At 39.0% G+C, this 72,089-nt stretch overlaps 3 protein-coding genes across 5 annotated transcripts; all 3 read right to left on the bottom strand.

Annotated features, from left to right (window-relative positions):
* Positions 1 to 28,169: 28,169 nt before the first annotated feature.
* On the bottom strand, positions 28,170 to 29,189 carry LOC128740493 (uncharacterized). The gene has a single exon (XM_053836036.1). It carries the CDS (start codon positions 29,187 to 29,189, stop codon positions 28,170 to 28,172), a length of 1,020 nt encoding a protein of 339 aa, XP_053692011.1.
* A 2,478-nt stretch (positions 29,190 to 31,667) lies between these two features.
* LOC128741269 (ubiquitin-conjugating enzyme E2 R2) lies at positions 31,668 to 50,914 on the bottom strand. Of its 3 annotated transcripts, none has more exons than XM_053836953.1 (6): positions 50,532 to 50,914; positions 49,503 to 49,775; positions 44,402 to 44,488; positions 44,103 to 44,335; positions 43,926 to 44,040; positions 31,668 to 32,920 (listed from the first exon to the last, which is right to left on the bottom strand). In XM_053836953.1, exons 2-6 carry the CDS (start codon positions 49,677 to 49,679, stop codon positions 32,807 to 32,809), a joined length of 726 nt encoding a protein of 241 aa, XP_053692928.1. In that variant the 5' UTR covers positions 49,680 to 49,775; positions 50,532 to 50,914; the 3' UTR covers positions 31,668 to 32,806. The 3 variants fall into 3 exon arrangements, with proteins under 3 accessions (XP_053692928.1, XP_053692930.1, XP_053692929.1); XM_053836955.1 differs by lacking the exon at positions 50,532 to 50,914 and adding an exon at positions 49,870 to 49,973; XM_053836954.1 differs by lacking the exon at positions 50,532 to 50,914 and adding an exon at positions 49,842 to 49,955.
* A 6,524-nt stretch (positions 50,915 to 57,438) lies between these two features.
* Positions 57,439 to 71,624, bottom strand: LOC128744068 (titin). Its single transcript, XM_053840833.1, has 5 exons — positions 69,202 to 71,624; positions 68,983 to 69,135; positions 68,806 to 68,921; positions 66,703 to 66,797; positions 57,439 to 66,637 (listed from the first exon to the last, which is right to left on the bottom strand). Exons 1-5 carry the CDS (start codon positions 71,083 to 71,085, stop codon positions 57,612 to 57,614), a joined length of 11,274 nt encoding a protein of 3,757 aa, XP_053696808.1. The 5' UTR covers positions 71,086 to 71,624; the 3' UTR covers positions 57,439 to 57,611.
* Between the last annotated feature and the right edge of the window lie 465 nt (positions 71,625 to 72,089).

Raw genomic sequence — 72,089 nt, 5'->3', positions numbered from 1 at the left:
CCTACAATTATATAAAATTATCATGTTCATTATTGATGTTTAAAAATGCTCCGTGCTCCGATTTCGTTCAAATCTTGTGTACTCGTTTATTTTCGACAGTTGCAGACCCGTATTTGCCCATTGGGATGCCTTATTCGGAGGAATTTCCTAATCTATTTTGCTGTCAGACTTTGTTTTAATTCATTACAGTGAACTCTCGGAAAATTGAATCAACATGGAATTGGGTCGATTGACTTTTCCGAAATATTTACTGAGTACTCCTAAAAGTCATTAAAAAGTGATAAGTACAAGGCATGGCTAAAAATAGAATGGCGCTTATAGGATACACATTTTATGTAGAAGTTGCAATGGCAGGAAATATGTAGCAAGATTTTTATAAAATAATATAAGTTCCTATTAGTAAATAAGTAAAGTAAAATTAGTAAATTAGTAAATAGTATGTTATACTAGTTTACTTTTCAACGTTTAGATAATATTCGCGCGCGTTTACTGTCCGATGCTGATCCTTCTTTTGTATTTAAATTCACGCTTTTTCAGCATGTCATCAAAAATCCTGGAGTAGCTATTAAACTATTAAAACTCTTTTCCGGATTAAATTCCACTGTTAATCGATTCCACCGTTAATCGTTCGGTTATTTTCATTGATTTAAAATTTTAAAACAAGAAATGATAGATTTCTGAATTTTTGTCTAAATTTTGAATGTAAAAAAAAATTCTGCTTTTCAAACAATGTATAAAAAGTAGGTCTCTAAGTTTCTAAAATTATAAAAACATGCGAAATCAGTTGTTAAAAATTTAAAAAAAATTAAGTCCACATTTCTCCTGAAAAGCTTATTAAAAAACCTTTAAATTAATGCCATTATTATTATTATTATTATCGGTCTTGTAGTTAAAACCCCGATTTAATCCATTTAGTGGTGAAAGGAACCTTTGCTATACGATCTTATTTGTCATTTGATATGGGCATTACCAGCTCAAGAATTCATTTTTCATAAAACGTAATCTTTCTCGCTAAGAGTAACTTTTCAAAAGGACGTATTTAGAAATGCGATTATTTTTTTCAATTGTGTTTCAAAACTACTTATTTGATCAAAATGGCGTCATAGGAAAAGTTGTGGGAAGTTAGGTGTATTTTCAGGAAAAAATTACACTGAAAGAAAAACCTTCGCAAAAACATGCTAAAATTCATGCATCCTGCAAACTTCAAGCCGCTAAGGGTTATCCGCAGGCAGTAGCGCTTGAAGCTGTATGGATGCGTTTTACCCGGTTTAGCACGCTCTACACATTGCAGTGTGACACGGGGCTGTTGCGCAACTTGGCTAATGCTTGTCTTAGGGATCATTTCCCACCATCCGTAAAATATCATGGTCAATCGCTGACGCCACCTGCTGATGCTGCTCTCCTCAAAGCCTCGTTGCTTTACGTTGTCGTAAAAGTTTCTGAATTAAAATCATTGTGTAACAAAACGAACACAAGTTTACACACTTGCAATAGATGGATAGTTTTCAGAAACGCCCTAAAGAGATCCCAGAAATCGTTGTTGTGTTCCATATGCGTCAGACCGTGTCCCTCGCACGCACGCACTGATCTAGTGTGCTATGCTTACTTACTTACTTATTCAGCCGAGAGCCGGGTATCAAGAATTCCTCTCCATTGCACTCGGTCCTGAGCTACTCGTCGCCAATTCGTTGCGCGTCTCGACACACGCAAGTCGGCTTCAACCTGGTCGAGCCATCTAGCACGTTGAGCCCGTCTATTCCTGGTGCCGGTGGGGTTCTTGAAGAGAACGGATTTCACTACACAGTCGTCCGGCATCCTTGCGACGTGGCCGGCCCACCGTAGTCTCCCAACTTTCGCCAGGTGTACGATGGGAATCTCTCCGAGCAGTGCCTGTAGCTCGTGATTCATACGCCTCCGCCACTCTCCGCTATCCGTCTATACTCCGCAAAAATAGTCCGCAACACTTTTCGTTCAAAAACGGCAAGTGCACGTATGTCTTCCGTAAGTAAAGTTACTGTCTCAAGTCCGTAGAGGACTACCGGTCTGATTAGCGTTTTGTACATCGTCAGCTTTGTACGGCGGCGTATGCTCCTTGATCGAAACGTCTTTTTGCCTTTAGATATTTTAAAAAATATAACTCTTAAACCATTGAACCGATTTTAGTAATTTTGGCAGCAAAATACTTTCGATTTTAATAAACTTTTTAGAAAAAACATTGAAATATCAGAGATTTTCATAATCACAAGAATATCGAAAGTATTTTTTTGTGTTTTCATGGCGTTAAAAAGAGAGCTCCCAGAATCCCAGAAAGTTGCACGAGCGAAACCAGAACACCGCCAGGTGGATTAATTTATGGTATCTTGTTCAAATTTTCAATTTCATATCTATTTATAATTTTCATTACTCGGTTCCCTTTTTCTCACTTTAGATTGCCCTTTCTTATGTTTTTACTTATTCTATATTTTTCTTTTCTAATCTTTTATTTCTGTTTCTCACTTCTTTTATTTTAGATTTTCGGTGTTATGATTCCAACGTGCTTTTAACTATTTTGCTTTCATTTTCCCTTTTTGTTTCTCTTTTCGCATATGATTTATCTTTCCTGCTTATTTCACGTTCGCATTCTCAATTTATTCTTCCTATTTCTTTAAATGGCACCCCAGTCTTCATTTTCCGCATTTTCCTTTCCCATTCCACATTCACGGCAGGTACAGTAATAATGAAACTAACATAACACATAGAAACAATCCCACGGAAACACACTTAAGCTAGTCATCCAGTAAATTGTCTACCGACCGTGTAATTTTCAAACAATCCATGTTTCAAAACCGCACATCTTTCTTGTGAATGAAAGGCGACACTATACTGCGTTTCGCGAATTTGTTATTGAAGACATTGTTGGATTTTTCCACGCACAAACATTCGCATTTTGAGTTCAAGGGTTTCCGTCCGTTCGCCGGAGCAGCGGCAAAGCATCGCGAGCATGGCAAGGTACAGCGTATTACTCATTATGGTGATTTGCAGGAGCAACTGATGAATGATTGACTAACGAGAGACGAGAACATGATATAAATGTTTCCCGCTTGAATGAAGGGTTTACGTTTCGCTTTGGAGAATGCGGGGAATTTCTTTATTGCATAAACAATACGGCCCAAGTTTGCCGGGGAAGAGTTCGCAAATATGCTGTTGTTAGCGGAGAAGAGGAAAAAAAGCGGATTCGCAATTCGCCTTCACTGTGCGGGCATTTTATTTTTCCCGCATGGTAAGTTCTTTGGCGTCATTCAAATAAAACGTTCGTTGTCGGGCGAAGAATGTGATGTGCAGTATTTTGAGACAATTATGAACATGAGGTTTTGGTTAATGGTAGACGATATGGAGGGAAGTCTGGAAATACTTGGGAAAAACGGACGTCCGTTTTGAACGACGCCTAATTGCCATTCGTCGGTTTCGGGTGTTACCATTTGTGCTCGGCTCCGCCCGGATACATTGTGGTTACAATTTGAGCTGAAGTTAGACCAGCAGGAGATTTTTTTACTTGTCGAAGGTAATCAAATTTTATGAGTCTGGAGATACGAGAATGTGGTATGGCGAGAGAAATCGGACACCTGCATTAGCCAGCAATTAAAAGTAAGAGCTCATCAACCGTGGTAACTATACACAATCTTTCTTTAAACCTAAGGCGAGCAGCAGACTCGGAAGAAAGCTTTCACTCTTTCACTCACTGCTTTCGGAGCAAGATACGATCCTATAACTGGGTTTATATTGATTGATTGTTATTAATCTAGTTTTATGGTTCGAATTTATGTTGTAGCCAGGATCAAAACGCAAGAATATTCCATAACATTATTCGAGCTAACTATAAAGCTGCTATAGTCCAAACGAAACGCATATTTTGAGCTGTGGAACAAAAACGTATCAAATGGAGCACCAAAACGCATTCTCACCCTCTTTGTTTGTCCTTCTTCTGCAACAGAAGTAGCCTAAATGGACACATAAAACTTTCATATATTTTATCCCGGATTAAACAAGGATTATTTAGCTTCATTCGTCTACCTTCAAGCCTGCATAGTTGAAATGGCTGTCTAGTAAAAGGGTGCATTTCTGATGCGTAAACTTTAAACTCACCGTAACAATGCTATTATGGGTGTTATTATCACCACAATCGAGTGTCACTAGCAATATTACTTTGCGTAATGTGTTGTTCGTTTTCCCGTACAGCGTTGATTTGACTGCTCACCTGGAGCTCAACCCGATTGTAAAGGTACGGTAAAGTTTTCCAGTGTTTATTTTAATGCCAATAAATCGACTAATTTAAGAAACTTTTTCCTAATGGGGGCGTAAAAGATGTGGTAGAGGCCACCATAATATGACATCATCCGTTTGTGCTGGAAAATTTTCTGGTTGCAATTGCAAAGGTTATCTTTTGTTTGGTCATACCAGGGCTATGGTGTGCTTGTCAAACTCCATATATTCGATGCGTTACTGATATGCACCAAAAATTTGGCTCTTAGGATTACCATTTTTTTCCAAATTAGAGTGACCAAGAAATTTTTGCAATATTTTTTACTTTCAATCAGGCATTTTTTTAATTGCTTAGAAATTGAAATAACAGCGAAGAAAAAATTTAACTTACATATAAAACTAAATGGATTGTGATACTTTAAGCTCGTTTTAATTAATTGTAACAAAACTCATTACGCCCATTATCAATGACCTTCAAACAAAACAAGTTTGGTTAGCTTATTACGAATAGACTGAATGCTTTTTACTATTGAGTATTTGTGTTTTTATGAAGAACGAACATTGGAAGAACTGGGATTGTTGTTTTTGAAATACTACTGCAAATACTAAATAGGAGGAATTTTTTATGGGGATGATGATTTCGATGCTAGGTACGAAATTTTCGCTTGACACCACCCCCCTGGGTCATACAAATAACGGGTTCCGAACGTGAACAAAATGCTTGTTCTTTGGTATGTGAACCAGAAAGTGTACTAAAATCAAACGAGGAGCATTTCCAATAGTTTTTTCGATTTGAAGAGATTTAAAGGCCAATAGCGCCAGAAGGAGGACAGAGAACGTGAAGAGCTAGAACCACTATTCCAAGCTAATGACACACGCAGGTTCTATGCGAAGGTGAATCATTCTCGGTAAGGATACACAACAAAAAGCAAAGCCATGGGTTTATACCGTCTTTAGACATTACCCTTCTTTATCGACAGACTTCGCAGCCGGCTGTTAGAGTACAGGAAAATTACGGGGCCAGTGCAACAATCCTACTGACTCTAACTAGCAAGCACCGCCTAGCCGAGATTCGAACATACGACGACTGGCTTGTTAAACCAGCATCGTACCTCGAAGCTAGGCTGGGCGGTATATTAACGAACGTTAAGGATACACACCGAACCCTGATACGTGAAGGAAAATATTACTACAAACGAGCGCGAGGTGGTCGACAGATAGAAGCAGTTCTTCGATGGGTTTCTCAATGGCGGAATAACAGAAAGAGCTGCAACGGAAGTTTACCTAAGGAAGCCTACCAACGATGACGACGTCTCGGCTCCCGACCTCAAAGAGATCCGACTAATAGAGCCGCCGGAAAGGGCCGAGTCCCGGCAAAACTCTATAAAAATGGTAAAGAACCATAAGTGGCGGTACTTCACAGTATAATTTCAGAGATTTAGGAGAAACAGAAACAACCGAAGCAGTGGATGGAAGGTTGGGTTGTCGCATCGGCTCGTTTGCCATAATTACCGCGGCATTACGTTGATCAACGCAACCTACCAAATGCACTACTAGATCATGTTACTGTGATATATCCCCAATAGCAAGAGATTTCCTAGGGTAGTATTCAGGCCTGTACTACTACGTATCAAATTTTCGCACTTCAACAAATGCTTCAGAAATGTCACGAGTCAACGTTCTCACGCATTATATTTTCGGGGGTTTCGAGGCAGCATACGATACAGTCGATGGCGAACAGCTATGGCAGATAACGCACGAAAACGGTTTTCCGGGTGTACTACGTGTTACTAAATGTTATTGAATGTCGCTATTGAAGGTCCAGTAAGCGGGAACAAGAGGAACGACGGGCATTTGACATTACTAGAATCCTTGGGAGGGCGGCAACGAACTGGATTTCGTGCTCTCCAATCATGTATAGACTATAGCACAACGCTTCGTAACGAATTTCAGGACTCTCTTCTGCTGGTGTTTGATCAACTCAAGCACGAAAACATCTGGGGCGCATTTAAGCGTAGAGGAGTTCCAGATAAGGTAGTCCATCTCATCGAAGCGCAGTACGAGGCGTTCTCGTGCAAGGTTTTGCACGACGGCGTCTTGTCCGACCCCATAAGGGTTATTGCGTGAAACAGGGGTGCATTTAATCACCGCTTATGTTTCTCATCGTTATGGATGAGATATTAGTTGGAGCAATTGACAGTAGACCAAATCGAGGATTGCCTTAGAATCCTCTAAGGATGGAGCAGCTAAATGACCTCGATCTAGCCGATGACATTGTCTTGCTCGCACAACGCCGAAACGATATGCAGAGCAAGTTAGATGACCTGTCCGAGAGCTCCCAGGCAGCAGGTCTCACAGTCGATGTAACGAAAATTAAGTCTATGGTAGTGACCACTGACAATTCCACCAACTTCACAGTAGCGGGACAACAAGTTGAGCAGGTAGACGCCTTTCAATATCTTGGTAGCCAGCCAACGCCCGATGGTGGTACCAAAGCCACACGGATCAGGAAGGCCAGGGGTGCCTTTGCAGGTCTGCGAAACATTTGGCGCTCAAACCAGATCACTCTATGTACGAAATCCCGAATCCTTAATTCAAACGTTAAATCCGTAGTGCTGTATGCCTGTGAAAAGTGGTGCGTCTCACCGGAGACAACGCAAAAACTGCAGGTATTCATTAACCGGTGCCTGCGATACATCATTCGTGCCCGGTGGCATGATAACTGGATATCCAATGAGGAACTCCATCGTCGGTATCATCAACGGCCGATAGCCACAGAAATTCGTGAACGTAGGTGGAAGTGGATCGGACACACCTTGAGGAAAGGAGCGAACGAGGTTTGCAGAGAAGCACTCGACTGGAATCCACAAGGACAGCGTAGAAGAGGCAGACCCAGCGGCTCATGGCGACGGAGCTTAGCCAACGACATCCTGGCTGTAAGTAAGTAAGAGTTCGAAAGGGACGCTTACGCGTGTATGAAAAAATTAGACCACACGAGTTTGGGTTTCGCAACACTGCTTAAAATTGTATCTTTGCTTATTGAAGATATACGTGCGCTTGCCGTATTTGAACGAAAGGTAGTGCAGACTTATTCCGATGGAGTGCAAACAGAATGCGCAGAGTGGTGCAACCCTATCACGAGCTACAGGTACTACTTGGTGCGATTCTCATCATGCACCAGTCGAAGGGTCGAACGAACGCAATTCACCCATTTGACATCCACTCGTGGTTTGTTTACTGTTTGTTAGGCGAACGCGATATGCATAAATTGGAGTTAAACGTTTTAAAAGCGTATTATTCAGCAGTGTCACCCTCCAAACTACTCGGAATGGCAGTTTTTGTGCTTTTCTGACTTGCCGTTAAGGCCTTAAGCAATATTCAGTTTCAACTTGTTAACCCATGCTCCAAGTCCATGTAAACAAACCACTGATAGACGTCAAAGAAGTGAGGTTATGCAAGCCCGTGCAAAACCTTATTCTCTTCTAGACGGCGAACAACGGACCAGTTAGTAAGTTGCGTGACTGTAGGAATCAGATTCCCTCATCGCTGGATGATTACTTGGTAAGATCCCGGGTATTCACATTGGCGACCGTAACAGGTTTGTTGCTAAATAAGCAACGTAAAAGGAAAGAGCCTGCTGACAAAATTTGCATCACGGAAAATACAGGGAATCATATAGCAAGGTCTGCTAGTAATTGTGTGAAACAAAATGGCGTCCAGTGTAGTGAAATAGTTTTATTAACGTGACAAAGCATTAAAAACGGAGTGATGGCGTATTGAGTTATTTTTCGAAACGGCTCGTTGAGACGAGCACTGCTTTTTAAAGATATTTGTATATTTTGCAAGCGTGTTAGGACGACCGTGTGTAATGCACGCAAAACAAGTGTTGATATTTTACCGTGTTGGGACGACCGCTCATAGTTACAGACAAGTGAAAATTAATTGGCGTGTTGGGATGACCGCTAAGAGTTACTAAGATGTGATAGTTAACTAGCGTGCTGGGACGACCACTAAGAGTAACAAAGATGTAATAGTTAGCTAGCGTGTTGGGACAACCGCTACTAGCAACAAAAATGAGACTTTTGCTACTGTGTTACCTGACTCACTGCGAATATGCGTTGTATTCGCGGGATCGTGTTGATTCGAAAGGTTTCGAAAAATATATCCCTTGTATCGAAAATATCGTTAATTTTGATCACTAAAATAACGTACTTAAACGTTATATTTAATGTGCCAGTAGTACGCAATAATTGTATTGTGAAACTGAATTGTTATTTAGGCAACTTTTTACAAATTAAATGCAATAACAAAAGCACAACTTATAAAAAATCGTTTGTTATCGATATTAACTGCATATGCGTTATAAACGAATGAAACGCATGGTTACGTTTTATTTCAATAATATGCATATTCGCAGTGAGTCAGGTAAAACAGTGGCGTGTCGGGACAACCGCTATGAGCATAAGGCCCCGTACAGAGTAAACGCGACAGCGACGCGACACGACCTTGCTCTCATGTTGCTAAATGCACAGTCCTGCTTCGGGCGAAAAAGGGCTGCGCGTATAACTACAGCAAGAAATGTCGCGTCGCGTCGCATGTCGCTTGCACTCTGGCGGTACCCTAAGAATGAGTACTTAAGGGTACCGTCAGAGTGCAAGCGACGCGACGCGACATTTCTTGCTGTAGTTATACGCGCAGCCCTGTTTTGCTGGAAGCAGGACTGTGCATTTAGCAACATGAGAGCGATGTCGTGTCGCGTCGCTGTCGTGTTTACTCTGTACGGGGCCTAAGATTGCGTGTTGCGACAAAAGGGATATCGGCGAATAAAATGTGGGAAGCTTGGAGAAAATACCTCGAAAATTTTGAGATAGCCGCTTCTATATCGAGTGTCCATGATCTCGTTCGGCGGGTACAATTGTTGTTCTTATCAGTCAGTGAAGAGTTCCAAGGCATTGGACATGCAGCAAAATTGCGACCGAGTATGAATGATCCGAATTGTTATTCCACTGAACACAATGCCGAACGACTGTACAGCGAAATCTGTTCTCTTCAAGAACCCAATCGGCATCGGGACTAGAGGGACAAACCGTCCTAGATGATTCAACCAGGTTAAACCCGACTTGCGGATCTCGTGACGATCAACGAATTGACAACGAGTAGGATCGAGTAAAATGGAGATAAGTTCTTGATACAGCACGAGTCACCCCTAGAGGAGAAGAGGAAAAGGTGAATATCTCTGGAATCTGTAGGGATAAAAGTAATAACACATTATTTTACATAACCAATATACCTCTGCTATGTAGTATTAGCGCAATGTACTTTTCCCATGTGTTACTGTGATCTTTGCATCTGTCAAAACAATCAGGTGTCCATTTGCTGTTGTCGCGCATGGAGTGCTTTGCCACGTCGCCCTTCGGTTCAAAAATTTACTTATTTAGACAGTTAAAAAACACCGAAAGAGAGCATTTCGAGTGATAAAAAAATGAGAACAGCTGAAGCGTATAAGTGGTGAGAGATTATTTGAAGGGCCCAGAAAACTATTAAAAGTTACAGACAGTATTTTTACAGCTTTTAAGTATTTTTATGTTTGTTTCTCCGCTGATGACTATATTTTCTGATAAATGAGTTCAAATTGTTATTTTGTGAATTATTTTATTTTCTAATACAACTAAAACAAACTCAAACGACTTTACGACTCTACTCAAACATTAAAATGTGTGTGCGGCTGTTGAAAATAGTCACAATATAACTACCCATTTAGGGCGTGTTGTAAATCAATTATATTTTTTCAGGTTCTCAGGTTTCTGAATTTATTCCTCATTTAAGTGAAAGGTCAGCTATTTATACAACGAATTTTACTCCGTTCACGTATTTTCAACCGCATTTTGTGATATTTTGCGACTGAGCTGCAAACCAGCGTAATGCCGGCAGCAGGCGTGAATAAACTCATTTGAACAAGACGCACCGTCGGTGGCACACTGACTGTAAACAGTGGCTAATCCCCAAAGCTTATAAACAAACAAATTTACCATATACGAGCGCAACTTCTTTTCCGGCGTGGGTCCGACCGGCTCTTTATGAATAATTTAGCTTCTGGACATATGCATAAACGGCGAAAAAGGGTGATGGATTCGGAGGCAAGTGATTTGTGAGACGCGGGTCGCGAGACCAAACTGAATGTAGTCGGCAGCATGTTGCAGAAGCCACGATAATATTGTAAATAAAGGCAATTTTCCTTCCCTTTCGAGAACAAGGCTTTAACCGACGACTAAATGCACACGAAGAGGGACGCAGGTTTAGTCTGGGACAACCATTTGGGTTGGCATTTAGCTTAATAGAATAGGAACGAGGAAACCTATAAAGCTAATATCTCGTAAAAACAAATGCAGATTACATCCATCCTATACGACGAGAAGGAAATCATTTCCATCGGGTTGTCGATTTCTCCTAGTATCGTATATATCGTCGTTAGTGTACCATGTTGTTCCATTTTCAATGCGATAGATGGATTCTTACGAAGGAAAAATAGGATTGATGGTGCAATGCAGTACTTCGGGGACAACTTGCCGGCATTTATGGTGCTTTTCCGCTTTGGCCTATGCGTTTTCTGTGGTTTGATATAAATCAGGCAGGATGCGTGTGCAGTTTGTGGCTTTTGGGGTGATGTTTGCTAAACGGCTGGTTTGTGCAAACATAATAAAATATGTAAGTAGGATTTGTGACATCTCGAATTGAGAGTTTACGCTTCAACTTTCAAGTTGCGAACCTCGCACAGTGGAACGAATCCTCTTCAAGTTTCGAATTTCGAAACCACGCAACGACGCATTATAGAGTAATTGGCAAAGGTTGGAATTTTCACTTGCAGAACCTTACGTTCGGAATGCCCAGTGGCCCTTTGTGAATTAGGAGATTTAAATTATTGATATTTTTGAATAGTAAGACAAACTAAAATTCGTATTGCTAGTGAGAAGAGAATAGAATCAGAAAACAGTGCTTTGTATTCTGTGATTTACGTGAATGTGGCAATTATTAGATATAAAAAAACTGACAGAAATATCAGTTGAATATTTTGATAAAACTTTCTGATCAGATAATCAGACAATCAGATTTTTGTCAAAATAGGCATCTTCGAAACCAATAAACCACGTCGATCAGATTGGATAACTTTTTGCTTTCTCAATCTAAAAACATAATTATTCCCACGCTGTGCAATAATTCAACATTAAATAGTTTTTCACCATATTTCCAAAGCCCTTATCTCCATACCCATAGATGAGCTGCATAGTCTTTGCTTGTCGTGCCATTCGAATTTATTTAATATTTATAAAACTTAACTTTAAAGAGATGCAGCATAAATCAAATACTTTTGAACAGCAATGTGCACAATTCCGTGAAAATTCCGGGAACGGTTTATCATCGGATTCAATGCAATATGTAATTAGCGACACCCTGAAGGGCTTCATCACATCAATCAGCACTAGTCGAGTGAACAAAAAGATGTAATTACCGTAAAGGCTTCGGCAGATTTACCTGTACATGAGCTGTTCGTTACCGTTGTAGGTAGCCGTTCGATGAAAACAAGGGTTGTTTATTATAGGCAAAACCATATATTTATCTTCAAATGCTCATATGCTTATCTGCCATAAATCGTGGATAACCTGCTGGTTATGACTCACCGCAGTAACTGCAGCTTATTTCGAGACGCTGTTAAGCCTCTTTTATTTCTTGTATTTATTGGTTTCGTACAAACGTACGGGGGGTCAATGTACTATACGTATTAAATATAATTTTAGTTGTGATAAAAAATAGATTTATGAAAATGCTCATATGGGTATTCCCATATGGGATATATGCGAGAAATCAAAACATTTTGGACAAAATAATCTTGATAAATTTGAATAAAGATGAGTTGAAAGGATATTTAAGAAATGGGGATTTTTTGATGATTTTTCAATTTTTTCAGTAACTTTTAAAAGTGAAATAAAACATGTAGGCAGACATCGTATACAGATTTGGGCTGAAGAGTGTCTGGTTTTCTCGGACATCGCTTGTTTTAAAATTTCTCATTTCTTTGACAGAAAAAAACACTTTTTTTAAATACAAGGAATTTTTTCACCAATCCAGGAAAAACGTTGGAAAAACAAAAGTCTCTGACCATGAAAAAAACATGTTCTAATGCTTCTCATTCGTCAATACATAATTTTTAGTGACAAAAATACCACGGCAGTGTTTTTTGTTTTTTCTAGAGCTATGGCCGGAACCCTAGAATAGATCCGTTTATCTTCATATTATAGACTGTATAGGACCTTCTATTTGGCTTAGATTGATAGTGATAATCTCATTCCAGAAACGATATAAAAATGTAAAAATTTGTACGATATGCATCTTCGATTTTTAACCTAAATCTATCATTGAAATACCTTCATTTCGGTGCTAATTTGACGATGGGTTTGCCTGCCAAAAATGCCAAAACGCACTCTTGCCACCGGACGAAAAGTACCGTCAAGTGTTAGGCAATCAAGATTAATTGAAGTTTATTTTTATACAGACTAAACCCTCGTCAATAGGTTCATCTGTTTTCACTACATACTAGCATTATTTTTACTTTACCTCCGTTGGGTTACCGTTTGTTGCCATTGACTACACAGTTAACATAAATTAGACCAAATCTGGAGGTACATTCAAGCACGACGTAAACATACGATTCAAACATTCTCTTGTTCATACGTTCCAGCAGCGTCGCCGTTTAGTTTACGCTTTGGCCCCTTATGCCGTCATTTAGTGTTTGTCCTGCAATGTACCAGCTCTACGAACGATTCATTTTACTGGCTTGTTGTGGCCGCCGTCCCTGGGTTGGGTATCCCTTCGATCCGTGATCGTGGTCTGGCGAACGGAGTAGTGTCTCAACTTCGTCAATGAACCGCTATGCTGCTCATGAAACAGTGGGTATTTTATGTTTGGTAGTTTGCAGCAGTCCGGCCGCATACATTCTAGCTTTGATGTTGCTCGATTTACTGACTTTATGGAGCGCTACTCGCTCGGGCGTTTTTGATAGGTTTGGATTCGTTCTTCCCATTTCGGCGGCATCTTTGTTCTTCTTAGTTGGTGGAGTTTCATATTTCGGAACGATCAGGATTTGTATACATATATACAGACGAACTGCGGAACTACGTTTTTGGTGTAGTTCTCTGTAACTCTAATCGAATACATTCTAGAAAATAGTTTTGTTAAATTTATCAACATGGGTAGTTTGGAGTATGAATGTTTTATGATCCGTTCTCTGAGTTTGATCCAGTTTTTTTTTCGGTGAGAGCTTGTGAAGCATAAATAAAGCAAACACAGACGAAATATCATTTCAACATGTTTGGCCAGAATATTCCTTCGTGGCTAAGATTGTCTGCGGGATGTGCCCACACAATGGTTGTACATATAAACTGACGGTTGATGATTTTTGTCTTTCTACTGTTTTCTTGGTCATTGACAGATAATCCTTGCATGCTCAGTCGTGTTTTTATATTTCTAGACAAACAATCGTCTCACTTAGAAGTTATTTGTGTGCTGTGCCATTTGTATGGAAGAACGTCGTTTTTGTTACTCGGAGGAAGAGATATTACCGTTTGCCTGATACCTAACTAGGGTATCCTCACCAGCGTGCTCTGGCATACAAGGTTTGTTAAAAAAGTATCGCGAATTTTGATTTTTCGCGGGCTACGTATGTTCGATTTTCGATCTGTTTGTGTTGGTATTATCAATTTTCCACCCTTTCGTACGCGATGAATAGTGGCCGTCGCGGGCGAAACCGTCGCCAGAATCGTCGCGGGGGCAAATATCGCTTATTTTGCAAAGTAAATCAATAGCTTATGTGCTAGACAAGCATAATATATACTTATAACTTACATACAGCCAAGCAGATTCTCTCTGCGACGATTTCAAGCTAGGCTTCGTACACAAATTACGTAACGCTTAGAGGGAGGGAGGGGGGACGAGTTAGCGTTACTTGTTGTTACATAGGGGGGAGGGGGAGTCATGAGAATAGTTACGTAACAAATTTATGAATACCAAAAAACCAGTTGCCAAATGAGGAAAGGACTCGTTGAAGGTGGAAAACATGAATCGGTTTTTACTAATGAAAATTAAGATAAAAAATTATGGTTTGCAGCTGATGAAGATAATCTTACTAAATTTCCAGTTATTACGGTTGAAGACCATTTCAGGCTGCCCAGTTTGCTTCAGGGTACGATGCTGGCCTAACAAGCCGTCGTATGTTTGAATTTCGGCTGGGAAGTGCTGGTATGGAGCCAGTAGGATCGTTGCACTAGCCCCGTAATTGCCCTGTACTCTAATAGCCGGCTGCCAAGTCTGTCCATAAAGAAGGGTCAATTTCTCAACAGGACGTTTATACCTATGGCTTTGCTTTTTTTTACCATTTTAGCTTGAGGTGAAACGGTAATGAATCCAAACATGGCCGGAAAGATGGCGTCTATGGTAGGATATTGCTTGTCCGGCCGTGTTTGGATTCAGTACCGTTTCACCTTAACTGGTTCCAAATGTATAACGGATGGTTCTACGTTTTAAACTGTTCTGAAAATGCATTATCTTGAATTCTGCGGTATCATCTGTGACCCCGTAGAAACCATTTTCGAAATAATCAATCAAAATATATCGAAATGTAAAAAATATCACCTACCGAACTAATTCCAAGAACTTTGATACCCATATTGCCTGGTTTTACCTCCAATCCTAGACTGGCCACCCATGACCCCATAGGAACCTACTCCGGAATGGCCAACCTGATTCATCTCATTATATGAAATAGTTCATTGTATGAATTTTTATAGTTTTTATATCCGCATGACTGATTTTCCTGCAATACAATCAGTTCTCTACCTCACAGCGGACACTCTGCCGGAATTCCGGATTTTCGGGTCCCGTATGTCTTTTAATGGCCAAATGGCCAAGTAATTCAAAACTAGATTAATTAACGAATCAAATGACACCTATTTCATAAAAATCGGTTTAAAATTGTTGATGTTATAACAATATCAATTTTGGGTACCCGGGTACCCTTGTCGCCCTGCTAAAGGTGTTTTTTTTGTCGCACACATAACGGTTAACCCGATTTTATTGAATGTTGAGGTACTGGGGGGGGAGGTTTGGTTAACGTTACGTAATTTAATGAGGGGGTTATGCCAAGCGTTACTTAATATTACATAGGGGAGGGAGGGGGTTAAAAAACCGGAATTTTTGCGTTACGTAATTTGTGTACCACGCCCTATCAAAAAAGTTAGCAGTGCGTTTTGTTACCAAAGAAACGGGCAATATTGGTACTCCGTACTCATTACCGAAACTGATGTTGACAATTTCGGCCATTTTGAATGTTCAGTCAGCTGGACGTGTTTTAGCTTGTCTCCGATTTTTGTCTATTCCAGAAAATGGATCAAATAATTAAATTTTGTGTAAAAAAAAACTTGAAGTGCGCGGACGTATTCCAAATGTTGATTGGTTGATTAATGCTTACGGCGAAGCTATTTTGGACAGAAGCAACGTTTATTCGATTTCGTGACCATGTCCGCTTTGAAGTAGCACTTCAAGTTTAAATTAGTCAAAATTCAAGTCTAATTGTATGTCCGATTTTGACCCCAATTTCAACTCTAATTTAAGTTCAAATTTAGGCTTAATTTTAAGTCAAATTTAAACTCTGATTTCAAGTATAAAATGTTCTCAAAGGGCCGAGGAGATGTGAACAAAAATTGGCTTTTGCACCATGATAACGCCCCTGCTCATGCATCATTGCTTGTGCGCGAATTTTTGGCCAAAAACAACACTTAAATAATGCCTCACCCACCGTATTCACAAGACCTGCCCCCCTGTGACTTTTTCTTGTTCCCGAAACTGAAGAGGTCCATGAAAGGACGACGCTACGCCACGATTGAGGAGATAAAGACAGCATCGAAGGAGGAATTGAACAAGATCACAAAAAATAATTTTCCAAAATGCCTCGAGGATTGGAAAAAACGTTATCACAAGTGTATAATGTCTGATGGGGATTACTTTGAAGGGGACAAAATAGATAGTCATGAATAAATAAATAATCCTTGAAAAACATGAAATTTGCGATACTTTTTGAACAAACCTCGTAAGCAAAAGTTGAGCCACCAGACCATTCAGAAGAATGAATTTCAGAAGAAGAATTAACCTGGAAAACTGAGCATTCATAGGATGGGGAATCTATTATTATTTATCACTAAAATACCAACCAATTTGGTTAAAAAATCCGGGACTTCCGGGTGCAATTGGATTTAAAATCAAAGCTGAAATTAGACTAGAAATTTGACTTAGAAATGGATTAGAAATTGCAGTTGAAATTGGATTTGGAATCTTATTTGACTTGAAAGAGTTGAAATTGGGGTTAAAATCGGACATACAATTAGACTTGAATTTTGACTAATTTAAACTTGAAGTGCTACTTCAAAGCGGACATGGACACGAAATCGAACATGAAGTTTTACTTAAAACTAGCGTATTATTCTCTCACTCGTTTTACCTCTTTTCAATTCCGTTTTTTCTCTTCTTCAGTTCCGTATTCCACTTCTTTTGTTTTGCTCCTTTTCAGTACAATTTTCTTGGGTTTTGCTTTAATATTCCTTCTGTTTTGCCTCTTTTTCTCTCGTTTTTCTATTTATCGTGCTTCATCGTTCCGTTTTTCTTCGTTTCCTGTCCCATTTGTCCTTTCCAGGCCTGTTTATCCTCAGATTTTTCACTCGTTTTTTTTTTGTTATTTTTTCCTGTTTGCCATCTTTTCTCTTCTGTTACCCTTTTTTCGATTCCAGTTTGTTTTCTAACTCTTTTTCCTTTTCTTCTCGATTATCGTCTTCGTTGGTTAAATTTTTCCTCTCTTTGAGGCTTCATTTACCATGTTTTCTGTCACGTTTATGCAATTTTTGGCTCCCTTTTATCCCTTTGGTCTTCGGTGTTCTTTTTCTATTTTCTGCTTAACCTTTTTCTGTATTCTGTTTTTCCTGCTTTTCTTATTTTTCTGTCCCACTTTCCCGTTTTTTGTTCCATTTGTCCCCTTTCATATTCCATTTGAACTCTTTACCCCGTTTTCTACCAGTTTCCTCTACCAGTTTATTTTTTCTGTTTTTTTTTTCCTTTTGAAGAGAACCAAAGGTTTTTGTTCCCCCGTTTTCCTTCTACTTTCTTTCGTTTTTCCTTTTTTCTGATCGCTATTTCTTCTTTCTCTGTTCCTGTTTTCTCTTCTGTTCCAGTCCCTTTTTTCGCCCTTTTCCCGAGTCCTGTTTTTTTCTGTCCCGTTTGTCGTCTTTTTTCTTCCGTTTTCAGGGCCGTTTTTCCACTTTTCCTGTTTTGTTTTTGTAATTTTTTGTCCCGGTGCAACTTTCTTCTTCTTTTCGGTCTCGGCTTTCGTGATTTTTTGTTTCTTAACTACGTTTTTATCCCGTTTTTCGTTTTCGTCTCTTCCGTTTTTTCCCTTATTATGCTCTGCTTTTCCTCCTTTTTATGTTTCTCCTTTTGTCTTCCGTTTGAATTTTTCTCTCTATTTTTTCTGCCTTTTTTCTGTTCTAGTTTCTCCATTCTCCTGCTTCCGTACTTTCTCCTTTTCTGTACCGTTTTTATACTGAAGTTTTTGGAGCGTCTTAGTAGAATACGAAACCTAAAAATAAAAAATAAGAAAACTTATCCAATTTAATTCTACTAAGTGTCATTGAATAAAATACACATAGTAGAATTAAATTGGATAAGTTTTCTTATTTTTTATTTTTAGACCGTTTTTATACTTTTTTGGTCCGTTTTTTCTCCGTTTTTGTCCCGTTTTCTTGTTTTCTGCCCAGTTTATCTTCATGTTTTTTACCTTTTCTTCGTTTTCTTTATTCATTTCTTATCTTTTCTTTGATTTTTGCTTATTTTTCCTGTTTGTTCCCCTCGTTTTTTTGTTTCATTTTTCCTCTATTTCTTTACCAATTTCTTTCATTTCTGCTATTTTTTTCATCCTGTCACGTTTTTTTCGTACCAGTTGTTATTCTTCTCTCTATCTCTATTTCTTTCTTTCTCCATCGTACGCGTGGGCTTTTCCTATTTTTCTATCCCGTTTTTCTTGTTTTGTACAGTTTTCTTCTTGCTCCCGTTGCTCCCGTGCTTCCGTTTTTCCTCCTTTTGTCTAATTCTTCGTTTTTTGCTTCTTTGTCAGGAGAGCTGCAGGAGACGAACTACTTCTAGATCCAATGGTGAATATGCTAATAACATTTACAAAAATTTTCATAAGAAACTGTTTTGCTATACGTTGTTTATGGATCTGAATTAGGTTCAATATTCAGGAAAACCGAGTTTTTCGGCCGTAATTCAGGAACAACAAAGGGGTTACAGAAATTATTTTGTTTCAAATTAAATTTTACAGAGAAGCAGTGGCACTTATTCTAGTGTGCCCCAGCATGGGCACGCCAGTGCGTATCCTATCCTGTTCTTGGTCCAACTAGCGCACACCAATTTTTAAAGGCTGTTTTATTCCACATTATACACTAAATCCCATACCTGTACACGCCTGAGGGTTCCTGTAAGTTGATAATCGTCTGCACTGGCTTCACAAATTAAAAATTCTAAACGATCTCCTGTTTGGTTTTTGTTTGTCTATTACATAGATGAGTATAGCACATAATTCCAACATTAGTTCAATTGCGACGTGCGTGAATATTACAAAATATCAAAATTTATGTTCAATAGTTTAAAATAGGCGCATAGGACAAACTATTCCCGTACCCTAGCTCTATAGCAAAGAGGTAACCACTTTCTGCGTTGTAGATATGGTATGCATCGTCTTTTAGACATAATCTGTACATTGTAAGTTATTTAAAACCCATTTATGGCATTAGTATTTTTGAAATTCTTTCAAATATTTATGAAATTTAATGTTGAAATCTATTTAATCTAGCCCTCCCACCATACTTTCGGCCTATTGAAGATACCACTTGAATGAATTCCCACAATTCTGACTTCTTTAACAAGTGAACACAAAATCATAGTTTCAATAATTAACCTATTTGACATATTTTATCTTATTTAAAAATCAAGGTACGCCAAAACATACAGTAACCGACATGTCTATAAAAATTCCTTCCCGCTTATATATTTCATCACAATCTGGCCGCCATCATAACCGACGCTTATATATGCGAATAGATTACTGTCAACCGTTTTCCTATCGTCAACGAGCACTTTTTTTCTTCTGAATGGCCAATGTCAACCCATACCGCGCTGTGTCTCCTCCGCTCGGCAAAAGTCCAACACGATTCTCGGAATAATAACCTAATCAACCAATAAGCTTGAATGGGGTCGTTTTTCCTGTTTGCTTTCGAGCATCCAGATTACCCTTTCACGTGCTTGTTCTTTGCATACACTTAAGGGTACCATTTCGGGTCGGTTCCCCTGCGGGAACGCTAGGAATGGAGGTCGTATCGAATTGCTATTGTTCTTTATACTCTTGCCGCATCGGAGACTACCCCACAGCCGCCGCTTTCCCTGTTGCACCGTAATTGAGTGGTGAAACAATGCTCATAAAATCTATTATGCGAAAAATCTCCTCCAGTTATGTGTGGTATATCGTCTTTCCTCATTATGGCTTTCAATGACATTTTAAGAGGTCTGGCAGAATGGTTTCAGTAGAGGGCGGTTACCTATTATGGGACGATCGTGGAGGCTGGCCAGAAGAAGAGTTGACTGGTGATGTGCGCTTGTGTGAGGCACGAACCGACTAACATGTACGTTCTTTGCTGCCTTATGCTGCTGCATGGTGATTCTACTCTGAAATAGCCAACTCGAATACAATCACGTTTTGTACGAGGCACATTGAGCATACGATGAGGACGTTGAATGTTTTGAATTTTCGTTACATGACTCCGGGGGAGTAACAGAAGCTGCTGAAAAGTACGGGGATGGGCAATTATTATGCTTATGAAGAGGAGGTTTCTCTTCATACTCTGATGCCTCACAATCAGTTTCCGTTGGCCCTGCTCCGACCGGCTGTCGGAGGGTTGGTTGGAAGCGAGCCGAACAGTAATGGTGCTTGAAATGTTTGCTTCTGCTTCCACTTGTCCATTTCCTTGCTCGTAGGCGACTGGCACTGGCTGATGCACACTCCGGAATCTAGTGGTGCTCCGGGTTATATCCTATTTTTTCCTGATTCTGTACGGAGGAAAACGTTGCTTCTGCGTTTTCAACAAGCCTTTGTTAACAAGATAAAGTAAGAGAGCAGAAAAAAAATCCGGATCCTTATATTAGCCAGATTAAAACTGAGTTTTTTTTCTCCATACCTGTTCTCTCATCGCTAAGAGAATAATAGGTGTAGCAACATTCCAGTGAGTATACTAATTAAAATATGAGGAAAGGGAAACACGACCGAATTAATGCTGCTGAGGATTTCTAGGAAAGAACGTTGAACGAACGATTCAAATTTGAGAACCATTAGATTTCTTTTTTGTATAAACACTATTCTGCTGTCGCAGAATGTGGCCATATTTTGTGAACAGTCTAACAATGATTGTAGTACCTACTTTTTATCGTTTAATTGCGATGGTTTGAGGCAATCAAATTTTGGTAATTTGAAAGATTTTAATGCACTGAAAACTTCGCTCATGAGGATATATATTTGTCTATATTTTGCAACATGACTAATGATTATGATTGTCAAGTCATTTTATTCATTAACTTACCGAGGTTTAATCATTTATGTTACCACAATATATTGAATTAATGTTTCCCGATTGACGATTTTTAATACTAACTCAAGAAAAAGGCCTTGGTTGATTCAGTACTTGTTGCCATTATCGTTTTGTTTATTATGGCACTTTTTCCAGAAGAACAGAGTTGTTAGTACAGTAGGATTTCGAATTTGGCAACAAATGCGTGTCGCCTATGTTACCAAAATCGAAACCGTGCCAAAATCGAGACTCTTTTTCGATATGAAAAAATTTAATGTAAATGCTTTAGAAATTGACTACATATCATTAATCAACGATTGCAACCATTTTATGTTTAAAAAGTCCAACAAGAGCTATCCGTCCGGTGCAAATAGGTTATTGGCCCCTTGCGGTAAGACGTAGTCCTAAGGCAATAAAAATATTACTGTTCGAAACCACATAACTTTTTTTCATGAACATACTGAGGGCATCATTTTTTCGTCATTGAAAACATGTATGCGGAAATTGATTGATATTAAAGCATATTTTTGGAAGTGAAATATCTTGTGTTGCCAAATACGAATACTTTTGTTGCCAAAATCGAGGCGTGCCAAAATCGAACCATGCCAAATTCGAAATCCAACTGTAGTAGGTAATAATCTGTTATGAACAATTATGAAACGTAGAATCGCGTATCTAGATCCGTACTAGATCCGACAGTAACTCTATCACATAAAATATTGCTTATAGTGAATTTTATTATCAGTCAATTTTATAAGTGATTATCGTCAAACAGCGTCATATATAGTTAATTATGTTAAATAAAGGTGTAGGTGAGATGACTCATCATCAAATGTTGTTTTGGAAAAATGCGGAAAGAGAGTGTAATGCAAAATTGAACAAAATAGGCATAAGTTAGTAATTTGGAAGCTTTTCTCTTATTAATTACGTCAAATAATTTTAAGTCTACATTCATTTTCAACTCGAAAATAGGCGAAAAAATTGCTGGTAACTTAACTGTTAGAAAGAGATTGTCAACGTAAACAAAATGGCGTTTATTGCATCCGAAGTACAGTTTAATTGTTCTGTAAACATGACTGAGATGGATTTTTAAAACAACTATTACTTTTGAGAATACAAACAGATACAGTCAATTGATACTTGCTTTTACAGGTTTTTTGTAGTACTTGTAAGTAGGAGTTATTTGATCTGCCACCATTTGCCACCTTGGGAAATATTTAAGCTCAAAGAAGTACTATTTTTCACAAAAAAAGCTCAAGATCTCCAAAGTTTTAGAAAATAACATATAATAATATTCTACAGAAATGTTGATTTTGGCAAGATAAATAACTTTCTAGAACACTATGAACACGTAAAAATTAACCAGAATAGGTCAGGGTTTAAAATCTGTTTTAAAGGGTTTGTCCACGAATAACGCTTAATAGATAATTTCAATGAAGAGATACAAGTATGGTGTCTTTGACAAAGTTATTTGTATTAATATTTACTACAACTATGCTGAAAGTACCAAACCTGTATCTCGAATATACGAGAAAATAAATTTCGTATCTCACTTTTAAGGGAATTAATCACCCAAAGATTTCCCTCACAAGAAGGGGCTTGTTATACCAAGAAATGTTCCTAAAGACACTACATGCGAAAAACTTCACGTTTCGGCACAATATCACACGATCACGTATTTCGCTGTTTGAACCACTGTGGTGTGTGAAGAAACGCTTGGACAACCAATAAATTCAAACTCTCAGAAAAGTTAAGTCAAAAATTAACTTTTTAGAGCGTTGCATGAGAGCTGATATACGCTTAACTTTTCTGAACAATTAACTTTTTAGCTAGTTAACTTTTCCGAGAGTTCACTGTACGTCCGTTTCCTTGGTAACGTACAGCAACGACGGTCGTGCGGTTTCGGAATTGCAATCAAAACGAAGTAAAGTTTTCCCTATCAATTCAAGTGTATAGTTTGGGCAAAATCATTATAATATCTTACTAAATAACTGTTCAGGTGGTAAATTAACGTTTTCTGTGCCTCAAGTTAAGTTTCGCGAGTTATGTGACGAATGGAAATTAAATGGCCGAAAAAAATTAATGAAAAATCGACGGTGAAAAAGTGAAAATATAGTGATGAATTTTAATTGGGCAAAAATCTCAGTATTTAGTGTAGTTTATGCCCCAAATTGTAATAGAACTTATAGAATGCAATATTTAGTGCTTCGAGTTGCAAGATCTTATCACGACTATCAGGTAAGTTGAACTATTTTTATTTTTTTTGTGATGGTTTCCCGAGTCTATGGGAGCATGTTGGTACACTGAAGAAGGGAAGGGAAGGGTGATATTCGGTGCCATACTGACTGCCATAAATGTTCTCTGACGACCTTGTCATTAGCATTATCGATTTTGTGTTAATTGTGAGAGCATATTTCTCATCAAAATTAATTTGACCTATAAATCAAATAATCTAATCTGTTGCAAATACAGGACAGTTGCAGGGCTAGGGCAACGATCCTATTGGCTCTAATGGCCTTTTCCAGGCGAGATTCGAACATATGACGATTGGCGTGTAAGACTAACAACGTATTTCCTCCCAGTGCACGGGGGGGGGCGATTATGCATTTGTATTTTCGTAGTAAGTACGCAAATATTTTTGCGCTATTTTTATTATTCCAAATATATCACCATGAATCTACGGTTGGATAAGGAAAAACCGCCATGAGATGAAACCTTCCTGCAAAGGGTGTGAAAAATGTCGGAAGTACATCGTTCCAGGTATCACACTTCATTGAACTCATCGCTATTGAAGGTGCGATCCGAAGAGCGGGCATCGAAATGAGAGGCATGGTTTTCATCAGAATAGCCCCCAGGACCCCAGGTCACTGTGACGTGCTAGAACTTTTTTATTATTCTATTAATTAATCTACTTTTTTTGCAGCTAGGTGTGTCTACCGAGGATCTTTTATTATAGAAGTTATTTATTCAAAGTATTTCAAAAACGAACTAAATTATATCATAATTTGATCTAATTGTGCCTAGAACGGATTTTGTTACAACTTTTGTTATTTTAACTACTAACGAGACCAAATTTATAACAAAACGCACAGGAGATTTTGTTATAAAAACTTATTATTTAGAACTCATCCTGTCATAAATGTGTTATTTTCATTTGATCGGGTTAACGTTTACGTAAGTATCTGGATGAAGTTATTTTGTCCTTGCCTGATGATAAAAAACAACATTTGGAGCTGCACATCAAGTGAGGTTGGTGGTGATGGTTCTCAGTAAGTCCATTATTTATAATCAAAAATTTGAGCACCCCACAGTGGTCCAAACAGCGAAATACGTGATCGTATGATATTGCGCCAAAACGTGAAGTTTTTCGCATATAGTTTCTTTAGGAACATTTCTTGGTATAATAAGCTCCTTCTTGTGAGAGAAATCTTTGGGTGATTAATTCCCTTAAAAGTGAGATACGAAATTTATTTTCTCGTACATTCAAGATACAGGTTTGGTACTTTCGGCAAAGTTGTAGTAAATATTAATGCAAACAACTTTGTCAAAGACACCATACTTGTATCTTTTCATGGAAATTATCTATGAAGCGTTATTCGTGGACAAACCCTTTGAAACAGTTTCTATTCCCTGACTTATTCTGGTCAAATTTTACGTGTTCATAGTGTTCTAGAAAGTTGTTTATCTTGCTATAATCAATGTTTATGTAGAACATTGTTATACGTGATTTTCTGAAGTTTCGGTGATTTTGAGCTTTTTTGATGAAAAATACTACTAATTTGAGCTTAAATATTTCCCAAGGTGGCAAATGGTGGCAGATCAAACAACTCGTACTTAAAAGTACAACAAAAAGATGTGTTGCTTATTTTATTTTTGGTTTGAGTAAAGTTAATTGTTAACTGCTTGTTAATTCGTGTTTTCTAATTAAATAGTTACCGTCAAACGGGGTAACTTGCAACAGCGGGGTAACATGCAACAACACTATATCGATCCACTTTACTGTACTTTTGGATCTGTAACTTCAATTTTTAATCTATATCAGTCACTGAATCTTGTTGTTAACTGATCAAAGAAGCCTTAGATACTATTATGTTGATTTTCTGCTGTTTTGGTGATTTTTAAAAAATCCCACAAGTTGGTGTTAAATTCATCGTCAATTTTTCGTCAGTAAAACGTTTGTGTCGCCTACAGGCACTTCAAATAAAAGGAGCCTAACATACATTTTTTATAGTAAAATGAACAACAAGGAAACAAAATAATTGGTTTATGATGACTAGTTTTGTTTATCTTACTTGTTACCACGTTATTCGTAAAACAAATACTTAAACGGGGTAACTTGCAACAGCTGGTAGATATAAAAAGCTGTGTTCCGTTACCTTCAAGAGGTACGTTATCATTTAATTTTGCATCAAACAATACTAAAGCACACCTGAAGAGTGTAAGATACTTTCGGTAAGTCGGAAATATGCCACTTTTTCTCTGGATATACTGAAAATGGTCATAGAAGAGGCCAAAAAGAAAACATACCTCACTGAGAGAATCGACCAGCAATATGACAGTGTCTAATTACGATCACTCGTAACGTAATGAACATTCATGTATTACGTAACCGAGATATCGATGATTTTTAACTCTCCCGATCCGCTACATGATGCGATTTTGCATAGTGGATATACGACGTGTAATGCGTTATTACACAACTCTCGCTTCCCCGTTTAAGGGGTTACTAGAAACAAATTAGTTAAAAAATTCTACAACAGCCAATATTGATCGCATATTTTTTCTCAATATGTGAAATTGTTCTATGGTAGACCTAATAACTTTGTATTAATTAAATATTCTCAAATGTACTACAGATAAGTTTTCACTTGCACTCATAGTTGAGAACTGTTGCAAGTTACCCCGTTTGACGGTATTTAGTCATTCCGAGAAAATTCGGCCTTCTGTGACTATTGTTGAAATTTGGCCATTTGGATTTCAGCCATTCGTGATTCGACCATTTGTGTTTCGGCCATTCGATACCAGCCCATTATGAGTGTGATCTTTTGAAAAGACACCAATCGAAGGTATTGAACAAAATAGACTCAAGTTAGTTATTTGGAAGTCTTGCTCTTATTAATTGCGGCAAATAATTTTAAGTCTACATTCATTTTCGACTCGAAAATAGGCGAAAAAATTGCTGGTAACTCAACTTGTTAGAAAGAGATTGTCAACGTAAACAAAATGGCGTTTATTGCATCCGAAGTACATTTTAATTGTTCTATAAACATGACTGAGATGGATTTTTAAAAGAACTATAACTTTTGAGGATACAAACGGATACAGACAATTGACACTTGCTTTTAAAGGTTTTTTGTTGTACTTTTAAGTAGCAGTTGTTTGGTCTGCCACCATTTGCCACCTTGGGAAATATTGAGGCTCAAATTAGTACTATTTTTCATCAAAAATGATCAAAATCTCCGAAATTGCAGAAAATCGCGCATAATAATGTTCTACAAAAACGTTGATTTTAGCAAGATAAACAACTTTCTAGAACACTATGAACACATAAAAGTTGCCCAGAATAAGCCAGGGTTTAAAAACTGTCTTGAAGAATTTGTCCACGAATAACGCTTCATAGACAATTTCCATGAAAAGATACAAGTATGGTGTCTTTGACAAAGTTGTTTGTATTGATTTTTACTACAACTTTGCCGAAAGTACCAAACCTGTATCTTGAGTGTACGAGAAAATAAATTTCGTATCTCACTTTTAAGGAAATTAATCACCCAAAGGTTTCTCTCACAAGAAGGGGCTTATTATACCAAGAAATGTTCCTAAAGACACTATATGCGAAAAACTTCACGTTTCGGCGCTATATCAAACGATCACGTATTTCGCTGTTTGGACCACTGTACACCCGTCAGACAGTGATTCCAACATTTTTATAAGTTCCTACGTTTCTCTCCGGCTGATTAGCAACGTTTACGAACAACAGAAAATTGTGTGGTAGAATTGTCCCGACTATCAATCGCTAGCAATAGATAATACTTTTAATAACTTGTTGTTTTATTGATTCAATAAAATGAAATATTATTTTCATTTAAAAGTTTAGTTTTCAGCATCTTTTCGTTCTCTTTTACTTTCAACATCTAAAAACAAACATTTATACGTGCAAGCAGCCAAATTGTTAACCAGTCACCGTTGTACAGCACTTTTCATTTGAAAAGCCTTACGAGGATTAAGGCGGTCATAAACAACTGTGTATAACAAAGGTTTATAATAGACAATGGAATATGCATACATATAAGATGAAAAATGGGAAACAATGGAACAAGCAATAAGGAGTTGACTTTCGAAAAGAAGCTGTATAAAGCTGTCAAAAGAGGACTTTGACAACAAAAACGATTATAAGTATGTTTACGTAGGAAAGTAGGGAAAGGTTACAGAGCATCGGAGTTATGAATCTTCTAAAAACATGACATGAAAGAAAGATATGATTATTGACTGAGAATAGTCTAATTATCTGAAGAACCTGCAACCAGAAAGGATGAGTTTACAAATAAAATATTATTCATGTATGGCGTTATCCGGTCAACTTTTCAGAACAGAAACAAAAATACTTCGTTCTCATTTATTCTCGCACAAAAACCAAACAAATATCAACAACTTCGTAGTCACGGATTCACGTCTTATTGTTAAACCTAGCTCTTGATTGCTTGGATCTTTCGATTTTTACTACAAATGTACTTTGAGATCGAGCCATTTTTTGGCAATTTAAAGCATGTTACACGTGGATTGCGTCATCATGATGCTTTTGTTACCACCAGAACATTTGTGGTATGATGCCTTGGATATTAGGTAGCATTGGCAACATTTAGAAAAAGTTTCATGCTAAATATAGTCAATCTAAACGCATTAATGTCACATAATCAACTCAACAAAAACGGGATTTAGTTTTGAGAATTGAGAAAATAGAGATTATTTTACTAGAAAATACCTGTTTGTATATGTTTCCTCGCAAATACTTCGAAAAATAAGAATAAAATTAAGAAAAAACAACTGAATATGTATATTGATTTTATGTGCAACGTAAGAACACTAAATAACGCGAATACTAGACACAACACTTATGGTTCTTACAAAAACATAAATACCTTATCCGCTAACCGGTTTCGGGTATGATGCTACCCATCATCAGAGCGGTGGTCGACTGGATACAAAGTAGTAACTTGCTGTTTACTACAGTTTCAACTTCGTCAGTTGAAAGAGCGGTGAGGTGATGAGAGCGTCATCCTCATTCACCAGGGGACGGTCCTCCGTACAGATGTACATCGACTCCCACGCAGTCAAATGAGAAGACTTTCTCACGTTTTTGAGCAGCTTTGCGTTTCCCCAATTAATATTATGTTTGGAGCAGATTGAGTGCATGGCTACACTGGAGTCGTTGGGCCGTTCGTTCTCCACTGCCTTTCTATGTTCCTTTAGACGAGTTTTGAATTTTCTCCGCGTTTGCCCGATGTACACCGCTGGGCAATCCTGGCACGGAATTTCATAAATTCCTGAGCGCTCGTCGGGCGGAACCTTGTCCTTTTGATTATTCAAAAGTTCCTGTAAGGCATTGCCGCTTTTGTGGACCACATGGAAACCATGCCGCTTAAGTAACTTTCTAATATGGTTTGTTACTTTCGGGTAAAACGGCAGGCTGATTCTTTGTACTTCTTCTCTTTCAGGCTGTAGTGTAGTGGTATCATGGCGCTGTTTTTTGCGGAGATGTTTGCGGATTATTTTATCCACAAACTTTTTGTCGTACCCGTTTAATTCAGCAGCTTTCTGGATCCTTTCCCTTTCCGCTGCAAAATCTTCCTGCTCCATGGGGATATTGACTAGACGATGCGCCATAGAATGAAAAGCTGCTTGTTTTTGGGCCCCGAAGTGATTCGAGTCCGTAGTAATGTAACGGTCGGTAGACGTTGGTTTTCGAAAAATGCTGAACTTCAGGGTATTGTCTTCTTTCCTGGTAATCAGCAGGTCCAAAAACGGTAGTTTTCCCTCTACTTCCTGTTCCACCGTAAAATTGATCTTTTCGTGCTGTGAGTTCAGCCAATTCAGTGTTTGTGGCACGTAGCGTTCCTTCACTATGGCGTAAATGTCGTCTACGTATCGCTTCCATACGCGTGGGAAAAGTTTTTCACTTTGTAGCTTTTCCTCAAAGTCGCTCATAAACAATTCCGCCAAGAGGGGCGATATTTTACTACCCATGCTGAGGCCATGGATTTGCTTGTAGTATTTACCTCTGAATACAAAATAATTTTGATTCATGCATTGCTTTGCGACAGAAACATAGGCCTCTATATGATTGTGCGGTGCCCGGCTGCGTTCCAAATGGTATCGAAGACTTTGTGAAGCATCTGGTACTGGCACGCTTGGGAATAGGGAGCTGACATCAAACGACACCAAAATTTCTCCCCTTTTTACTTCAACATTCTCTAGTTGACTCGTGAGTTCTATTGAATTTTTCACGCTCTTACCGTGTAAAACCGGGTATTTCTTCATTTCTTCGACTAGCCAAGCTGCCATTTTTTCTGTTGGTGTACAAATATTCGAAGAAATTGGTCGCATAGCTAGTGGGTTTTTGTGTAATTTAGGTAAACAGTACAGTGAAGCTACTCTCGGGTTTGGCACTAGGAACTTGCGATTTAAATTATCTTCTCCCATCAAGCGGGTCACTTCTTGACGTGTACAATTGGCTTCATCAATCATACTATTGAGGGGATCTTTTGGTTTACCGTTTTTAAATTTGCACTCTTCATAAGTGTTGTGTCTAGTAAAAAACAACTGATTTTAAAAATCTGTAAATTTTGCGCAGTGTTTCTTTATTTTGAGCAACCATATATTCTAAAATTAAAAGAAAAAAATCTATTTGATACTCTATTAAAATACTTACAAATAGCTGATTTGATTATTGTATCTTATGAATTTATTTATTGCAGAACCAAAATTAGCTAACCTATTTAATAAATTGCATTGATTTTTGAAACGCAAATCTATACCTATAAAAATGGATTTCTATCTGTCTGTCTGTCGGTATATTCCTTAAAGAGTCTAAAACTACTTAACCAGTCGGCGAGAAAATTTGCATGTAAGGGTTTTCGGGCCAGGGAAGGTTCTTATGATAGTTAGAGACCCCTCCCCCCTAAGAGGGGGAAGCTCCCATACAAATGAAACACAAATTTCTGCATAACTAGAGAACTAATCAAGCAATTGGAACCAAATTTGGCATGTGCATGTTTTTGGAGGCAAGAAATGTTTCTATGGTGAATTGAGACCCCTCCCCTCTCCTGTTTAGGTGGGGGGATCCCATACAAATGAAATACAAATTTTCTCATATCTCAAGAACTAATCAAGCAAATGGCGCCAAATTTGGTATGTAGGAGTTTTTGAATTTATTTTATGATGGATTGAGATCCTCCACCCCTGTGGTAATGGGATAAGTAAGGACTTTCATATAAATAAAAAAAAACAGAATAACAAGACCACCAAAAACTATCTACAGTAACACTAGAAGATTCAGGGCGAGAAGGGCGCAGGCCGCGAGTGTTGCCGGCGACCCGCCGTCGGAAGCGCCGGCCACTGTGGGGGGCAGCCGCCCCTCGGAAATCACCACTGTCTAGGTTTATTTGTTGTCCTAGGTATACTGACCTCTATAACTTTCCTTCATTTGGGTCTGAACGAGCGACAGCGATTAAGAGGATCACTCCTGCGAAATGGTACATTCCGCAAAAAGGTTTTCCGTGAAATGATACATTCCGCGTAAGGTTTTTCACGAAATGGTATTCGGCGAAATGTTATACAATCACGGCGAATATTGCTATCCGTTTTTTTTTATTTGGCTAAGCAATAAGGGAGTTGTTTTCTACTTTACTGTGCGGAAAAATTGCAATTTTGTATATTAAACTACCTCAGGTTGAACTCCTCAGAAATTTACAAAACTCGAGATTGTGACAAAGGTCATCCGAGATTCACGATTTATGTACAACACAGTATTATTTGAGGCAATACGAAGTTTGTCGGGTCAGCTAGTTTACACATAAAGATATCCTCTTAAAATTCCTATTTCGGATATTGTTGAGATACTAACATGCACATACCTGGTACATGCAAGATATATTTTAGTGTCATGTAGGTAATTTATTTGTTACCCCAAGTTTATACTTTGCGAATTTCTCCCCATGCTACTTATGCACGTTGCTGTGTCGGTTGTTACTTATTCGGTTGTTCATCCCTATAAACCTTAATTTTGAAAACTCTTCACCTTAGAAGTGGTACTTTATAGTATGTTCTACCGGCAACAACGAGAGCCCACCATTTTTTGTTGTTGAAATTCCCCAGTTACGATGACTTTTCTCACAAGGAGCTTACATTGCTCAATGATTCTACAAGTAGTGATATGTCCCGCTAATGATGTCATTCACCTACCCGCTTTACATTATTTTTCGTAGATAAAAATAGTATATGACAGCTAAGTTTTTTGTGATGATGTGCTGTTACTGGAATTACCAAAAGTTGAACAAAATGTTGTGTTGAAACCACCGCTGGATTCATGCCGTATCATAACCATCGATTTTGACAAAATTATCGTATTATCGCTATTTGGGATGATTTCCTCTAGGCGTTTGGTGCCACCATCGGAAAAAATATTTCGGATTGCATTACTACTGTAAAGAACTGCTTTGTTGTATGTAAAAATAAAATAAATTCCTTATATTTTCTGGTTATGTAAAATCAATAGGTATACACTACACATGTTTACAAAACTAAAATAAAAAAAAATGTGACAAAAATCAAAGTACCGCTTGAACATAGTTATTTTCCTCGTAACTTGGCTGTACGCGATCTTATTCTTAACGCTACTCACTATGAGAGAAAAGATTGAGATAATTAGCTGGGCTTACTAGAAGCAACTCTGTTATTTTATAATATGTCTGACACTGCTGCTTTATTTAAATATACTTCATGAACGTTTTACCACTATATATTGCTTCGAAAATTCGCTGCACTATTCGTGACGACAAAGCGGAAAATAATTTTTGTTAAACTTTCTGCTGATAATCAGCGCGGGAATTAAATATATTTTACATAGATGGATAGTCGAGACACTAGACTTTGCCAGAAAATCGATGAGAAGAGAACTTTCGAAAAGTACGCACTTCAAAATAGTCACAAGGAATGAAACATACCAGTTTGACGATTTCATTATTGTTGTATCGTGATATTTGCTATTGGTGTATGTGATGGATTTCTTCCTGCGAGCACTATTTTACCTTACAGCGACTGCTACATACTTCTACTACAGCAACCGATAATTTCCGATAAAATTGCCTGTGCAATATTTATCGGAAAATAAAAGAAAACATGTTTTCGAATTTACTTTACATTTACGCGCCTGTAAATGAAACTGCCGCTGCAATTCATTATGCAGGCCCATTTCTGTTTTTGTTTATTTACACTAAACCTTGTTACGTTGCTTTCAAAATGCTAAACAGCGGAGAAAGAGAACATTCAATAGCAAGGTTTAACCAATATGTTAGACTGATTCTATCACTTGTTCCAATTTTTTAAAAAAGCAAATTTCTCCAATGCCAGATTTTACAAGAGTTTTTATGCAAATTATAACATAAACGTTGCTCAATGTCTGCGCTATAACGTTTCAAAAGCTGCAACCGGATAGTTGCTGTAGTACGCAACTACATCATTCATTAATTTTTTTTCATATTTTCTGCATTCTTTTATTTGCATTCGCCAGTTTTTTTTTCATTTTTTTCATTATAACTATGCAAAGTAAATTAAATAGAATTAACACTACCTCAGTTGGTCTGTTATGACTCTCCGTTACCGCTGTCGTCTCCGTCGGCAAAAGATTCCACTGACGCTTGATCATCATCTTCGGTGTCCAGATCGTAATCATCGTCGTAGAAGTCTGTCATGTCAAGCTGGAACAGATAAAAAGTATGGTTACACTATGCGTACAAAATAGAAATCAAAGATCTATTCAATTAAAAGATTATTTTTAACTGGACTTATCTGAAAATCGAGGTATAACTAACAATAGCGAACAAAACTATCTATTTTATGATGTATCATCCCAAAACGGATATTGCATCTCAGTCAAAAGAATAAACCATAAAAAAACTATAAAATGCTCACTGACACACGGCGAGGTCGTAAAACTTGCCCAAGTTTCTTTCTTCATTACTCTCCATTAATTTTCTCATATGTACAACCAACGAACGGTGAATCCGCAGCTCATAAACAAGCCGATTACCGGCAGTGACATATGATGCGTGAAAATGCAATTTGTACAACTTGTTTTGTTCGTTCGTGGCTGCGCTGCTGCTGCTGCTGTTTCTTCAGATGTCCGTCCGGTTGGGATAACAAATCGGACTACTTCGGTGCGTCCTGCGTCCCCAATATTTTCGGCACCCACTTAATTCCATTTCCAACTGTGATGTTCATTTTGCAACCACCAACAATCAAAGGCGGTTTGCCTTTGTAGCTTTCTTTTCGAGCCCGATGGCAAACACTTCCCTTGGGAGTCATTAATGCTTACTCTTTCGCAAGAATCCAACGAACGCAACGGTTGCCGCAGCGGTCGGAGGAAAAAGTCTTCTTCGTTAGCGCACAAATCCTTCACAAGCGTTCAGCAATGTTAAGCGCCTCATCACTATTGATATGATGGCTTTGTAAATTTGTTCCGCCCGCCAGATGGTGAATGCATAAGAACCGAGCAACTTATCTTGTGCCGCTGAATGTAATTACAGCCGACACATACAGCATGGGCCGTACAGCAAAATGAATATTATAAAGGCAAAAAAACTGCCAAGGATTCAGGAATTGTATCTTGACCATTTCAAAGACCGAGTCCTACAAAGGAACAAGGTGTATCGTTATGATTTATATCGTTCGAGGCATACGCATGAGTTTAGCATTATTACTATTGTTGTTGTTGCAATTAATGAAAGTATTAACATTAACACTGCAGCTTTTGTGAAATAATTTTTACGCTTATCGAACGATCCCGGTGGTAGGTTTCATTTACATGACCCGCAGTAAAATAATTATTCCACTGATAATTAAAAACTATAGACTTTGAAATCAATTCAACAACTAAGCGATGAATGTTGAAAACAAAATCAATTTCAAAAGATAACTAAAGTAAATTAATGGCTGACTGAAGTTTTTGGAGCGTCTTAGTAGAATACGTAACCTAAAATTAAAAAAGAAGAAAACTTATCCAATTTAATTCTACTATGTATAATTTATTCACGACAGATACGTATTTCACCTACGATTTGCAGGCTTCCTCAGTGTCTGTTTTCGAAAACAGTTCGAAGTTCGAAAATAGACACTGAGGAAGCCTGCAAGTCGTAGGCGAAATACGTATCTGTCGTGAATAAAATATACATAGTAGAATTAAACTGGATAAGTTTTCTTCTTTTTTAATTTAAGGTAAACCGATGGCTGCAAATTTGGATGTGTTCCCATTATTATTATTTCAAATTATCATAAAAAGTTGGTCGGAGGTTCTCAACATTTTATAAAATTTTCTACGCGATGTAAGTAAACAATATTTAGACAAAATCGAGGTCTTCTACTTTCCCAGAAAGCTTCAGGCAGAATTTTCCGATTTTCTCAGGCATTACTTGTTTTGAAAATTCAGAACTCTTGTACCAAGCATTGTAGAATAATATTTTATCAATAAAAATGTAAACATTTTTTCTATTCCTGAGTAATAGCCAAAATATAGACTATAGACGTCTAAATATAGACGAAATGTGGGGCACTAACCTTTCAAAAGTATTTTTAACCACGAAAAAATAACTTCAGGTTTCAGAGCCCAGTTAGATTTTTTTACATTATTAATTACGATAAACAAGTTTTGAAATTGGACCTAAAATATGACATGATATTGCCATATGATATTGGATATCGCACTGGACTTAAATTGAACTTGAAATTACACTTGGCACCGTTTTTGAAATTGGAATTAAATAAGACTAAAAATTGGATATGAAATCGGAGATGAAGTTGGACTTAAAATGAGGCATGAAATCGGACACCAATTGAACTTGAACTGGAGAGAAGATTTGAATAAAATTGAACTTGAAATTGGACTAAAAATGGGACACGAAATTGCGCTTGAATTTAGACTTGAAATCTGAGTTGGAATTGCAATTAAAATAAATTGGAACTTGAAACTGGACTTGTGCATGTTGAACTTGAAGCTGGACTTAAAATCGGAGATTAAATTGAACAGGATATGAAATAGAACTAAAATGGATTTGAAATCGAAGATTTAATTAGAACTACATTATACATGAAATTAAATTTAAAATGGGACATGAAAATGGAATTTAAGATGAAATTAACCCAGACTTGAAGTTAAACTTATAATGGAAAGTGAGATTGGAATTAAAACTGGACTCATATTGAACTTGAGCTTGCACTTGTAATTGGACTTCAAATGGGACGTAAAATTGGCCTTAAATTGGACCTGAAATTACATATCAAATTGAAATACTTGAAATGAAACTTGACTTCAAATTAGCGTTGTATGTGGACTCGAAATGTTGTAAATGGTCTTAAATTTTGTTAGAAATAATGATACAGAACATACCGTTAAAGAAAAGAAGACGTCACAAAAATTCAAAAAGCCCAGTCCATAGTGGTCCAATCCAAAAGGGCGAACTTTTTTCGTAGTTTCTTTTACTTTTATTTTATCATTTATGGTCTTCAGCACTTTTGTTCGTATGAATATCACCTTTAACCTAAAACTGTCAAGTTTTTTTGTATGCCAGAAGGGCATTGGGTTAAAAGGTCAATGCGACAGTCCTTATGATCGGCTTTTGTGGCAGCTGTCAAAAGTTAATCTTTACTTACTATAATGAAAATAAAAAAATACCTTTTTTGTGCTAGGAAATATAGACATAGTTTCTTCGGCAATGTTGTAAATAATGTAATAATGTAACAAGTAACTTTCTTGAAGAAATAGAATTTCTATCTTTATCGAATGCAGAACTCTAGGGCATATTCTTTAAAACTGCTTTAAAAATTGGTTTTTTATACTTAGCTTTTGTTAGTTGCATTTTATAAGAATACAATGTTCTAGGCAATTATCGAAGCACTCAAAATACACGTTTCTGCAGAAGACCGCCAATCTCTTGGACCTTTACTTGCTAAGTTATCGCATATTCAAGCTATAAATTTCCATAGCGTCACGAGCCCATGGAGTAAAATGGGGCAAGCGGATTTATGAAATCAGCAATTCATCTTATAGCTTAAGTCGAGTACTATGGGTTCTTGTATGGGTTCCGCTTGTCCCCAACCACCCAAATGAAAGTACGGCAAGCATACGTTTTATGTGTTGTTCGCTATAAGCTCGATACACGTCCATTCTTTTGTGTTAGTAGATGGTTTCTTTGGCAAAGTTTTAGAAAATATAAAGGCAAACAACCTTGCTAAAGAAATCACATTTCTATCTCTATCGAGTGCAGAGCTATGGAGCATTTTCTTTAGAAATTATTGAGAAATTAGTTTTTCATACTTAGTTTATGTTGGTTGCATTTTACAAGAACATATGGTTCTAGGCGATTATTGAAAGACTCAAAATACACTTTTTTACAGAAGATTGCAAATCTCTAGGACCTTTCCTTACAAAGTAATCGCTTATTTAAGTTTTATTTTTCCTTAACTTCACGAGCTTTGATTTGATTTTTTTATTTAGTTTCGCCTGTTTACTTGCGCCTGTGTTTTGAAAACAACGCAGTTTCGCTCTTTACTATCGCCTGTTTACAAAATGATACAAATTGTGTTCTGCTTTGATTAAACACTTCTATCGCCCATCACTAAAAACTTGTTTTAAATAATTCTATCAATTAACCCTCCGTTACTCGCCCTGTTGTATTTTGTACAATGCCTTTGAACCGTTAACTTCTCGGTATATCTCGGGATTCCAGCAATAAAGAAAACTACTGTTTTCAGCAAAGTTGATCCGCAGACCAAGATCTTTCAAACGGTAGAAAAAGTTTCATAAGTTTTTCATCAAGTAGCATTAATATTCGAGTGAATTCTGTTAGATTTCAGCATGCCTATAAATTGAAGTTGGCGCGAGTAACGAAAGGTTAAAACAGAAGAAAGGATTCTTGCCATGGATATTATCAGTCTTTTTAAGGCTGATGGTGCAATAAACCGATTTGTTTACATTTTGCTAGTTGCGCCGTGTCACTCCGGATATTCTACATATGGTGTAAAAAAGACTATTACAATCAAATGTAAAAAATGCAATCTAATATCATTTAGCAGAAAAAGAATTACGCCAGAAGTCTCAATCAGATTAGGAAATCAAACAGTAGAAAAATGTGAAAAAGGTAGGGATTTGGAAATTATCTCAGAATCCAAGCTAACTTTTATCGACCATTATAAGGCAATAATACACAAGGTAACTAACATGTCAGGTTTTATTAAACGCTTTAGGTACCATTTTTTGGATCCATACACCATCAAAACATTATATATTGCCTATGTGAGGTCAATACTGGAATACTGCAGCATTGTATGGTCACCTTTTTCAATCACGCAAGAAGAGCGAATAGAATCAGTACAAAAACAATTTCTCTTATATGCCCTTCGTCAATTAGGTTGGACCATATTTCCTCTTCCATCATGCGAAAGACGCTGCATGCGTCGTAAATATGCAATGGTCTTATTTGTAAACGATATCGTTTCGCATCATATTGACTCAGCAACACTTTTATCAAAACTAAACTTTTATACACTTGCTCGGCAACTTCGTAATCAAAATTTATTTGCCATAGGTCTTTATCGCTATTAGGCAAAATTAGGCGAAATTCGGTACATTCAATCGTATGATGGCCTCGTACAATCAATATTGCGATACCATTGACTTTACAATGTCTCGGCATAGACTTAAACATCACTTTAAATCAATACGTAATCGTAACGCGTAGCAAACGAAACAAAAGAATAAGTACAGTTTTTAATCTTCATTTAATTATAAGATTTTTATATAAGAAAATTGTATATATTATACTAGTCCACATCGGTTGACGAAATAAATAAATAAATAAATTGGATATGAAATTGGACTTGAAACTGACGCAATTAATTTTTTGAACTTCCAAGTTACACCTTTAGAAATTATCTTGTTCCACATTAAATTTTTTAGAGAAAGTGGAACACGTGCTCCAGCACGCCTCAGTTTAAGCACGCTAGTGGCAATTAACGCGAAGAAATTCAGCAACGTTGCTTTTGTGGCCAAATGTCCTTTACTTATGTGTAATATGCAAATGACAGATTCGCGGTAGTCCTTCGTGGACTTGAGACTGTAACTTTACTTGCGTAGGATATTATTTATTATTTATTATTATTATTTATTTATCTTAATTCCAACCGACTATAATGGTCTAAATGAAATATTATGGCTGGGAAAAGCCACTTTGAGTAGAAATAACTATTCATCATCAAAGCGCCATAAAAACCCAGCATCTTTTAACAGCACAAATTACAAAATATAAAATAATTACAAATTACAGAATTACAACGTAAATTACATAAACAAACTGTCAAAAATTAAAATCATGTCGACTATTGTAAGTAACAGCCATACGCCGGACTGGTTCATTCAGACCATAATTGGTACGCCGTGTTCCTGCTCGTAGAAGCTCTTGCTGTCGTTGAGGTCGGAAAGGGCAATGCAACTGAAGCGAAGAAAGTATAGATGGACAGTCATACACTCCAGCTAGAATTTTATGTGCCGTCGTGGCTATGATGTTTTTCCGTCGTTGTTCCAGCGAAGTGACACCGATCAACAAGCAAAGGTCCTGATAGGGTAATGTGCGACATACACTCCGAACGAAGCGTTTTTGGATGCTCTCAATCCGCCTAGACCAAAACTCAAATTGCGGATCTCATACAACACAGCTTGTTTCAAGTATTGATCGCACCAGTGAACAGTATAGTGCACGCAATGTACCTGGATCCCGAAACTCTCTTCCAATTCTTATGATAAGCCCCAGTTGGCGATTAGCTTTATTGATTATCATATCATAGTGCTGTCGGAAAGTTAACCGATCATCTAGCACGACGCCGAGATCAGTTACAACATTACTACGAAACAGAAGCTGGCCGCAGATGTAGTAGTCATGAATCAGTGTTTGCTTTTTGCGAGAGAAACTAATAACTGAACATTTGGGGATGCTAATCGTCATATAGTTACAATCGCACCACTCCACAAACATGTTGATCAGATCTTGCAATCTCAGGCAGTCCATTTGTGTACGAACTGTCGTGTAAATTTTAGTGTCGTCAGCATAAAACACTCGTGTGCAAGGTGGTAGTAGTCGGGATAAGTCATTTATAAATAACGAAAATAGTAAAGGTCCTAGAGTGCTACCCTGGGATACTCCTGAACCATTTCCGAACCAGTCAGACAAACATGCACCTAATTTCACAGCCATTTTGCGGTTTTGTAGATAAGAGGCAAGCCATGTTACAAAAGTTGCTGAAGCTCCCAGTTTATCAAGCTTAGCTAGTAGACTACCATGATCGACCCGGTCAAATGCTGTTTTCAGGTCAGTGTAGACGGCGTCAAGCTGATCTAGCTGGTCCATAGTCCGCAAGCACAAAGAAGTAAAATCGAGCAAATTTGTAGAAACCGATCTACCGGGAAAAAATCCATGCTGCGATGTGGATATATAGTTTTTCACGTGAAAGAAACAATTGTTTCCAAAATCTTCGAGCAAGCACAAAGAGACGTAATTCCTCGATAGTTTTCCACGTTACGCTTATCACCTTTCTTGAAAACCGGAAACATGAAAGACGACTTCCAATGACTAGGAAATTGCTGGCTTTGCAGAGAGAGATTGAATATTACAGCAATCGGTGATTTTAAGACATTGCCACATTTCTTCAGCAGTACAGCAGGAATACCATCCGGGCCGGGGCTGTAGGACTGTTTCAATTTACAAATAGCCACGGAAACATCATCTTCAGTCATCGTAAAAGTTGTGATCCCAAACTCATTACTGGGTACCAACCTCAATGCTTTGGCGATACTATCATCTTTGACAGGTTCACTGTTAAAAACTCCCGAGAAATGCTTAGCAAACAAGTCACATTTACTGTGTAGAGAAGTCGCTTCGTCCTCATTCAGAAATACGCTGGAGGGTAAACCGTCCTCCTTACGTTTCGTGTTTATAAATCTCCAAAAGCTTTTCGGTTTAAACCGAAGGTTCCGCTCAGTTTTCCGAATATAGTTTGTATTTCCTACTAGCCGTGGTAAAACGTATCCGGTTGGAGTCAGTTTTTGTCCTCTGATAGGCGCGAAGGGATGATTTTCGTTTACGGTTTAGACGAGAGAGTTCATTATTTCCCCAAGCTGGTTTACGGCGAGGACGAACTAGAGGAACATGTCGCTCGATCAGATCATGAATCTCCACAGTAAATATGTTCATGGCTTCATCTACATTCGTGCAATTATTTAAGGTAAAGATTTGTATAACGCGATGTAAAGATTTGTATAACGCGAAGGGTGGTGCTGTACGCCCATCGCGATATCTCAACTGTCCATTAACCTTCCTAATGCATTAGAAAAAAGTTACATATTATGCATTAAGGGTCGAAAACGACCCAAGTTTTGAAATTGCTCTCATTCATTCATTTTCAATCCGAATTTCGTTTTCTTTACCTCGTTTGAAAGCTATGGCCAAAAACTAGCACCCAAGGTATGTTGGGGAATATTTGTTGACTGATGGCCACTTCTGCGTCGGTTCCGGAACACCCACTACCAGGTCCCGGGGAACATTTTTATATTTTGAGATAATTCATTTTGCGGCACATCAAATCACATTGGCTTGATAAAATAAGACTAGTGGAAGTACAATGGGGAAATTTTGGACCCGAATGGCCACTTCCCCATCGGTTACGGAACATCCGGTACCTGGTTTTTGAGTCCATTTTTGAATTTTAGGATGATTTATCTTGCGACACGTCAAATTACATCAGCTTGATAACGTAAGACTATTGAAAGTATAATAAAGACATTTTGAAGGCAAATGGCTACATCAGCATTGGTCCCGGAACATCCGGTACCCGGGTTTTGGGGCCATTTTTGTATTTTAGGATAACCCATCTTGCGACACATCAAATCACATCGGCTTGATTAAATAAGACTGATGAAAATAAAATAAGGTCATTTAGAAGCCAAATGGCCATTTTACCATCATTTCCGCAACATCCGGTACCTGGTTCCGCGGAATATTTTTGGATTATGAAATAATTCATCTTGCGGCACATCAAATCACAACGCCTTGATCAAATAAAACAGTTACAAGAGCTATGGGGACCATTTGAAGACAAATGGCCATTTCATCATCGGTTCCGGAACACCGGGTGCACGGTTTGAGAACATTTTTGGATAGGATAATTCATCATGCGCCACATCAAATCACATTGGCTTGATGAAATAACACTAATGGAAGTACAATGGAAAAATTTTGGAGCCAAAATTACCATTTCACCATCGGTTCCGGACTATCCGGTATCCGGGTTTCGGGGACATTTTTGAATTACAGGGTAATTCATCTGCCCCGAGTTACCCCGTTTTACGGTTCATTACAAATACCGGGTACCGGATTATATGCGACTGACGCCCCATTATACTTCCATTGTTGTTATTTTATCAACGCGATGTGATTTGAGGTGCCGCATGGTGAATTATCTCAAAAGCCAAAAATGTCCCCCGAAACTGGTACCGGATGACCCAGTACCGATGGTAAAGTGGCCATTTGGCTTCTAAATGACATTGTTTTACTTCCATCAGTCTTATTTTATCAAGCCAATGTGATTTGATATGTCGCATTATGAGTTATCCTAAAATTCAAAAATGTCCCCAAAAACCGGGTATCGGATGTTCCAGGACCGATGCTGATGTGGCCATTTGCCTTCAACATGTGTTTATTATACTTTCCATAGTCTTACGTTATCAATGAGATGAAATTTGACGTGCCGCAATAGAAATCATCCTAAAATTCAAAAGTGGACTCAAAAACCAGGTACCGGATGTTCCGTAACCGATGGGGAAGTGGCCATTCGGGTCCAAAATTTCCCCATTGTACTTCCACTAGTCTTATTTTATCAAGCCAATGTGATTTGATGTGCCGCAAAATGAATTATCTCAAAATATAAAAATGTTCGCCGGGACCTGGTAGTGGGTATTCCGGAACCAACGCAGAAGTGGCCATCAGTCAACAAATATTCCCCAACATACCTTGGGTGCTAGTTTTTGGCCATATCTTTCAAACGAGGTAAAGAAAACGAAATTCGGATTGAAAATGGATGAATGAGAGCAATTTCAAAACTTGGGTCGTTTTCGACCCTTAATGCATAATGTGTAACTTTTTTTGCTGTGGCTCTCCTAGATGTCGCTGAAAGCTGAAACTCCCCCACAATGCTAATTTTCCAAAGTTAGTAAAAGTCAGAAAATTTCAAGTCTCTAGCTCGTACCGTTACTGAGTATCAAGCTTTGTAAGTATGCCGATGGGTCGAAAACGACCCCAATGCACTAGGAAGGTTAATCAATAAAGTTGGTTTTTGGTACATTGTTAGTGTTGTGACGGAATCCAACGACCAACTATGGTAATTTTAAGAACATTGGTCGGGTTAAAAATGATATCTGTCGCTTCTGTAATACAGTACAACTTCGGAGCATCTGCTTGGAAGTTGCAATGCGTTACATGAAGAGAACTAAATTTCCAACATGCTTATCTCCCCGGGACATTTGATCCGTCAATCCCAGGAAGGTTATTGATTTCATAAACCACATTATACCTGACTAGAAACGTGTTGGATCAAATGGCTAGTTGCCCATATTACGGATGAGTTGTTTGCATTGCAGATACATTCAAGTCCTTTTTTAAACGGTTTGTTTTTTCGATTATGAAGAAAAGGTCAACATGGGAACCATCACTCAATGCATTTCTGAGTGGCCCGAAATTCTTCATATAGTGGTCCCTAGGTTGCACTATTCTTGAGTAATTGGAAAAAGAAACCGTGAAAGAAACATCTTAGTAAATAGTAAACAAGGATATGCGACAAATAATGAACAAAGTAGTCAAAATCCCCCAACAAAAAACACAGCTACGAAGAGCAAACCCGATGACGTAGAGAAGAATTTCCATGAGTTCCTCGAAGAGACGCATAAATAGTATCTACCTAAGAAAGTGGCAAAGCAGCAGCTGTAAGGAACAGAATTTCTGCCGAACTGTTGAAAGTCGGCTGCCAACAGACATGTTGTGCAATCCGTTGGTCATATCCGCGGTATGACCCGAGGACCAACTACCACCGGACTAGTTTGGAATACAAAATGTCTGGCGCATCTCGTTCCGAGGCCGTTACAGTGGAATCTTTTGACGACGAATTCCGATGTGCTTTTCGGGCGAGACGCTCCACAACGGATCAAATATTTCCCTTGACCAAATAATTCCTCGATAAAGTTGTATCTGTAACCTGTATCTGTTTATACACTTCAAGGCAGCGTTCGATTCAGCAAACCAAAATGATTTATGACGGAAGACCAATTAACAAGGTTCCGATTTGTTAGGTCTAAACGAAAAAAAAATGAATATATAACAATTGGAGTCGAAACGTAGATATAGAGCTGACAAAAGCGCCATGCGCAAAAGTATTGCAAGTAAGCCCGGCGTTGCAAGCATCCCCGGATGGCGGTATCAAAATAAATGGAAACGTCTGTAGAATCGAAATGAACATCACAATGATCATGATCATAATTCACAATGACAAACTATTCTATTCTAGATTGCAGTGATCTAACTGTAGCCAACATTTGAAGAATTTAAAATGTTCTAAATTTTTTATGGTGACCTGTAGAGTAACTGTCATATCAAATACAATGGAACATACCTGTGGCTCCTGACCGCTCGGTTTCGTCTTGGATTTAATGCAGTATTCTTCCAGCGTTGTCGGTACAATAATGCCTTCTTTTTCCGCTTCAGCCTTGGCTGCTTGTGCTTGTTTTCTAAAAACAAAATTTAACAAATAACGACTGCGTCATACTGAAGAAGATTAATACAAGTTTACCTAATGATATTGGGATATTCGTTATCTTTGCCCTGCGAGTCTCGCCATCTCCTGTACATAACCGAAGCGTCTACATTCGCCGGGGAAAAAGTGTTCGGTTCATTCAACAGGGAGATCACGGACAACAGGATAGTTCTAACATTTTGCGTAGGATTCCATCGTTCACAGGGAAGTTCACCGCTCTGCGGATCGTCTACTGGCGGATGCAGGATCGAGATGCAAAGATCACCATTCTATTGATAGGAAGGAGAAAGTTTGGGTTACTTCTCTGCTGGTAAACTATTTTGAGTTTAAATTACCTCGTACACATTAGGATGCCAAACCTTAGTTAAGAACCTTATAGATGGCGGTGAGTACGGATAATCTGGTGGAAATTTCATGTGCGCCTGGAAATAATAAAATGAATTATTGTAGATACATTAAATATTAATACGGCTATGTAAAGCAAAAAGTAAAGTAGTGCTTAGGTTCTACATTCCGTTTTCGAAATTTGGCCTTCATGTTTTTATTCAATAGACTTCACGCAGTCAGCTGTTGAGAGTACAGAATAATTGCGGGGCTAGTGCCACGATCCCATTAACTCTAATAGCCTCTCCCAGCCGAGACTCGAACATACGACGATTGGCTTGTTAGATCAGCGTTGTACCTGGATGCCAACTGGGACACTTTTGTAGTTATGTCAAACTATGCATCTAAAAAAAAATTGGTTCATAAGTTAGAAGCTCCGTTACTAAACTAATCGAAATCCTAAAACGAAATTGAGAAAAATTGCTAAGAGAGACAATCCTAAATTTTAAACATCCTGAAGGTAAACCCGCCACAGAAATTGAACATAACCAAACAACAGTTGCCAAGATTATCTAAAATTTTTGGACACCGATAACACATCTAAAAACTGATACCCATCACCTGTCCTTAGACTTTAAGGCGACGTACGATTCAGTTGAAGGAAACGAGTTATGAGCGGCGATGCCTGAATATAGCTCAACAGAACTGTTAAGACTGATTCGTGCCACCCATGTTGATTCCACATCGTACGTCAGAATAGTAGACGAGACATTGAACTTTTTTGTTATGTTGAGAAGATCAACTTTTATGTGCCCGACGTCACAAAGATGATATTTGCAATTATGCGTTTGGCTTTACCTCCGTTGATTTTCGTTCGAATTTCATGCAACTAGTCTTAAAAGAACCGATCATCAGTTTCATTCTCATTCTATAACGATCATCAACATCATCATAAACTCCACCAAAACGAAATACATGATAACTGATAAGGAATGTAGCTATTCGGGACTAAGTATGACGGTGGTTATAAATGGGGATTCTTTTAAAGTAGTTAATGAATAGGAAAGATCAGCCAACGATGTGAGCAACGCAGTCGAGCCATTCCAACCAACGACCAGCAGTCGTCCCGGTTCTATCTGCAGGTGCTGCGGACGAGGCCTCCAAAATTCTTCGTCAGACAAGTTCAAATTAGCTGTTTTTTGTCCTATCTTGTATTTACAGTCCGTTTCAAGCCCCTTAGCTAGCTACCCACGCGACCGACGGATCGTTAGAAAAAATCGCGGAATTTCTAACCTGACTACCGGGTCAAAACTGTTTAAAATAACCGTTAGTGGTACGATGTTGTTTCATACAAAAAACTGTATATTTTCAGCTCAGTATGGTTTCATGCCTGGTCGTTCCATTTGTACGAATTTAATGGAATTTAGTACGACGTAATCTCCACGGACTTGAAAGCAGCTTTTGACTGAATTGATCATATCATTTGTTGCGTAAATTTTTTCAACAAATGATGCGACTTGCGCGATAGGATACTGCACGTGAAGCTAGGTTCCTTTATCTATTCACAATTCACCAATACCTCAGTTGTTCCGCAAAGTAGTACTATGGGACCACTGTTTTTTCCCTGTATTTCAACGATGTCACCTTGCTATTAGACATCGGTTGCAGACTTGTCTACGCAGAGGATTTGAAGCTGTTTCTATCTGTTGCATTTTTTTTGTATGCCAGAAGGGCATTGGGTTAAAAGACCACTGCGACAGTCTTAATGATCGTCTTTTGTGGCATATCTGTTGCATAAACTGATGATTGTCGCCGCCGGCAAGCAAATCTCGATATATTTGCTGATTGGTGTAAACGAAACTGACTAACACTGAGCGTGCCAAAATATGAGGTGATAAGTTTTTACAGCATTAAAAGTCCGATTCTATTCAACTATCAGATTGAGGGGAGGGCGCTGCGTTCGAACTTGGCGTGTTACTAGGCACTAAACTAACATTCGACCTACACCGTGCGTTGATTATTTCGAAAGCAATGCACCAACTAAGCTTCATTTCGGAAATTGGACGAAACTTTAACGATCCTCACTGCCTCAAACAACAATATTGTGTTTTGGTTCGATCGCTGCTTGAAAACTGTGGCAGGCGTTCTCAGCAATTAACGTAGAACCTGCGTAACGAACGAGTGCAAATGCAAAGAACATTCATTCGACTTGCTCTGCGATACCCGCCATAGCGTAATCACGAGAACCTCCCGCCATGCTTAGAGCGGTGCCATCTACTTGATCTTGACTGGTTAGAATACCGACGTAAAACCCAGCAGGTAGTATTTGTGCCTAAAGTCATCCATGGTGAAATCGATTCTCCCAGGCATTTGTTACTGCTGGATCTTCGTGCTTCACTACGGACACAAAGTTTCACGGGCATTCTGCAAGTATCATTTCACCGTACTATATGCAACGAATCAGTTACTGCATGCATTAGAAGCTTTTTGAAAATTTAAGAGTTAGTTAATTTCGATGCGCCACCGCATAAGTTCTTGGCTTTATAAGAAAACACTCGTATGGCTTTATAAGAAACGAGCCATCGCAATCAACACGGCTTTATAAGAAAACGCTCGCCAATATCTAACTGAACGTTCTACTTAGGCACCAATAGTATTAACTCGCCAATACCAATAGTATTAACGAAGGATGTGTTTTGGACTCGGATATGACAGATACGTCCGCAGCATTCTTAAATAGGACGTTTTTGTAGGGATGCCTTTTACCGTATATACCAAAGTGAACGCACCAAATTTGACGCATGTCCAAAGTCAACGCACTTTTCAGCCATTTTCGACAATAACATATCTTAACTTTTCCTTTCAACCACTTAGTTGGTTTCGAGGTATGATGCCGGTCTAACTCAACTATGCGCTGCTGCTAGATAGAGTCAGTAGGATTGTTACACTAAGTAGCCCCATAACTGTCCTATACTCTAATAGGGCTTTCTGACGGGTCAAGCACCCACACTAGCGAACACGAAATACGCGTGTAAATACCGTGCAAGCACCATATTCAAAACAGTGCCTAATTCTGAACAGTTGCAAATTTTTCTTAAATATTAACAGAACTTCAGCTATTTAAACCATATTAATAATATGAAATCATCAGATGTAGTGATTAAATTGTTTAAATAGCTAGAATTTTGTCAATAGTTATGAAAAATTTGCAACTGTTCGGAATTAGGCACTGTTTTGAATATGGTGCTTGCACGGTACATGATATTTGCCTCATTTTGGGAAAGAGCTAATGCCTGCTTGCCTCATTTTCAAGCTCCAACACACACATAAATGGAAAGGTCTATAGCCGGCTATGAAGTCTGTCGATAAAGAAGGGTCATGTCTTAAGAAATTCGTTTAAGCCCAAGGCTTTACTTTGCTTATATCTTAACTTTTAGAATGTTTCTCTTTGTTTACTCTAAGTAAAAGCGTTCGTAACAAAAAAACTTGATTTTATAATCGTAAACAACAAAATAAAGAGAAACATTAAACATAAAATAGTTGCAATAGTTAATTAAGTCCAAGCCAGCGCACTAGAGAGAAAAAAGATGATGCAAAATTTTCAATGAGAGTGTGCTTTTATTAGATGGTTTTGAATACTCAACTGTAGGGACATGTTATATCAGGTACGGGTTTTACACACAATGATGTATGTATTGTAGCGTTATTTAAGAAATATTTAAGATTTTCAAAATGCTATCTTTGTCGATCGCACCAACGCTGTTTGAAGCTTGCACTGCTTCGGCCTTAGTAATATGCAGTCATTTTCTAACGCATTTACATTCATTTTTTTTTTCATATCAAAAAAGGGTCTCGATTTTAGCACGGTTTCGATTTTGGCAACATAGATGACACGCATTTGTTGCCAAATTCGAAATCCTACTGTATTAGTTCAACAGTTTGCTGAGACCACACTTCGTCGAAAGAATCTTCGAAAACACATTCTCAAGGCAGACATACAGTCTTGACGCAGGAGAAGAGAAACTTGTCCCCTGTAAACGACATGATTTGCGACATGATATTTGTAATTAATAATATTAGTTTAGGATTAGATTAAAATACTTTTTTCGCATGCTGGCTGATCCAACGCTTTCATAGTCGGAATTTCCGGCAGTAAGCGGCTAATGTTGTTTCTCCGACAACACCTTTAAGTCTCTCGTCGCTTTCCTAGTGGTCTTTCAAAGCAAATTATCCAAAATACAAAATACAGCATTATTTTTGTTAATATTAAACTATTTTTCAAATGCGTCAAATAAGGAACACATTACATCAAATAAGGCACGTTGCAAAATTCATGCGCGAATTTAGGAACCCCAAAAGTCTCACAAAACTTGACTCTGGATTCAGTAAATGATTATTGTTAATACTGGCTGGTTGACTGGATAAACATGTGCTGGCTATCAGTAAATTAGAAATGGAGAAAGTAACCGTAATTTGGAAAATAATCAAAAACCTTTTTAAATTTTATAAAAAGAATGAATTGAAATAAACCAAAAACCTAAAAAACAGCTCGAAAATTTATACCTACATTAAATTTTATTGTAAAAAATGTCGAGTCCCGTTAAACAAAAGAGATTGTCGCTGGGCTGCGACGTGTTACAGACTAAACAGACCGACGACGTTTTCATTTTCACACCAAGGCAACAGGAAACGGACGTAGTGGCAACAGCAGCGCACTCAAAAATTGTTTTAATATTTATACCGTTCAGTTTCCAAAATATTAGCAAATCTACCGCTAGCTTTAGTTTCGAATGCAGTGTCAAGGCTAGCATTAACATCTACTTTTAAGTAGAGCAAAAGAAATCGCACACTCTCTGAAGCCTAGCACCGTCGATTGACGAATGGATTGCTTTATCTGTTCAAACTGAAATGACTTCTGGGATTATTTTTAGTACTTGCCTACGACACGTACGAGCAAATTTATCTTCCGCGCTGTATTTTCAGAAATAGAAAAACAAGGAATACAGCGAAAACAAAAAACCAAACGATTGATTGATACCTGAATGCAATCCTCGACACTTGCACGCATCTATTATTTTATGCACAAACAAAAACGATGCAAATTGATCTTACCTTGAAATAACCACCCTGGTAGAGAGTGTCTGGTGGCCCAAAGATAGCCACTTCCCATTCAAACAGATTATCTTCGTTCAGAAGCTTCACACGGAAGCCTTCAACGGGCTCCTCCTGGAGACTTTTATATTCCAGCGATAGAGCGCGAACTGCTGAACTGGACGGCTGCGAAGACATTTTTGCTGGAACTGCTAGCTTTTTTTCGGGTTACTACTCTGCTACTGCTGCCGATACACAATTACGAATGAATCACTGCCGAGCACAGACTGTTTACTGTAACAAAACAACAAAGAATACACACGTGATCAATTAAAGAACGTATTTTCACGTTGCGGCTACCTAAAATAAACGGCTTTGTCCTAATTACATTTTATTCTACAAAGAAATCTAATCCAAATTTCAGTTTATCCGCAATATTCACATTCAGACTTGGAAAAGCAATCTACAGATGCAGCCTAACACGAACCAAGGCGATTACACTGCGTACTTTAGCAGCGTAGAAGGTGAACTGAGGCGCGGTGTTTCACACGGCAAAGTTTACTAAAGAAAATAACGTCTGGCACAATAAAATTCATTATTCGAATAGTGAAAATATCTACTATATTTATTGTTCTTTAATTACTGTTAGTGGTTTCAATTTACTAAAATTCGTATTACAGAAATGTGTCTTTAAATTGACCGTATCAAATTGCTTAACCACTATTATACAACAAAAAAGTTCGAAAATATTTATACAGTATCACAATAATTATACTGGGGATTTTTTAAAATCACCTATTGTGTATAAAAACCAAATTAGAAAATTTCTATTGTATTTATAGACTGTTAAAAATTTTGCAGAAGTACTTGCTGTACTGTCAACACCACTCAATCATATGTAGCCTTTACTGCCTAATGGTTACAAGGATAATAAGCAATACTAAACATTTAGAGAATGTTCTTTATCTTGAAACTACCTATTTAATAATTGTTAGGTGAAAACGCAGCTCGAGACACCGCGATGTATGAAAACAATGGCGGACATCTTACCTAGTGTCCCTGACCAACGAAATGATTGAAGATACAAAATTGCAGGAAATCCCACACTAAAATTTTGTTGGAGTGCACTTTTAAATTTTCCGTTCTAGCGATAATTCAAATAGAATTGCAACAAATAAAGCTGGTCGAATCAACGAGATGATCAAACTAAAATTTTGGCACCTGGACAAAATTTTTCCTGCTGTTCGAAATCACTGAACTCAGGAATTCAATTACTCTCAGGACACCTTTGACACTCGAAGATTTGAAGACTTTATAATTTTAACACTCGCGATAATCTTTCTTCCTCGCTCGGAGACACAAAAAACTCGACCACGACAAATTCTACGAATGGCTACGCTGTTACGACAACTACGCTGTGACGAAAACCTGAATTTTATTTTGACAACAAAGATTTTTCGTCACTTCACTTCGCTGTCAGTTTCAGTTTTTGACATTGACTCTTTATGCTGTCAAAAGCTTGAAGGCGAACGATTATTCAATGTGCAGAGACAAAGGTGTAGAGAGAGCTGATATGATTGTAAAGTTGTGAATTGTAAACCTTGCACACCGTCAAAGAGGATTGATGAGAGAATACCGAGAATACACTTTAGCACATGGTTACCTGCAGAGATGGATTCTAGTAATACTTGTATGAATAAAAATATAAATATAAAAAAATACAAATAGCTTATCTACAATAGCCAGAATAAAAAGCTGTAGCTTCAGCAAGAACACAATTTTCCTTGGAGCTTACTTGCAATCAATGCAGGTATCTTTAGTTTTTGATGCGTTTTATGGGTTGCAATTGCAATATGCTTCAACTGCGCTTCGAATATGAATAACCGCTTGTTACCTGCAGCTTTTGTGGGATATCAGGTATAAATTTTAAAATGATGTTTAAGGAACAACGATGCGTGACAATTAGGGTAAAGGAGATTTTTTCCCTTATTAGGAAATCGTTTTACACTTTTTCAAAATAAATACGATTTTATTATAGTATATGAGAATTTCTGCATATCATCATACATATTTCAATTGAAATACGAAGTATCTTAACCCGTCTGCTACCTGTTACTTTTTAAGATGATGTAAATGTAAAATAGACATGTAAAATTTTAAGTAAAATAAAAAGTTTAAGTAAAAGTTTGGAAAGATCATTATTTGAAAATTTGCAACACATACATGATGGTGTCGAAAGCCGTTTTACAACGCTTGTTGTATGCTATACACATTCATTCACAAAATCATTTGAACATGTCAGCAAAATCATCAATAAACCTGGGTTAGTGCCAGGGGCGTAGTCAGAAATGTTTTTTGGGGGGAGGGGGGAGTTTTAAAAAAAATCCGACAAAGCCTGATCTTAAGGAGTTTATTCAGGAAATGAGGTATTATTTCCAGTTAAAAACTATTTTGATTGAAATTGAATGTTCTTCATTCGACAAAAAAAATTGAAATAAAATACAAGTAGACAAATATTAAAATTTTGCCTCCCAGTTGGCATCGAGGTAAATTGCTCGGTGTTAAGTTAGACCGAACCAAGTGACTCTGAAGGCCCAGACACAATGCATGCGGATTTTACTACGTTGCGGAAATTTGACAGAAAATTCATGGAAAAACATGGGGGCAACAAGCTAATAACACCGTAGAAGATACGGTACTATCAGCCACCTGAGAAGACAACTCAGGGAGTGGGGTTTGGTATCCCGACCCTCCTAATGGGGCGTGAGGATCCCGACCCACTAAAATCCTACTCGAATCTCCAGCCTCAATCCCCCCTGGCACCACCTTATCGGTATTACTTCAGGGAGGGGCTATTGTCCTTAACACACTCTCTTAGATAACTACTGGACTATGGTAGTTAGGCTGTCTATTCGCCGTTGATCGGTTCTCCAGCGGTTTTATAGCTCAAGTACAATCTGGGTAGCAGCCGCATTGACCGCTCCCAAGACGTCCGAGCTGGAACACATCCTTTGGACTAAGTTATCCGGAGTAGTGTCCTGTCCGCTCACTGCCATCATGTTGCATCTCGCGCCCGCGAAACGATGGCATATGAAGAAAGCATGTTCTGCAGTTTCCTCAATATCCATGCATTCGGGGCACGCGTGGGACACCGCATGGCCAAACTTGTGCAGATACTGTCTAAAACAATCATGCCCTGACAGAATCTGTATCAGGTGAAAGTTGACTTCGCCGTGGCGCCTGTTGACCCACCCGGATAGTTCCGGAATAAGTCGATGTGTACACCGGCCTTTTGTGGAACTAGACCATGCCCGCTGCCATGTGGTCATCGGGGCCGATCTTGTGGTACTTCGTTTGCCTCTAGTTTCACGTTGGTTGAAGCACTCTACGTCCTCGCTGATGATGATGCCAATAAGCATCATACCCGTTAAGACGCAGATTGCGTCATGTGAAACTGTGCGATACGCACTCGCCACTCTCAAGCACATGAGACGATAGGTGCCTTCCAGCTTGGCTAGATAGCTTTTGGTACCTAACGCCGATGACCACACCGGGCGCCATACCTGAGTATGGACTGGACAACGTTGGCTTATAGCCTTCGCTTGCTACCATATACCGCAGAATTATTAGACATCATACGAGACAATGCCGAAATAGCTGTGGAAGCCTTCTTGCAGGCATAGTCGACGTGGCTCCCGAACTTCAGCTTGTCGTCGACCATGACTTCCAGGAGTTTTAAGGACCGCATTGACAAAATAGTGCAGTCCCCGGCGCTGATATTTGCTTGCTGCACCGACTTGCGGTTGTTCACCACGATAACCTCCGTTTTATGATGCGCTAGCTCCAGTTTCCTGGATCGCATACAATCTTCAACAATGCTTATAGAGTGGGCAGCCGTCAACTCAACCTCTCTGATAGATTCACTGTAGACTTCCAAGGTGATGTCGTTCGCAAAACCGACAACCACCACCCCTACCGGGAAACGAGATGTATGCTTGCCAGTAAAGGTAGCAAACTTTTTGGCTACGCAGGTGGCTTTGATATTAAAGCCAGATACTTTGCCACGGCGGAGGCCATTTGCGCTAGACTGAAAGTGGAGGATAGGAAGATTGGACTTAAAATAAACGAGTCGAGAACCAAATACATGGACGGTAGAGGTTCAAACCAGACGAACATGCGCCTTTTGCGAATGGTAATCGTTGACGACGACGAACCAGAAGTGGAAGATGAGTACGTGTATGTGGGATCGCTGGTGGACAAGCAGGACATCGAGCTTACTTTGCCCTTTGCAAAAAGATACGATCAAGCACCATACACCACCGTACGAAGCTGACAATGTACAAGCTACTATTTGAGCGACAGTTTTTAAGGATTTGACAATGCTCACGGGGCACATACGCGGACGATATTTGGCGGAGTACAAGCTGAAAGCGGAGAGTGACGGAGGTGCTTGAACCCCCAAAACCCCATCCGTCGCTTCGCCCATGGTTAGTGCTAACCCGAAGAGGACATTTATGAACGACACATGCAGTTTGATAGATCGACCCCCAAACCGTTATGCTAGACAGTTTTAACCTGTGATTCAAACCGACATCTCGGTTAATTTATGAACGCTGAGACAGCACTTCGATTAAAACAGGGTGCTAATCGACCTGAGCCAGGTTAATTTATGAGTCTGCTTAAGGCACACAGGATCCATTTGCGCTACTAGAGGGGAGAAGAGAAGCCCCACTAGGAGTGATTTAGCACTCCCCAAGAAAAATTGATTTGGTAACTGCGTAAAATAATAGAGTAATTTTTAATCAAGATCACATGCGCATTGATTTAAATAAATTTGCCGGCGAGATAAAATGTTAGAAATCTAAATAGAAATAGAAATGTCGGGGGCTATAGCCCTCTAAAAATGAGCGCTGCTTCCGCCAATGACAGGATCAAAGAACTACTTTTTTGTTCAAAAGACTTCGCAGCTAGCTATTAGTCCCCTATTGGCACCAAACCTCTCCCAAACAAGGATAAAGAACCAATAAATAACCGCCAGTCGTATGTGTAAACAAAGTTATTTCTAAATATAATGATCAAGGATGGTTCGATCACTTTGACTCAATTTTGATTCATTTGACAGTACCGTCTCAGCCAAGCAAAATATAAAAAATTGAATACATGGGACATATGTAGAACTAGAAATTATCTACGATATAGTTGAACAAACCTCTGCTCTATCTTTTGTATTTACAGTGTTACATGCTGCTGCCCCGTTGGTTACCAAATAAACGTTCATTTGGTTATTAATGGAGTAGCAACCGTATAGCACAGTATGTGACATGCTTTTTTTGTTTGTCAATTTCTAATCTCTCAGCAATACATTTTTTATTGTTCATGCGCAATAGCCGAAAACTCGGTTTTCCTAATTATTTACTTAATTCAAAAATTTACGTCTTATGAACCAAACAACGTAGAGCAAACAGTTGCGTAAAAAGAGTGTAGTACAAATTAAAGTGAAACAGAAAAATAAAAAGAAAAACGAGAAAGAGTAAAAAAGAGAAGACTCGAGAGGAGAAAACGAAGGAGAATGGAATAGCAAAGAAGGAATAGAGAAAGTAAATGAGGACAAATTGAAAAGATAGGGAGAAAAAAATAGAAAAGGAAGAAAAGAAAAAGAGAAAGTACCGGAGTAAGGGCTTTTTATTTCGTTTCGCGAAAAAGTTTAAAGACATCTACTGCCTGAAAACACTCTACGCATCTCCCGTCTGGTCTCCTTATTACCAGAACAAAATTCATCGCATCGAGGCTATTCAGCGAAAGTTCATCCGCTTCGCTTTACGTCATCTCAGATGGACGGATCCACGGAACTTACCCAGCTATAAAAGCCGTTGCATGCTGATCGGCCTGGAATTACTAGAGGAAAGACGCAATGTGGCAAAAGTATGCTTTATTGGCGATCTTCTGCAAGGTAACGTTGATTGTTCAATACTCCTCAGCATGCTGGGTATCAATATACGACGCCGAAATCTACGATATCACTCGTTTCTCAGTATTACTCCAGCTAGGACGAATTATGGTCTACATGAACCAGTGCGCAGTATATCTCGTCTATTCAATCAATGTTACCATGTATTTGACTTTAATGTGTCTCGAGAAACAAACAAGTGTAATTTTAGACGTGTTTTATGTTAATAATCTATACAGACGAGAATTGTAAATACGTTAGTTAGTTAATTGTGTAAATGGGGTGATATTTTACCTGTTGGCGTTAATAAAATAAATAAAAAAAAAGAAAATTGAGAAACGAGAATAGAAAAATAGGAGAATGAAGAGAAAAAAAATGAATAAAGAAGACAAACTGGATAAAACGGAAAAGAAAAACAGAACGGGCCAGGAAAGGAAAAAACAGGATTCTAAACAAAGGGGAAGAACGGAACAGACGAAAACGAAAAAATTGAACTAAGCTACCGGAACGAAAAACAACAAATGATACTGAAAATGATAAAAGACTGAAAAAACGAAGAATGGAACAAAAAAGAAAAGCAGGCTCGGGCAAACAACGGCAAACAACGAAGATGAAATCGAACGAACGAACGAAAAACGAAAACGGAACATGAAATGAAGAGAAAAAAGAAACAACGGGCAGATAAAAGGAAAAACCAGACAGAAAAGGTTGGAAAACAAGACAACAAAGGAAAGCGAAAACAAAAAAAAAATACAAAAAGAAAAGGAACTCTGGTGAGAGTGAAAAAATAAATCATAAAGAAAACAAGGAAAACTAGAAAATGAGATCAAACGGGATAAAACAGAACAAAGATAGGACAAAATGTGAATGGAATGGAAAAATGGAACAGAGGGTCATAAACAAAGAAAACTGTAAAAATGGACAAAATAGGTAAAACGGGTAAGACAAGAGCGAAAACAAGTGAAGACAAAAGAGGAAATCCGGAGAGCAAAGGGAACAAAGAAAGTCTAAAACAGAATAAATATGACAGAAAAGAAGAAAAAACGGAAGAGGAAAAACGGAACAGATGCGGATGAAAAATGATGCGGATAGAAAAAACAAAAACTGGAAAAGAAAAAGCAAAGACAAAAAACGTTAATGGAAATTTATAAAAAAAAATGAGTGGAAAATAAGAGAAAGAACAGGAGTAAGTAAGTAAGTAAGTAAGTAAGTAAGTAAATAAGAAAAAATGGGATAGTAAACGAAGAAACGGAACTGGGAAACAGTAAACATGGGACAAAAAAGAGACAAATAAAAAAGAGAACAAATGGAAGGGGTAGGAAGAAAAGTGAGAGCAAACACCAAGAAAATGGTACAAAAACTAAGAAAAAACTTCCCAGCAACACACCCTAATTTTTGTTACAGTTTGTTCCTCCAATAACAATTTCCAAAAGATAGTATTTGTATGTATTAAAGTCTTTCTTTCTTGCTTGGATTAAGCTTCGTGCGGTTTGCGCTACACCAACCTGCAAAACTGTCCAATTGCTATTGAAGAATACGGGCGTCAGCGATAGAACTAACCTGTCTGAAGAGTCTCATATCATCGGCGAAAGACAAACGAGGAACTCTGTTTGAAATTTCCATCGTTGAAGTATATAAGGAAAATCAATGGACCGAGGTGGCCACCTTGAAGGATCCCAGATGGTCGCTTAATAACGGTTAATGTCCAATATCAAGTAACATTTTAAGTCTAACTGCATGTCGAATTTTATTCCCAATTTCAAGTCTAATTTCATTCTAATTTGAGTTAAGTCAAATTTAAAGTTTGATTTCAAGTCTAATTTTTAGTACAATTTGAATTCTCATTTCAAATCTGATATCAAAAGTAATACTAAGTCCAATTTAAATCAAATTTCGAGCTTAATTTCAAATCAAATTACAGTTTTATTTCCAAATTTAATTTCAAGTCAAAATCTAACAGTAGAAAATACCAAATAGAATATCAAATAATTATAAACAATTATTTTTTGTATATATTTGAAATTTATTCAGTAAGCAAAGCAATAACAACTGTTTTAAAATTGGATTCAAGGAACACTATTGTATATATTGTGTCCATACGCTTTATAAAGAGATTAAAAACAAGCACTTTTTCAATTGCAATATATATGAAATGTTGTTCCTGTAGCTTTGTTATGTGGCGATCATCTGCGATAATAAGTGTGCTGCTTCGTGACCTTTGAGACTTTCAGACTATCGTTGATGGCGTGAGCTGGGCATCGTCCGTCGTTCTGCTGTACGTACTGCATCTTGTACGAGCTAGTGCCATGGAACTTATTATCCTCTCCGAAGGAAATGCTCGAGGCATTGGCTTTTGTGGAACTCTTGCTCATATTCACAACGGCATGATAGTCACGCAGAGTCTTGGATTGTTGTGTGCTGCTGGAATGCTGACCGATTGCACTACTACTGGTCATAACGCTGGAAGCCGTTAATTTCGGAGGCGGGCATGGCTGCAGTTTAGTGCGTGTAGTGGAACTTATTGGACCCGATTCCAAGGTTTTTAGATAGCTTTGCATTCTTGAATCGACCGATTCTTTCTCTCGGCGGTGCAGCGAACTGTAACTAGTGCGATTCGTGGTTGAATACATTGCACTGTCATTCAAGTTTGAAATACTCTTGCGTTGGATCGAACCGGAAACGCTCATGCTACCGGCGGAAGGTTGAACGTTTGCTTGTTGTTGGCGGCAAAGTATTGAATTATTTATATTTTCGGACGATGCAAATGCACTCTTTCGATTGAACTGCTTATCCGCCACGCTGCTGGAATGTTTAACCACTGAAGAATGGGATGCTGTTTGCGATGATTCGCTTGATGTAAGTTGGACATTAGAACCTCTTTGAGATTTTGAGGATTCCTTGGAAGTACTAGTCTCGGAATGTATGATGTTATTCATGGATTTAGAATGATCTCCGTTGATTGTAGCGACGTTACTTCTACCATCTTGTGTTGATATTTGAACCATTTTTCCGCCAATAAGTTTTGTTGTGGTACTAGATGAGCTATGTTGTGATAATCCTTCATCTCCCAGCACTATATTGGAACCAGTTCTAAGATGAGTTTTTGAAGAAGTCGAACGGGCTGTTTTTTCATCGGGGGAGGTGTGAATCAATTTTCCTCCCACTATCCTAGTAGTTGTCACGTTTGTAGTGGCGTGATCACTGGCATCACAAACCGATGTTTTTGAGGTAGCATGCTGTTGTTGTTTCATGTTCGAGCCTTTTATGTAAGTTACATTAGCGTTATCTTGCTTATCGATGATGTTTTCTGATGTTACTGTTTTTGTAACCCATTTTCCACCGATAAGTTTTCTCACTTGAACTTGAGATGTTTTCTTCTCTGAATCACTTGAATGCTGATTTGCATTTCGTGACGACTCTTGAGTAACATTGCTGGTTTGTATTTTTCTCGAACCCATTTTATCCAGCCGGTTCTGATCACTATCAATTATTGTGGATACAGAACTGCTTGTTTTGTCGTGCAAGGCAGAACGGTTATCAAATCCGGCATGTTGTCTATCTTTGAATGATTTATCAATTTTCAGTGTACCATTTTCAATCAGCTGTTCTGTTCCCTGCTGTTGCGTTATGGTTTTGTCAGTAACAACCTGTCCGTCGATTATTACTCGGTTAGAAGCTGTCGAAATGTTTACTCCTGTGTGATGCTCATGAGAAGTTACACGAGGTCCTTGATCTGTAGGTGAAACTAACATTGGTCTGTCACCTGTTTGAACAATTTGGCCACCAGTAGTAGAAGAAATATTATGTGTAGATTTGGAAATTTTCTTGCTACCGCTATGCTGATGTATCGATGACATATCTTGTCGCTCATCTAGTTGTTTCATAGTGGTACTGGTGGAATGCTTTTGCGAAGAAAACATCGATTTTTCCGAAGCAGATTGTTTCAGTGTTGTACTGGTATGTTCCAGCTTCTCATGACCGGTTATTTTATGTTGGTCATGACCAGTTATTTTATGTTGGTCTTGTACTGTTGACAAATCTGTTATACTATGACCGACATGATTTTGACGATGCGTATCGTGAACATAAGATGAAGATGATGACATTGATTGTTGATGACGCTGTTCAGTGGTAAGCGATTGGGTGTTTTCAGTTGCTGACTCCGTTGTTGTAAGTTTCTTTCCGGCTGCTTTAGGTTTATCGCCTTTAAGGATGGTTGTAACTGTTTGTGTCGTAACTAGAACAGAACCATCCAGAATTCCGGTTTCATGTGCCTCCTTGATTTCTGCTTCCTTACGTAACTTTTGCTCCTTATGTTCTTTCAATGACTGATAGTCTCCTTCGACGTGCAGATTATCTTTAGGTTTTACTTGTTTCGGACGATCCGCAGGTTTATACTCTGGTTTTCGCAGTGGTCTTTCAAATTCGCCTTCCGGGCGCAAATTATCTCCAGGTCTGACAGGTTTTTGTCTTTCCCCTGGCTGGTATTTAGGCTTTTCTGGCGTTTGGAAATCTCCCTCAGGTCTTAAATTGTCTTCTGGTCGTATTTGAACTGGACGTTCCCCTGGTTTGAATGATGGTTTTTGGGGCCTGTCGAAGTCACCTTCTGGTCTCAGATTATCATCAGGTCGAATTGGTTTTGGTCTCTCACCCGGTTGATATTTTGGTTTTTCCGGAGTTGCAAACGTACCTTCGGTCTTGAGGTTGTCTTCTGGACGGACTTGCTTGGGTCGTTCTGCAGGCTTAAATTCAGCTTTTTCAGGCCTAACAAAGTCTCCTTCCGGATGTAAATTATCATCGTGACGAATAGGTTTCTGCCGTTCACCGGGTTTATATTTTGGTTTCTCAGGTGTCTCAAATAAGCCCTCAGGTTTCAAGTTATCTTCAGGCCGAATCTGTTTTGGACGATCAGACGGCCGGAAAGGTGTTTTTTCGGGACGTTCGAAACTACCTTCAGGATGTAAATTATCATCGTGTCGAATTGGTTTCTGCCGTTCACCAGGTTGGTATTTAGGTTTTTCAGGTGTTTCAAATAATCCTTCTGGTTTCAAATTATCCTCCGGCCGAATTTGTTTTGGCCGTTCTGCCGGTTGGAAAGGAGACTTTTCCGGACGGACAAAGCTGCCTTCGGGGCGCAAGTTATCGTCATGACGAACAGGTTTTTGTCGCTCACCTGGTTGATATTTTGGTTTTTCCGGAGTTTCAAACGATCCTTCCGGTCTTAAATTGTCATCTGGCTTAATCGGTTTCGGTCTTTCACCTGGAATGTACGCTGTTTTCACCGTTCGTTCAAATGTACCTTCCAGATGCAGGTTGTCTGTATGTCTAACAATTTCCGATCTCTCAGCTTTACCAACAGTCATAATTTGAGGCCTTTCGAAGTCTCCCTCGGGCCGTAAATTATCTACTGGCCGTACCTGTTTCGGCCTTTCAGTAGTCTGGTACAGAGGTTTTTCAGGAGTTTCGAATTTGCCTTCTGGTTTTAAATTGTCTTCAGGTTTGATCTGCCTAGGACGTTCAGCTGGAATAAATTCAGACTTCTCCGGACGTAAAAAGCTACCCTCAGGACGAAGATTATCGTCATGACGAATAGGCTGTGGCCTTTCACCTGGTTGAAATTTAGGTTTTTCTGGCACTTCCATTATACCCTCCGTTTTCAAATTATCCTCAGGTTTGACTTGTTTGGGTCTGTCCGTTGACAAATAAGGTTTTTTCTCAGGACGATCGAAATCACCTTCGGGTCTTAAGTTATCGTCCGGTTTAATTGGCTTTGGACGTTCAGCCGCGATGTATACTGTTTTTTCTGTACGTTCAAATGTTCCTTCCAAATGCAAATTGTCTTCATGACGAACTATTTTGGATCTTTCCACCTTGCCAACTGGTACATGCTGGGGTCTTTCAAATTCGCCCTCTGGATGCAAATTGTCCTGCGGTCGAATTTGTTTTGGCCTCTCAGCTGATCTATACTCAGGTTTCTCAGGAGTCTCAAAAGTTCCTTCAGGCCTCAAATTATCCTCAGGACGAACCTGCTTAGGTCGCTCGGCAGGCTGATATTGAGTTTTCTCTGGTCGCTGAAAATCACCTTCAGGACGCAGGTTATCACCATGACGAATAGGTTTCTGTCTTTCGCCGGGTTGATATTTCGGTTTCTCAGGTGTTTCGAACGAACCTTCTGGTTTCAAATTGTCCTCTGGTCGAATTGGTTTAGGCCGTACACCGGCAACAAACTCAGTTTTTTCAACACGCTCAAAGTTGCCTTCCAAATGTAGGTTATCTTCATGCCGTATGATTTGTGATCTTTCTACTTTTCCGAAAACAACGGGTTGTGGTCTATCAAATTCACCTTCTGGTTTCAAATTATCCTGAGGTCTAATTGGTTTAGGTCTTTCTGCTGGGCTGTATTGTGGTTTGTCATGAGTTATAAAATCACCTTCTGGCCTCAAATTATCATTTGGTAGGAAAGGTGTCGGACGATCAACAGCGGTGAAAACGGTTTTGTCAGTTCTCTCAAATGAACCTTCCAGATGAAGATTATCTTCATGTTTAACGATTTGAACTCTTTCTGCTTTAATGAACTGTGCAGGTGAAGGGCGTTCGAAATCTCCTTCTGGTTTCAAGTTGTCCTCTGGACGAACCTGCTTGGGTCTTTCTGCAGATCGGAAAGGCATCTTCTCCGGCCGCTCGAAGCCTCCTTCAGGACGGAGATTATCATCATGACGAATGGGTTTCTGTCTTTCACCAGGTTGATATTTTGGTTTTTCAGGAGTCTCGAACGATCCTTCCGGTCTCAAGTTATCGTCAGGTCGAATCTGTTTCGGTCTTTCTGCAGGTCGGAAAGGCATTTTCTCAGGACGTTCGAAATCACCTTCGGGACGGAGATTATCATCATGACGAATGGGCTTCTGTCTTTCACCGGGTTGATATTTAGGTTTTTCTGGAGACTCAAACGATCCTTCTGGTCTCAAATTGTCCTCAGGACGGATTTGCTTCGGTCTTTCCGCAGGTCGGAATGGTGACTTTTCGGGACGTTCAAAGTCTCCTTCTGGATAAAGATTATCATCATGACGAATAGGTTTCTGTCTTTCACCAGGTTGATATTTAGGTTTTTCTGGTGACTCAAACGATCCTTCCGGTCTCAGGTTATCCTCCGGACGAACTTGTTTTGGTCTCTCTGCAGGTCGGAAAGGCATCTTTTCAGGACGTTCGAAATCGCCTTCGGGACGAAGATTATCATCATGACGAATAGGTTTCTGTCTTTCACCAGGTTGATATTTAGGTTTTTGTGGAGATTCAAACGATCCTTCCGGTCTCAGGTTATCCTCAGGACGAACTTGTTTTGGTCTCTCTGCAGGTCGGAAAGGCATCTTCTCAGGACGTTCGAAATCACCTTCAGGACGAAGATTATCATCATGACGAATAGGTTTCTGTCTTTCACCAGGTTGGTATTTCGGTTTTTCTGGTGACTCAAACATTCCTTCCGGCCTCAGGTTATCCTCCGGACGAATCTGTTTTGGTCTTTCTGCAGGTCGGAAAGGCATCTTCTCAGGACGTTCGAAATCACCTTCAGGACGGAGATTATCATCATGACGAATGGGTTTCTGTCTCTCACCGGGTTGATATTTAGGTTTTTCTGGAGACTCAAACGATCCTTCTGGTCTCAAATTGTCCTCAGGACGGATTTGCTTCGGCCGTTCTGCAGGTCGGAATGGTGACTTTTCGGGACGTTCAAAATCACCTTCTGGATAAAGATTATCATCATGACGAATAGGTTTCTGTCTTTCACCAGGCTGATATTTAGGTTTTTCTGGTGACTCAAACGTTCCTTCCGGTCTCAGGTTATCCTCCGGACGAACTTGTTTTGGTCTCTCTGCAGGTCGGAAAGGCATCTTTTCAGGACGTTCGAAATCGCCTTCGGGACGAAGATTATCATCATGACGAATAGGTTTCTGTCTTTCACCAGGTTGGTATTTCGGTTTTTCTGGTGACTCAAACATTCCTTCCGGTCTCAGGTTATCCTCCGGACGAATCTGTTTTGGTCTTTCTGCAGGTCGGAAAGGCATCTTCTCAGGACGTTCGAAATCACCTTCAGGACGGAGATTATCATCATGACGAATGGGTTTCTGTCTCTCACCGGGTTGATATTTAGGTTTTTCTGGAGAATCAAACGATCCTTCTGGTCTCAAATTGTCCTCAGGACGGATTTGCTTCGGCCGTTCTGCAGGTCGGAATGGTGACTTTTCGGGACGTTCAAAATCACCTTCTGGATAAAGATTATCATCATGACGAATAGGTTTCTGTCTTTCACCAGGCTGATATTTAGGTTTTTCTGGTGACTCAAACGTTCCTTCCGGTCTCAGGTTATCCTCCGGACGAACTTGTTTTGGTCTCTCTGCAGGTCGGAAAGGCATCTTTTCAGGACGTTCAAAATCGCCTTCGGGACGAAGATTATCATCATGACGAATAGGTTTCTGTCTTTCACCAGGTTGGTATTTCGGTTTTTCTGGTGACTCAAACATTCCTTCCGGTCTCAGGTTATCCTCCGGACGAATCTGTTTTGGTCTTTCTGCAGGTCGGAAAGGCATCTTCTCAGGACGTTCGAAATCACCTTCAGGACGGAGATTATCATCATGACGAATGGGTTTCTGTCTCTCACCGGGTTGATATTTAGGTTTTTCTGGAGAATCAAACGATCCTTCTGGTCTCAAATTGTCCTCAGGACGGATTTGCTTCGGCCGTTCTGCAGGTCGGAATGGTGACTTTTCGGGACGTTCAAAATCACCTTCTGGATAAAGATTATCATCATGACGAATAGGTTTCTGTCTTTCACCAGGCTGATATTTAGGTTTTTCTGGTGACTCAAACGTTCCTTCTGGTCTCAGGTTATCCTCCGGACGAACTTGTTTTGGTCTCTCTGCAGGTCGGAAAGGCATCTTTTCAGGACGTTCGAAATCTCCTTCAGGACGAAGATTATCGTCGTGACGAATAGGTTTTTGTCTCTCACCAGGTTGATATTTTGGTTTTTCTGGAGTCTCAAACGATCCTTCTGGTCTCAAATTGTCCTCAGGACGGATTTGCTTCGGCCGTTCCGCAGGCTGGAATGGTGACTTTTCGGGTCGTTCAAAATCACCTTCTGGACGAAGATTGTCATCATGGCGAACGGGCTTTGGTCTTTCGCCTGGTTGATATTTTGGTTTTTCTGGAGACTCAAACATTCCTTCTGGTCTTAAGTTATCCTCAGGACGAACCTGTTTTGGTCTTTCTGCAGGTCGGAAAGGTGTCTTCTCAGGACGTTCGAAATCTCCTTCAGGACGAAGATTATCGTCGTGACGAATAGGTTTTTGTCTCTCACCAGGTTGATATTTAGGTTTTTCTGGAGAATCAAACGATCCTTCTGGTCTCAAATTATCCTCAGGACGGATTTGCTTCGGCCGTTCCGCAGGTCGGAATGGTGACTTTTCGGGACGTTCAAAATTACCTTCTGGACGAAGATTGTCATCATGGCGTACAGGCTTCGGTCTTTCGCCTGGTTGATATTTTGGTTTTTCTGGAGACTCAAATAATCCTTCCGGTCTTAAATTATCTTCGGGACGAATCTGCTTCGGCCTTTCCGCAGGTCGGAAGGGTGTTTTCTCAGGACGTTCGAAATCTCCTTCAGGACGAAGGTTATCGTCATGACGAATAGGTTTCTGTCTCTCACCTGGTTGATATTTCGGCTTATCTGGAGACTCAAATAATCCTTCTGGCCTTAAATTATCTTCAGGACGGATCTGCTTCGGCCTTTCCGCAGGTCGGAATGGTGACTTTTCGGGACGTTCAAAATCTCCTTCAGGACGAAGATTATCATCATGACGAACGGGTTTCGGTCTTTCACCAGGTTGATATTTAGGTTTATCCGGTGACTCAAATGGTCCTTCCGGTCTCAAATTGTCCTCAGGTCGTATCTGCTTCGGTCTTTCTGCAGGTCGGAAAGGCGTCTTCTCAGGACGTTCGAAATCTCCTTCAGGACGGAGATTATCGTCATGACGAATAGGTTTCTGTCTCTCACTAGGTTGATATCTCGGTTTTTCTGGAGATTCAAATAATCCTTCTGGCCTCAAATTATCTTCAGGACGTATCTGCTTCGGCCGTTCCGCAGGTCTGAAAGGTGACTTTTCGGGACGTTCAAAATCACCTTCGGGACGGAGATTATCATCATGACGAACGGGTTTCGGCCTTTCACCCGGTTGATATTTCGGCTTTTCTGGAGACTCGAATAATCCTTCTGGTCTCAAGTTGTCTTCAGGACGAATCTGCTTCGGTCTTTCCGCAGGTCGGAAGGGCGTCTTCTCGGGGCGTTCGAAATCTCCTTCAGGACGTAGGTTGTCATCATGACGTACGGGTTTTTGTCTCTCACCAGGTTGGTATTTTGGTTTTTCCGGAGACTCAAATAAACCTTCTGGTCTCAAATTATCCTCAGGACGAATCTGCTTCGGTCTTTCTGCAGGTCGGAAAGGTGACTTTTCTGGGCGCTCGAAATCTCCTTCAGGACGCAGATTATCGTCATGACGAATGGGTTTCTGTCTCTCACCAGGTTGATATTTGGTTTTTTCTGGAGATTCAAAAGATCCTTCCGGTCTCAAATTATCTTCAGGTCGTATTTGCTTCGGCCTTTCCGCAGGTCGGAAAGGTGACTTTTCCGGGCGTTCAAAATCACCTTCAGGGCGTAGGTTATCATCGTGACGAACGGGTTTCGGTCTTTCACCAGGTTGGTATTTTGGTTTTTCCGGAGACTCAAACGATCCCTCCGGTCTCAGGTTATCTTCAGGACGGATCTGCTTCGGCCTTTCCGCAGGTCGGAAAGGTGTTTTCTCGGGACGTTCGAAATCTCCCTCAGGACGAAGATTATCGTCATGACGAACCGGTTTCTGCCTTTCACCAGGTTGGTACTGTGGCTTTTCTTGCCGATAAAAGTCCCCTTCGGGTCGGAGATTATCTTCGTGGCGAATTGGTTTGGACCTTTCAGTTACAGAAGCAGTTTCCTTAAGTTTGCTGATATCTATTTTGTCAAAGTCCTCCTTTGTCCACGTCAGCCGTCGATTAGTTACAGTCTGTTCTGTGCTACTCCTTTCAACGCCGCTCGTTTCAACGCGGTTCAAATATGCATCAGCATCTTCTTTTGTCCAAGTCCGACGGCGTGAAAAAGTGCTTTGCTCATTCAATTCCGAAGTTTCTGTGGATAAAGAGACATCAGTCCATTATTACTGTTATTACCTGCTACAATAGAAGTAATCTTACCTTGGTGATAAAAATTATCCACATTACTCGATGTTATTAACTTTGTGGTGGAGGTTTTCTGACTTCCGCTACCACAGTTGAAGCAATTGTGACGACTGAAAGTATGAAGTAAAACGTAAAATATAATTAGTTAGCGTGTATCGTGTGAGTATATTTTAAATTATATTTATAACCGAAACACCCCAGCTCTCACCAAATTTTTATCTTTACCAAAATTGCTTTCTTTCCAAATTTCTGCATCCATGATCGTAAAAATTAAAATATTGTTTTTAATGCACCACTATCTTGTTGTAGAGCACTGGTAGTTGGGAAAAGAAAATGCATCGACGAGTTTCAATTGTCGTTCAGGTTTGGGTCGAAGTTCGAATATTTTTTTACGAAAATGGTTTTTCACAAAATTTCCCACAGCAATGCAAAAACTATGTTCTAGCTCATGGCTAATTTCCAAAATAAAAATCGAAATCGAATCGAAAAATAAAATCGAAAATTAAAATCTTTGAAACCTAAAAAGTCATGAAAGTACTACATTTTATAATCTTATTTTAAAGAACTAGTACTAGAACGACGTACTTATAATTTGAAAAATTGACAATTTCGGCCAAAACGTCGATTATCATATCTTAGTACCATTTTTGGTGTTATTTTTGCATCATTTTTTATTGCTTTGGATGACTTTTTGTCACATTTGAGTATTTTTGGAGGTCTTTTTATGTTCTCTTTTTCAATATTGTGTTATGTTTATGTTATTTATGTATCAGTTTGTGTCATTTTTATATAAGTTTTGTATCATTTTTAATTTTTTTTTTTTGATAATTTTGTATCACTTTTGTATTATTATTTAACTTTCTATATATTATGTTTGATTCATTGGTGGATCTTTTATTCTTCGTTTTTGTAATTTTAGATATTGTTGTTATAGTGCATTGTTGTTGCATTATTTGTAAAATTTGTCCAATGTTTCATAAGCGTCATTAATTTCAAAACAGTATTTTTTAATATTCCAGAAACAATCAACATTTGTAATAAGCAATGTCCGAGTAAATTGAAAAATTTCAATACTGCCGAATACTTTAAGAAAACGGTCAAAAAAACAAGTAGAAGCACAAAAAAGAGATTGTACATCATGACAAAATTTGGCTTCACATTTTCAAACCTGTTGGAAACGTTGTGAACACTTTACTGAAAATTTCTACCGCACCCCATAACTTAATCCGTTTGGTGGCACATGGTCTACCCGTTTTTACACAATAAAGTTGCACTCAACTTTAATGTGTTCGCTTAATATATACGTAATTGTTTTTACAATAATAGATATCTACTTAAACGCTGGTCGCTTCTCACTTGCAATTTAATTATATAACTAACTATAAATAATAATAAATCGCACGAAAAAAAATTCGATCGTCGAAACCTTAGAATTGGTGATCCGTGTCCGAACGTATATTGCGAAAATTTCAAATTTGAAATTTCATAATTGATCAATAATTATTAAAAGCGTCTAGTTCATTACTACAGTTGAAAAGGAACCAAAAGTGACTCACCTATCTCACACGAAGCATGCGAAGTTTTTCGATCTTCAAAACAATCATTTTTTTCCAGCCACATCACCTGGTTGAAAAATGTGTACAAACAAAACAAAGCTTTACCACCGGTGAAGCTTTACCGCGCACATCATATGACTTTATCTGACCCGCGAATAAGCGCGAAAGCAGAGCGTGGATAAATAAAACAAAACAAAACACAAAACAAGTAAAATTTGAATAATGACGACATGCAGCACCGCAGATGATGTCATCTCTTGCCGTGCTCTGTATGTATATTGTATATCCACGGTGGATGCAAATTTTATGTAAACGAAACGTCGGTCGTCGTCGCCACCAATGAATGATCTCAATTGTCCATTTACGGGAAATAATATGTATTGAACGGAGAGCAGGTTTTTTTTCGGTACAGGTTTGTGGTGCTAGTTTACTTCATGTATGGATATGTTCACTTTATTGCTAGGCATGTATTGCAACTGTAGTTTTGTGTTCGTTATGATTTTGACGCGAGAAAATGAGTGCTTTTCGATACGACTATAGGAACAAGTAATGAAATACTCACCCACAGGTGCAGATCTCACAGATGCACTGTTCTTGAATAATTTTTTCCGTTTGTTTGCGATTTTTTGCAGACTTTAGTTCATCCAATTCAGTGCTTTCTCTGATAACGACTTTGTCCTGTAATGACTTAACGTTAGTAACCACGTAACTAATGCGCACGTGTATGCGATCTACTCACGACTGTATCGATAGACTGGAGCTTTTTAACTCTTTCTGACTCGTCTAGCTCGGTTCGTCCGCGGCTTTCTTCAAGGAAACTGATTTTTTCCAGCACATCTGTGTGCTTTTTCTGATCTATGGTCTTCCATTGTTTGCTGTTAGCATCGTAAACCTACGCATCGAGGAGAACCAAATGAAACTCATCATTTGTCATAAAACTGAAACTGCTCCGACTTACCTTTGTTAGCTGTATCGTCGTTGTAATATTTGCCAACTCGGGACGTTCTACTTCCAGTTCGTGTACGATCTCATCCGGAATAGCAACAGTGATGTCACGTTCCAAGATTGTTTTCTGATCGACCAACTCCCATCGTTTCGATTTGGGATTGTACAGCTTCGCTTCGAAGGATGTTTTCGTGACATTCGTTACGTCATCCTCAATATCCTGTATAATCACGTCTCTAGGTATGACCTTCTCGTCAATCAGGTTGAGCCGCTTCACCTTTTCGTCGTAAATTTTGCGTTTCAGAATCGACGCATTGGACTCACGTTGCTCGTAGTAGTCCGTCACGTGTTTACGGCTTTTGGCGCTCTCGTCCATCTGTGAAAAATGCGTCGAGCTTTCGTAAGATTTCGTCGTTTCGGCTCGCTGACCTCTCGCAGATGCATCTTCATTTGATTCAGTGATTAGCTGTGTGCTTTGAATCGTATTCGCTAGGGAGTCATGCGCCGATGAGATACTAGCGATGGTATGTGCGGACACATCCTTCGTTAGGGCGTTGGCTTGTGATGCCGACTGCTGAAGTTTATAGTTTTCCAACGTAGTTGAGTCGATTATTGCATTCTTAATTGCTGTGTTGCTGACAGTATTCGTGGAGCTGGAGCTTTTGTTTTCCATCGAAGAAGAAGAAGATGCTACGTAAGATGTTGAGCTCACGTCATGTAGAAGGTTCTTGTCCTGAGCCACTCGCTGTACCGATGAGCTCATCGTTTCACCACCTCCGCCTCCTCCACTGGAATGCATCGATGACGTTGTGAATCCCTGGGCCGATTTGGAGGAGGATTTAGTGCTGATGACTTTGTTTCCAGCGGAATCGTAAATTACTTCGGTTGTCGGAGCAATTTTCTCCGAAAGAGAGTAACTCTGGCTATCGAAGAAATGTTGTCCTTTCTCGCCGGAAGTGTCACTATGGTGTACGCTGGACTGATGAACGGAATGATTTTTTGCTTCCGGCCAGTGATCATGTTGTTTGATGTTTGAAAGGTCTTTTCGTTGCATATCATGCCTCAAAATGTTGGCATCTGATTTATCACTATGGAATGTGGAAGAATCGAACATGGTCTTCGACGACGATGACTGAGATGAAACTGTTTTACTAGATTTAACGGTATGGCTGGAATGTTGTGCATGGGATGAACTAGATTCACTACACATTTTATCACTATCCATCAGTTCTGAGTTCGATAACTGCTTTATGGCACTGCTGCTTGTGCTGGACCTTGTGACATTGCTCTGTTCCGATTTTTTACTTTTCATGTTTTGTTGAACACTTGACTCATACGAAACGGTCGCGATCTCACTACTTGTTTTGCTTTTTATGGAATCTTGAATGTCTGATGAAGCCGCTTTAGCGACTGCATCAAAATTGGTCAAGGCCTCGCGGAGCTCCTTGTCGCTTTTGGTACTGTCACTATTCTGCTGAACTGTTGAAATTCGTTTTGTTGAGTCAACCGTATCACTGGCAATGTATTTAATTTCTTGAATTATATTTTCGATTTGCTGTGATTCAACTCCGGTTTTATGTATCGAATCACTGGTCTTACCGGCCTTGTGGAATATTTTTTCCGCGGTAGAACTATTATCCATCTGCATTTCACTGGATTTCTGTGACTTTTTCTGACCACTATCCACTATTGTTTCCACCACAGTTTTTTTAGATGAGCTTGTAGCCGCAGACTGCATTTGGCTGCCACTAGTTATGCTACTTGAATACATTGAAGAACTGTGTTGCTGAACATCCGAAGTCGCAACTGTGTCCGCAACATGGCTCGATGATTTTTCCGAATCAATTAAACTCTGACTCTTCACTTTAGCTTGTTTATCACGCTTATTCAACCCCATTGTTACTGATTCTATGATATAAATATAATTGAATCAATTTTAAAGCTTTCTAACTATTAAACTATTTACACTTGTGCACGAGCTACCGTTAGGGCACGTTACTCTTCACTTCTTCCAGAATGGCACTTGACAATTTCTAATAGCAGCTATTTTCTGCAACTTTTTATCCCACGTTTTTTCTCAGACACCGATGAGGTAATCCGCCAGGAGAGTAGCTTTTTTTACAACTCAGCTCAGTACACTTAACTAGATGCGCGAGTCCGACAATTCCGAGTAGAGATCACTTGTACACTGTTCCACGAGTCCGACGTAACTAAGCGGAGTTTATGAAATTCATTCAATTAAATATCAACGCGAACGTCGGCGAGTGTCGCATGAAGGTCTTTTCAATCGAAACCGCGAGCGAGCGAACTGAAAGAGAGACTGTAAATCCGATTGAGTGGGCAAAGCTAGACGCCTACGTCCAGATATACTATACACCGATGAGTTGCCACCAGGGGAGATGTTTGGCACCAGCGTGTAACACATTAACGACCGTCGCAGCCGGCTACACTGGCTCAACTGAGCTGCTACTAGCGCGATGTGCTACTGGACCAGCGCCAGCACGCACCGGCCGTTCGGCTCGAGGTTCATCTGAACCTTATCTCGTGTAATGCATCTCTTGCTTGTTCAATAGTTAAAGGTATGCAACGTACGTACGTATTCCATTCGGGATCATACTTACACCCCCAAACTGTAGACACATCAAACTTTCGATGGCAGAGATTGAGTTTCGCAAAAACTGCACTAAACCACAATGCACTGCATCGTGTTTTCTAACAGTTTCATACTATATAATTTCTGCCAATATTGAAGTTCTAATTTTTAGGCTTCCTAATAATCCGATCATAATAAATCATAATAACTTCCATAAATGAATCCAACCAGACCGTAGTGATATATTTTATTCAATACCAAATATGTGAGAATAAAACGAACCCAACCGGTGTCACTAACTACACAGT

Source organism: Sabethes cyaneus, chromosome 3 (assembly GCF_943734655.1).
Source record: "Sabethes cyaneus chromosome 3, idSabCyanKW18_F2, whole genome shotgun sequence".
NCBI classification, from domain to species: domain Eukaryota; kingdom Metazoa; phylum Arthropoda; class Insecta; order Diptera; family Culicidae; genus Sabethes; species Sabethes cyaneus.
Note: the sequence above shows the minus strand (reverse complement) of the source record. Positions and strands in the feature narration are given on the sequence as shown.

Coding starts and splice junctions, on each gene's coding strand:
- LOC128740493 (XM_053836036.1), bottom strand. CDS start 29,189: ATGGGTAGTAAAATATCGCCCCTCTTGGCGGAATTGTTTATGAGCGAC.
- LOC128741269 (XM_053836953.1), bottom strand. CDS start 49,679: ATGTCTTCGCAGCCGTCCAGTTCAGCAGTTCGCGCTCTATCGCTGGAA. Junction 44,489..49,502: donor ACCAGGGTGGTTATTTCAAG/GTAAGATCAATT, acceptor TATTATTTCCAG/GCGCACATGAAATTTCCACC. Junction 32,921..43,925: donor CGAGCGGTCAGGAGCCACAG/GTATGTTCCATT, acceptor TATCTGTTCCAG/CTTGACATGACAGACTTCTA.
- LOC128744068 (XM_053840833.1), bottom strand. CDS start 71,085: ATGGGGTTGAATAAGCGTGATAAACAAGCTAAAGTGAAGAGTCAGAGT. Junction 69,136..69,201: donor CGACGATACAGCTAACAAAG/GTAAGTCGGAGC, acceptor CTCGATGCGTAG/GTTTACGATGCTAACAGCAA. Junction 66,638..66,702: donor GGATAATTTTTATCACCAAG/GTAAGATTACTT, acceptor CTTTATCCACAG/AAACTTCGGAATTGAATGAG.